This window comes from Akebia trifoliata, chromosome 2 (assembly GCF_017979445.1).
Source record: "Akebia trifoliata isolate Shusen 1 chromosome 2, ASM1797944v1, whole genome shotgun sequence".
NCBI classification, from domain to species: Eukaryota; Viridiplantae; Streptophyta; class Magnoliopsida; order Ranunculales; family Lardizabalaceae; genus Akebia; species Akebia trifoliata.
In genome coordinates this window covers 18,876,214-18,948,302 of record NC_141376.1, presented here as the reverse complement: position 1 = coordinate 18,948,302, position 72,089 = coordinate 18,876,214, and the positions used below count along the sequence as shown (strand labels likewise).

Sequence of the window (72,089 nt, the reverse complement as noted above, 5' to 3'; positions counted from 1 at the left end):
ATTTCAAACAAAGCTGGAGTCTCGTTTCTCAGACTCTGGCTAAGGTTTACAGGAACTTAAACAATCCTATTAAAATTGGAGTCTCGTTTCTCGGACTCGAACTAAGGTTAACAGGCACTTCAAAAAGCCTATGATTCAAAACGTTGGAGTCTCGTTTCTCGGACTCGAACTTAGGTTTATAGGCACTTCAAAAAGCCTATGATTCAAAACGTTGGAGTCTCGTTTCTCGGACTCGAACTTAGGTTTATAGGCACTTCAAAAAGCCTATATATTATTCAAAAAGTTGGAGTCTCGTTTCTCGGACTCGAACTTAGGTTTGTAGGCACTTCAAAAAGCCTATTCATTCTATGATTCAAAAATTGGAGTCTCGTTTCTCGGACTCGAACTTAGGTTTATAGGCACTTCAAAAAGCCTATTCATTCTATGATTCAAAAATTGGAGTCTCGTTTCTCGGACTCGAACTTAGGTTTGTAGGCACTTCAAAAAGCCTATTCATTCTACGATTCAAAAAGTTGGAGTCTCGTTTCTCGGACTCGAACTTGGGTTTGTAGGCACTTCAAAAAGCCTATTCATTCTATGATTCAACAAATTGGAGTCTCGTTTCTCGGACTCGAACTTAGGTTTATAGGCACTTAAAAAAGCCTATTCATTCTATGATTCAAAAAGTTGGAGTCTCGTTTCTCGGACTCGAACTTAGGTTTGTAGGCACTTCAAAAAGTCTATTCATTCTATGATTCAAAAAGTTGGAATCTCGTTTCTCGGACTCGAACTTAGGTTCGTAGGCACTTCAAAAAGCCTATTCATTCTACGATTCAAAAAATTGGAGTCTCATTTCTCAGACTCGAACTTACTAAGTCACGTTTCTCGGGCTTAGTTTATAGGAACTTAAACAATCCTATTAATTGATTCTATGATTCAAAATCGAGCTCAAAGTTTGAAAGATCAGGCCTTTATTAGCTTATCATGTATTTGGATTCATAATTATCATTGACTTCATCGGACTTTTAAATAAGATTTTCATTTTTATCATGTGATTAAGAACAAAACTTTGGAATTAAATGACCTTCAAAAATGCCCCTAGTTTCAAGGTTGGCTTTAACTGGGACTTGACTACGAGACTGATGGAATGGATTACGCTTGAAAAATATGGACTCTGATGTATGATAGATAGAAGAACTGACATTCTCTTAAATTTAAGACTCTTAAGATTATCATATGTGTAATAAAGAATTGATCATTTTCTTTCGAATTTCTTTTGAAAAATGTTTGAGCTGGACTTAAAAAATCTTGATAAATATTAGAATAAAAGATCTTCCTCTTCAAAGTGGTTGATGATTCTACATTTTCCATTAGCGAGCACTTGAACAAGTAAACATACTTTTGAAGATCCTACAATGTTTAAGATGACTTCTGATTTTTTTCGACTTTAATATTGTCTTTGTCGGATGTAAGCTCTTGGCTAAAAGACAAATATCGTGGTTTGAATGGTTCTGCAGTTTCTGCACAAGCTTCCTTCTTGATGAGACATTTCCTCCCATTTGATGATACCCTAATTTTTGCCTAGATCGCCTCTTTAGGTTTTCAATCTAGCGGGCTTTGTTTTTCTTTTTCTGATGATGCCTTGATTTTTGCCTAGGTCGCCTTTTCAGGTTTTCAACCTAGTAGGCTTTCTTTTTTATGGTTATGCCCTAAATTTTGCCTAAGTCGCCTTTTGAGGTTTTCGACTTAGCGGGCTTCTTTTTTTTTTCTTGATGATCTTGTATAACCAACTCGACAACTTCTCAGTTTCCTGCACCTTAACCGAGTCAATTAACCTTCAGGAGGACTTAATAGGTGGGCTTAGGATATGGTTTAGAAAGAAAAGATATAAGGCTCAACTTCCCAAAATGCCCCTAGTTTGATATTCTCTCTTTCTTATCAATTATTTTGATTTTTTTTCTAAATGCCCCTAGTTTGGCATTCTTTTCTTTTTATCAATTCTTTTGATTCTTTTTTCTAATGCCCTTAGTTTGGCATTCTTTTCTTTTGAACATTTCAATAGTAGATTTTTCTTTTGGATGACATTTTCCTTAAGAGAATACATTTTTCTTTTAATGACCGGACCTGAAGTAACTTCTCAGGTTGCCTACGTACCCCAAATATTTCTTTTTTTCCTTTTGGGATCAGGTCAAAACGTAGTTCATACTAAGATTCCTTCCCAAGGTTGGTTGGTGTGGTTTAGAAAGAAATAGGCTATTTGATTTTTTTAGAGGCTGCAAGGGGCTAAAGAAGGTTTTCTTTTTCTTGGTAAGACAGGAAAATGGTTCGACCAAAGAAGGCCTCCTTTGGTGAATGCTGCTTGACTTGGTCAAAGTTTCAGGAATTCGATATCTGAATTGCTCTGTCGAACAAGGTCTTCTTTTGATAATGAATATTCTTCAGTCTTCTTTTGTGAAATCGAGTATGATTGAGTTTTCTAACTCTAAAACTTCGAGAAAATCTTTTATTCTCTTATGAATGAAAATTCTCCTCTTTTGAGTGAGAAACCTGGTAGATCCACTTGTAAGTCTTAGTGTCTTTGTCCATGCTTTCAACTATATCATTTTTGACCAATAATCTTTGACTTTGAAATCACTCGACTTTATGTCTTGATCTATATTTTTATACAATCCATCCATATATCCTTATGAGATCATGCAAGAAACATTGTTGAATTTCTCAAGTAAGTTTACTACTCTCTCATGTTCTCCTGAGGATAATGTATCACCAATTTGCACTTCTTGAGTGTACTCTTTAATTCCAATATTTATCAAATTTGATTAGTGAGCTTTAAGTCATTTCTCATGTTAGATTGTATGTTCAAATCATTATTACACGCATGATAATCATAAGCTTCTATATTTTATTGGAATTGAAAAACATTGATTGACAAACTCGACTACTGGATTTAAAGAATGACAAAAACTGGATTGAAACTCAAAGAAAACTCAGGGACAATTATCTACAAAGAGAGAAGGTCCTTTTGGGTGGATGGATTACTTGAACTTAACATTGGTACTTTGACTAGACGATTCTTTTGACGGACCCAAAATGACATAGATGAGGATTTAAAATATTTGGGACCAATTATCACCCGATTGGAAGTAAACCAAGGTTAACCATTGACTCTAAAGGTTTGACTCTTAACCACATGATTAAAGTTTCGATATAGAATAGTCCAAGTTCGATGGAAAATATCGAATCCAAATGCACTATAAGTCTATGATGACCAAGAAAATGAGAAAGATTAGGCACGGGTCTACCCCTGATTGGGATTGAACCTTTGATCAGATAAATTAATTTGATCTTAAGATCGAATCTTTCTAGATAAAGTGGTCTGGATCTTTAAAAGTGAAACCAATTAGTCCAACTGATTTGGTATTGATCAGTTTGATCCATTTGTCCATTGGGTCAACTGGTTTAAGTGGTTCAAATTAATCGATACATTTCACCGATTGGGTCGGACCGATATTGCGAGTTCTGTTTGATTATTCTAGATCGGTCTGCCCACTTACCTATTGGTTGGATTGAATAAAGTAACCCGGGAACACCCATAGTCAGTTCGGGTCGTGACCTACAAGGAAGGTTTCTAGACTCTAAGCTTACTACGTGCAATGCATTTTATCTGGCCACCCTTGCCCAAATACACCTATATACCTCTCGATACGTGGTGACTTTGTTTGATATACCGTATAGGTGATAATCTAAAACCTCAACTCACTTCTCTGAAGTCAAAAACAGCCAGTTTGATCTCCAGTTGAGAGGTGGCGCACGATGCTGAGCAAGGGCCCACTTAAATACCTCTCGTCTAGAATAGATGTAGTCTATCCCCCTCGTACAGTAGGGTACAGCGGGGCAAGATCTTGCTTAGGTACCGGTTTTGACCAAGAAGTACAATTGATATACTTAGACTATCTTTTATACCTACGGGTACGAGTCAAGAGTTGTAGCTTTCATAAATGGTTTGGCATCCCACGAGGGGACCGACCACGTACTAGTACTACGTTGGCAATCGGGACATGTGACTGTGTGGCTTACAATAGGTCAAAGGCTCAGGTCGCTCCAGCCTGGGTGCATCAACATACTTCTCAGAATCACCTGATCAGATGGTATTGATGCCCCTAGTTTGATATACCCTAAGGTACGTGACTGGAGTTGTGGATTTCATGAATGACGTCGCATCTCCGAAGAGACCGGGCCACGCACTAGTGCCACGTTGGCTAAATGGGACGTGTAAGTGAGTAAAACAGTAAACGTGCATGTGGTGTGTGCAAAACAGGGTGGGGTGTGCCCGGGACCTTTTTCAAACAAATGGGCCCATGGATCCAATCAAACCAATCATACATTTAATCAAAACCAAAATCATTCAAATCATATGAATATTCAATTAAGATCACATTATTCCCATCACATAAGCACATTAACATTACGATCAACATCAATCATGTATTTCAAGCAAGATCATGGTAAATTAATCAATAAATATGGCATATGATAATGATCAAACAAACATTGCAATAGGCATAATTTTTAAGGTCCAATCAATGATCACTTTTGGGTGTTCCAAAATAAATCGAGATTCCAATAGGTGTTACATTGATGATAGAATGACAATGGTTGAGATGAGCTCACTCTCAAGAACATTAATTGTGCCAACATTAGATAAATTCAGATTTTCTGTAAATTAGGAAAATACAATCTGAACTTGCATCGATGATATCTAAGGCTCCCGATAACGAAATCGAGTGAACTCAAGTTCTAAATTAATCTACTCGATGAGATCTACATTTTATTAATAGGTGCCTAGACTTAATTCTCACCAGAATGTTCTGTAAAAAAGTTTTAACGTTGCTGTCCCAACTTTCATTCAGAAATAATTCCAGATTTACAGATTGAACTTTCATCGATGATATCTAAGGCTTCTGATAACTAAATTGAGTGAAATCAGATTCTAAATTAATCTACTCGACGAGATCTACATTTTATTAAGAGGTTCCCAGACTTAATTCTCACTAGAATATTCTGTAAAAAAGTTTTAACGTTGCTGTCCCAACTTTCATTCAGAAATAATTCCAGATTTACAGATTGAACTTGCATCGATGATATCTAAGACTTCCGATAACGAAATTGAGTGAACTCAGATTCTAAATTAATCTACTCGACGATATCTACGTTTTATTAAGAGGTTCCCAGACTTAGATCTCACTAGAATATTCTGTAAAAAAGTTTTAACGTTGCTGTCCCAACTTTCATTCAGAAATAATTTCAGATTTACAGATTGAACTTGCATCGATGATATCTAAGGCTTCCGATAACGAAATTGAGTGAACTCAGATTCTAAATTAATCTACTCGACGAGATCTATATTTTATTAACAGGCTCCCAGACTTAATTCTCTCTAGAATATTCTCTAAAAACGTTTTAATATTTCTGTCCAACCTCCATCATTCCATCATTTTCATAGGTTAATTTGAATCTTTCATTATTTAGGAGTCATCAAAAAGTAATCCTTAATTGGAAAAAAAATACAATACCCAAAATCATCTACAATCAAGATAAAAAAATAAATAAAGAGAAAAAATAAATAAAATAAATCCAACTAAATAAAAAAAAACTAGGTCATCTTGGCAATGCTCCCATACTTGGGGTTTTTCAAGTTTGATCCTCAATAGTCCCCAGCGGAGTCGCCACTGAAAGCGCCCTCGATCCGCGGGGTGCGCGGACCCGCTTTTGACCCTTGAGGTTTGGGAGTCGCCACCTAGTTATTACGGTCTAGGAACCGATCAATGACTCTAAACGGATAAAAACTAATCTAAAACCAAAAAAAACTGAATTCGGGGATCATGTTACGGGATTGGAAGGTGTTAGGCACCAACCCCGCCCGGCCAAAGCCGGTTTCTACTAAATTCCCAAGTAAATTACATTGCTAAAACCTAGATAAAAATAAATAAAAATAAAAGGTTTACCTTTCCGATGGCAAGGACTTGGTTCCCTCAGATCTGACAAAAAGAACTCCTTGTACCGTGCTCCCTTGCTTCGTTCTGCTTCCGGATTTGACTTCGGATCTCCGAGGCAAGGTATCTCCTTGTTTTTGAATCTGAACTCTTCAAGTTCGTTGCGGATTTGGGGATGTTTTTAGAAGGCTTTTGGGTGTTTTCTAAACTAAAATTGAAGGAGGGATGTTAGTTAAGGAGTTGGGGCTCCAAAACTAGGGTTTATGGGGGGCTAGGGGAGCTTCTAGACCTACTTCTCCTAGGGTTTATGATTTGATACGAAAATAGGGTGTGAGCACCTCTATTTATAGATGTTTTTAGGGGTTGATTTGGATAGAGTTAGTGTTTAATTAGAAATCTTTTAATTAGAGTTGTGTTTTAATTTGACTTGTTTTAGGTAGAATTGTATTTTAATTAGAATTATTTTAGGTAGAATTGTGTTTTAATTCAAATTGTTTTAGGTAGAATTATTTTTAAGTTAGAACTCTATTAGATAGAGTTATTATTTAATTAGATCTCTATTATGACTTTTAGTCTTATTTGATTGACTTTTAATGTTTTGACTTTAGTCTTAATTGATTGACTTTTAATATTTTGACTTCAGTCTTGCTTAATTGACTTTAATTTTGACTTCAGTCTCACTTGATTGACTTTAATACCTTGACTTCAGTCTTGCTTTATTTACTTTTAATTTTTGGAGAACCCCCCCTCTAAAATATCTTTAATTCTTTGGACCTCCAAATGGAGGGGTCCTTAAAGAAATATCCCACGAACCCTCAACAATTTTGCCTGAGAGTTCGATTAATCGATTTTTTAGGTTCAAATTTTTAAATTAATTTTATTAATGTTTAAATTTAATTATTTAATGTTTTATTTATTAATTTCGAATTTTTTAATTATGAAAATTGTGAAATTACCGTTTTGCCCCCGAAGAGGACTTTTCACGTTTTAAGTCAATTTTTGATATTCTAGGATGTTTTAGAATCAGTTTTTCGTAAGGAATTCAATGGAAATGTTGGTTTGTATCCGTTATGAAAATTTTTATGTGAAATGATTGTGAACTTTATGAGGGGCATTTTCGTAATTTTGTCAAATTCTGTTAAAATTGGTGAAATGATCTATTTGATTTCGATTTGTTATTTTATGTGTTCGAGAGAGTTTTCCTAAGCGTAACGTAGGCTCTAGGGTTGTTTTGATGTCAGGGGTATTTTGGTAATTTGATCAATTTTTAGTGATTTTTATCGTGAAGCTCCTTTTTGGTCTGCAAGATGATGATTTCTATGTTTCTGGGGTTGTGTTTTCCTAGCGTAGTGTGATTTCTAAGGTTTTGTCAGTTCGAGATACCTCATCCGGATTTCTGAAACATATCTGGTAACAAAATAAAGCATTGGAATACACATCCATCATTGGGAATCATTGCAATCGGGTTGACGAGTTGATTAATCAGGCGGATGCAAAAATGGGGTGTCTACACCCCTACATGGTTTGTGGTTGCCAATGGCGATGAACCAACATAACTGGTCAATGTTCGACGGTTCGAAGTTTCGAAAGTGGTTGAACTCGGGTGCCAATGGTCGAGTTCATTCTAAAACCCTCTTTGAAGGTGTTCTTCCCATTTTCAATGACTATGAAAAACTCTTCCTTAGTTTTGATGAGACTCTAAATGGATATAGATGAACCTACTTGCTGATTTTTGTGAGGGAACAAGAGAAAGAAAGGAAAAATGAAGGTTAAACGGGTTGAAGGCATGGAGTTCGTCGATGCCTACAACTTTCTCTCCTTCGTCGATGATCAACTCAGGTTCAGTTGCGATAGATCTTGAGGGGAAGGGTTGAAACCCTAGGGTTGGAGGATGGGCTGATTCTTTGTGAGTTGGAGAGGAGAGAGTAAATAAAAGAATAAGTTGGTTCTTTTTATAATAAAAACTGAGGGCATTTTTGTATTTTTCTTTCATTTCTATTTTCGAAAAAATCTTGATCATTTGAACTCGAAAAATGACATGTGAATTTTCGTTGCGGACCTCATGGTGTTTTTAAATTTTTCTAATTCTTCCTTTATCGAAAATTCACTATTTTGGGTCCCACTCAACACGAAATTCAAGGATTTTATAGCTTCCTCGTCCAAACTCGAATTTGAACGTTCTTACAGGCTAAAGTATATATTTCGATCATTTTAAACCTAATGGAGAAGTCAAAATTCATTAAAAATAAATGGAATAAAATTTGAATATTCTTCCCTAAGTCCTTCTTTTAGAATTTTATCGAAATTCACAATTAGATTTCTTTGAGATATAAATTTAAAACTCATGGTGTTACACATATTGTTCTTTAACTACTTCGTACACAAATGCAAAATCCTTTCTGACATCCTTAATCTTTATAATATATTTTTACTCCCTCAATTGAATAAAAAAGCATCCCAACATATGGTGTACTTAACTTTCAAACATCAACATGTTCCCAACTATCTACTTAGATGGTCGAAAATGATACCGGATTTTCATTAATAGGTACACTCCCACACTTGTCAACTTCAATCGTATCCATGAACAATTATCTAAAATAAATGAGTATCAAAATTAATGACAAATAACTTTACATATTGAAAGCGCCCTCAATTCGCGGGGTTTGCTTTTGAATTTTGAGGTTTGGGAGTCGCCACCTAGTTATTATGGTCTAGGAATCGAACATCGACTCTAAACAGATAAGAAAAACTAATCTACAAAAGAAACTAGGTCCGGGGATCATGTTACTGGGTTGGAAGGTGTTAAGCACCAATCCCGCTCGACAAACGTCGATCTCTACTAATTTCCAAGAATATTACATTGTTAAAGACCTAAAATAAATAAATAAATAAATAATAAATTATACCTGTGACGATCGCAATGACTTGTTCAATCAGATATGGTATAACAGCTTCTTGTATAAATTCTCCTCGTTTTGTTCTATCACCGAATTTGCTTCAGATCTCCAAATCAAAGTATCTCCTCCTTAGATCTGAGCTTTTCCTAGTTTTGTGATGGCTTTCTAGGTGGTTTTTAGAGAGTTTTTTAGAATATTTTTGATAAAAGTTAGGGTTTTGATGATAAGTAAGGGGTTAGGACTTCATAATCAAGGTTTTGAGAAGGCTAGGGTAGCTTTTTGACCTACTTTTCTAGCGTTTTCTTTAACCTGCGATATTAGGTTGTGGAGGCTATCTATTTATAGAGTTTTTTGGGTAGAGTTAAAGTTTGATTAGGTTTCTTTTAGGGTTTTAATTAGGATTTTGACTTTAGTCTTATGAGATTGACTTGGTTTTTTTAGATTAGGATTTTAAGTAGGGATTGGACTTAAGTCTTATGAGATTGACTTGGTTCCTTTAAATTAGGGTTTTGACTTTAGTCTTATGAGATTGACTTGGTTTAGATTTTTAAATTAATTTTATTAAGGTTTTACTTTACGTTAATTAATATTTTATTTATTAATTTTCAAATTAAATTTTTAAAAATTAAAAAATTATCGTTTTGCCCCTGAAGAGAACTTTTGCGTTTCAAGTCGATTTTCGATGTTCCGGGATGTTTTGGAATCGATTTTTCTTAAGAAATTCAATGGGATTATTGGTTTGTGTCATTTACAAATTTTTGGCATGAAATGATCGCGAATCCTATAAGGGGTATTTTCATAATTTTGTCAAATCTGGTAAAAATTAGCAAAATAGTTTATTTGGTTTCACTTTGTTATTTTATGTGTTCGAAAGAATTTTTCTAAGCATACTGTGGGCTCTAAGGATGTTTTGATGTTAGGGAAATTTTGATTATTTAGTGATTTTTATCGTAAAGCTTCTTTTTGTTTTAAGAATGATAATTTTTACATTTAGAATCGTATTTTGCTAGCGTAACGTGATTTCTAAAGTTTTGTTTGATCGAGATACCTCATCCAAATTTCTGAAACATATCTAGTAACAAAATAGAGCGTTGGAATAATCATCCATCATTGGAAACCGTCGCAATCGGGTTGACGAGTTGATTAATAAGGTGAATGCAAAAATGGGATGTCTACAGATGCCCCTCTTTGGCAGAGGGTTGAAGCAAACAAGATAACAAATCTATTTTGGTAGATAGTACGATATCCAAATGCCAAAGCTAGTGACAGTTCATTTCGCAGTCTGATTTAGCAATTCGTCGGGATGTTCGGATCCTTGAGGGTAAAGCTCTCCCCGAACTAAAAAAATGTCAAGTCCTTGAGTGCGAGCTCTCACTGACAACGTCAGATCCTTGAATTTTAGAAAATTCTCCCTGACTAATGTAAAAATACACATGTGTGCATTGGTGTGATCCTAATTTTGGGAAAGTGCGCTTCTATTTTGCGCATTCATAAAAAAAATTGAGTAAGGTGACTGAGCAAAACATGAAATCTAGGCAAAACCTGAGAAAAAATTTGAGTTTGAACAAAGAAAAATAAGATATGAGAAAAATTCGAGTAAAAGTTGAATGTCCTACTCTACTTACCTTAGGTGAAAAAGTAATTAACTTTTTTTTTTTGGAGTCCTATTCTACCTACTTGGAGTGAAATACTAATGAACTAATATTTTTTTTTTTTTAAGGAATCCTACTTTACTTGCCCAGGGTAAAAGAGTAATGAACTAAGCTTTTTAGAGAGTCCTACTCTACCTGCCCAGGGTGATAGAGTAATGAACTGATTTTTTGGAGAGTCCTACTCTACCTACTCGGAATGAAAGAGTAATGAACTAAGCTTTTTTGGGAGTCCTACTCTACCTGCCCAGAGTGAAAGAGTAATGAATTGATTTTTTGGGGAGTCCTACTCTACCTACTCGGAGTGAAAGAGTAATGAACTAAGCTTTTTTGGGAGTCATATTCTACCTACTTAGGGTGAAAGAGTAATGAACTAATTTTTTAGGAGTCCTACTATACCTACTCACTACCTACTCAGGGTGAAAGAGTAATGAACTAATTTTCTGGGAGTCCTACTCTACCTACTCAGGGTGAAAGAGTAATGAAATAATTTTTTGGGGAGTCCTACTCTACCTACTCGGGGTGAAAAAGTAATGAACTAATTTTTTGGGGAGTCTTACTTTACCTTCTCGGGGTGAAAGAGTAATGAACTAATTTTGTAGGAGTCCAACTCTACCTACTCAGGGTAAAAGAGTAATGAACTAATTTTATGGGGGAAACAAACAGGGGATTAACACCTTATTTGATTTTTTCTTTTAAAAAAATAAAGTGTTGGATTTTATGAAGGTCCGGTCAACATTTTAACTAGCTTTTGAACCTTAGGGATTTTCAACAAATTGCTATCAAGAGGATAAATTTTTAATTCAATGTTAACCTTATCCTTTGGAGTTGATTAAGCTTCAGAATAAAATGCCCATAGTTTGATAGAAAACATTGTACTAGGAATAGTTGAACTCTATTTGAAAAAGACCGCCCCTACTGTAAAAGGGAAAACTACATACTTTAGAAAAGGAAAATGCCCCTTGTTTTGAATATTTGAAATCTTGGATTACCGCAAGCGCAATAAAATTTTAACTTTTAACTTTGATTTTTTATATTGAAGATTTTGAGTCCAGCTCAAAGAAATTGGAACAAAATATTTCTTTATGAAATTCATCATAGAATCTGTTCTTTCTCCCTGTCGGTTCACTTAGAGACATGAAGCTCTTCAGATCAATCATAGACGAGATACTTGTATCCACTGAGTTTATATTTGATTTAAACTAGATATTGAAACTTGATCATTCAGACTTTTAATGTTTTGACTCGGACCACCTTTTAGTTTTTCAACTCCCCAGAGATTTTTTTTATTACTCTAATTTTTGCCTAGATTGCCCTTTTAGGTTTTCAATCTAGCGAGCTTGCTCTAGCTTTTGCCTAGACCGTCTTTTCAGGTTTTCGATCTAGCTAGCTTACATTTTTTTATTTTTCTTTGCTCTGATTGTTGTCAACGTCGTTCTTGCGAGCTTGCCTTAATTTTGCCTAAGTTGCCCTTTCAGGTTTTCAACTTAGCAGGCTTCATTTTTCTTTTTTTATCTTTTTCTTCCCTTCTGAACTTTTGGAGTTACTATTTGATCATGTTTTACTACCTTCCTTGACTTTTTCGCACAGTACTTAGGAAGACTTTCATGGGTAAGCTTTGGAATAGGCATAAAAAGAAAGGAATTTTGAAGCTTAAAAATCCGAGTGCCCCTTGTGTGGTATTTCTTTTAAATTATTTTCTTTTTTTTTTAATTTTCTTCCCTTCTGAACTTTTGGAGTTACTATTTGATCATGTTTTACTACCTTCCTTGACTTTTTCGCACGGTACTTAGGAGGACTTTCATGGGTAAACTTAATACTAAGCATAAAAAAAGGAATTTTGAAACTCAAAAACCCGAATGCCCCTTGTGTGGCATTTATTTTAAATTGTTTTCTTTTTCTTTGAATTTTCTTCCCCATTTTGGCAATATATATTTTTTTTTAATTTGTTTTTTTTTTTTTTTTTGTGGGGCAATCTATTTTTTTTTGACGTAATCGGGCCTGAAATAACTTCTCAAGTTGCTTACGTACCCTAGAATTTTGGGATCAGACTAAACGTAGTTCAAATTTTCCCTCCCCTGGGTTAGGTGATCAGGCTAAGAAAGAAAAAAGGTATATTTTTTTTTTTTTGAAAAAAGCTGCAAAGGGTTGAGAAAGGAGATATTGAACTAGGTAATAGGAAATTGATTCGACCAAAGATGGCTCCCTTAAATGTAGTACCGCTTGATCTAGTCAAAGTTGGTTGGTTCCAGTAGTTCAATTCAATCATGATCTTAAAGCCTGATGGCTTTTCTCGACAGTATTTCCTTCAAGAATGAATCTCTCCAACTGGGTTCAGATCGCCTCCTGTAGTTAAGGGGGGGTGTTCAATTTTCTTTAAAGTATGATGGTTAAATCATTGACTTGTAAGTGGCGAACTTTGATCTTCTTGTCAAACGCGTGAGCAACTCGTCCCTAATAAGCTTGCATGTTGTATAGAGCTCTAAGTAATTTTTCTTCAATCAGGTTTAGTTCTTCATACCGTTGACGGATCTAATCTGTTTCTGACAACTGATTTTCCTTTCATGTCACATAACGGAGCACTACAACTCCCATAAAAGATCGAGTCGAAGTTTGACATACTAAGGGTGTGAAAGATAATTTCTTAGAACAATCTTAGTGTGATCGACACCTCTTTTATGATGATAGTTTCAAAATCTTTGCTAGCCGCTTTAATTACTCCATTGGTATGAGAATAGTAATTTATTTTGGGACTTCTATCATGTTGAGAAGTCCAACGTAGATATATTTTGTAACCTCTCCTCTGATTATTTGAGTCTATTCTGGTTTGTACATGTGGTGTTTCCATAGGATAAGTATATATTACGTGTTGAGCAACACCCAAACTTAACCAACATATCCTCATAAGACCACGCAAGTAAGTCTTTTAAATTTTCTGAATTAATTCATCATCTTTTTGTGTTCCTTGGGGATAAGTTAGTTCCAATATGAATTTCTTGGGAATTATTTTTGTTCCGAGGTCAATGACCTTTGTTTCCTCAAGCAAGACATTTATCTTCTCATTCAAGAGAGGGTTCCTTATTAGAGTAATTTCTCATTGAAGTCAGTTTATTAGTTAATTAGTTAATGCACTCAAGGTATTCAAAAATTTCCTTTATTCAATTAAATTCAGATGGGGCGACTGATACCACTACAGACTCAACAAACTAACTTGACTAATAAAAGATAAAATAATATACTTGATTATTGAATTGATAAAAAAACTGAACTCAAAACTCATAAAAAAACTAGAGACAATTACCCACAACGAGTTTGATTACAGACTAAGAACTCGGGACACCGTTTCCAAGTAGTAGGACTGAGTCTTCTTCTTCAGAATCTTTGTCTTGTTCAAACTTACTTCTTCTCCCTTGGCCAAGGCTGCATTTTACGGCAAAAAACTCATTAGGGACCATTACTCTAGTAAGAGGAGGGCTGGGAGGCTTATAATTGACTAAGCGGATGAGAAGGATTGGGTTAAATGAGAGTTGAGTGTTGAATACCATGTTCAAAGTCTAAGGATGTTGGTAAGTGGGTAGAGGGTTGGTGGTAACATTTGGCTGCTCAGGGGCAGGGATAGTAACTTTTTTGACGTCAATGAGGTCTTGAACTATGTAACGAAGAACGACACAATGATCAGTAAGATGACCGGGATTTTGATGAAACTCACAAAATAAATTGGGATTGTGAGAAGTAGGGAGTAGATTTGATAAAGGTCAAGGTTGGAGAGGTGCAATGAGCCATTTACTTAATAGTTTTTGAAAGACAATGCTCAAAGGCATCCCAAGATTGATGAATTTCCTGCGTGGTCGAGGTTCATTAGAGTTAAATTGGTTGGAAGTCAGGATAGTAGATTGGACGGGTGTATTAGACGTATTGGCTACATAGGCGTGATCAGTGCTAGACTTGGAAATGGTGAAAGGCTTTTTGAGCTTGTTATCAGAAAGATTGGAAAAGACTCCAGAAACGAAAGCATCTTCCACTTGGCTACCGGCTTGCAACAGAGACTCGAATGTAGGAAGGTATTGGGAGACTAGATGCCGGGCATACCCTTGCGAGAGATTTTTTAAGATAATAGCCACTTGTTCTTTCTCTGAAGGTCTATCCCACATTCGTGCAGCCTTGGCCCCACAACGACCAATGAAGTCATTAAATGTTTTCACATTCTTCTGTTTAGTTGACTCCAAATGCCTTCTTGAAGTTTCAATTTCGGTACTATATTTGTACTGGTGTAGAAAGCCTTTAACATATTCTCCCATGTACCTACTGTAGCTGGATCTTGAGACATCAGTCATCGTAGAGCTGATCCTAATAGAGTTCACTGAAATAGTAATGTCATATGTTCATCGCTAAGCCCCATAGTGCCCATGTTAGTGACATATTTTTTGAGATGGGTTCTTGCACAACCCACTCCATTGAACTTATCCATTTCAGGCTTTACAAATTTCTCTGGCAATTGAATCTTAGGGATACGATTCAAAGCTTCAATACCTGCTGCAATCTCATCAATACCCTTTATACTTTTTAGAGCTGACTCTAATTGAGACATCCTGTTAGCTAACACAGGATTTTCATCAATGGGTTCTTCATCTCCATCAAGTTCAAAGACCTCATGTGAACGTCTTGTTGCACTTTCTTCTGCCTTCTTTCCTTTTGGGTCGTCCATAGGATTGCCCATTGATTTTGAAATCTATTCCAAGGCTTCCACCTTGCCTTTTATACTATTTATATCAGGGGCAAAGACTGCCAAAATCTTACGGATCTCTGCAAACTCAGATTCTGAAGTCATTTCCGACTATTGACTTGGTACTGACATTCATTCTAATCGACTAGACTTACGACTCCAACTAGGAGATGGACACTTGAGTTTGGGCGCAATGATAACCCTGAAACCCTATCAAAGGTGGAGTAGGCTCTTAGCAATTAGTAATAGAGGTCCCTCTTGATAGCATTGGTTAAGTTAACCCCTAGATTCAAAAACTCTAACCGATGAAATATTCCGATCAAGAAACATTACATGAAGATGATTTATCGATCAATCATGAATCTTAGAAAATTTTGAATCATGATTAAGGGTTGTACGATTTTCTAAAACTAAGATCCAGATTGTACTAATCAGTACATCCCTTAATATGATTTTTTTTTTTACTGATTCCAATTTTGTGAAATATTCGATCCATTGAGTTAAACTAGTCGATACAAGGTGATTGGGACCATGTACCCAATTGAGTTTAGATTGGTTTGATCCAATGGATCTGAATGTTTTTGAATCACTTCTTCCAATATTTTTAAGCCAATTAGTTCAACTGGTCCATGTGTTGATCCATAAAATACATTTACCAATTGGGCTAATTAGTTTAATTTGATATTGATCAGCATATTTCATCAGTTAAGTTTACTGGGTTGGACCGATATTGCAGGTTCGATTGGAGCAGTGTGGACCGTTCTACCTACTTACCTCTTGGATGGATTGAATAGAGTAACTCGGGAACACCCATAGTCGATTCGGGTCGTGACCTATAGGAAGGCTCCTAAACTCTAGGTTTATTACGTGCAATGCAATTTTTCTGGCCACCTTTGCCCAAGTGCACCTATATACCTCTCGATGCGTGGTGACTTGGTTTGATATACAGTATAGGTGATAATCTAAGACTCCAACTCAAATCTCTAAAGGCAAAAAGCAGTCAGTTTAATCCCCAGTTGAGAGGTGGCACACGATGCTGAGCAAGGGCCCACTTAAATACCTCTCGTCTTGAATAGATGTTGTCTATCCCCCTCGTACAGTAGGGTACAACGGGGCAGGATCTCGCTTAGGCATTGATTTTGACCAAGAAGTGCAATTGATGAACTTAGATTATCTTTGATATACTTTATAGGTACGAGTCTAGGGTTGTAGCTTTCATAAATGGTTTAACATCCCACGAAGGGACCGACCACGTACTAATACTACGTTGGCAATCGGTACATGTGACTGTGTGGTATACAATAATTCAAAGGATCAGGTCACTCCAGCCTAGGTGCATCGATATATCTTTCAGAGTCACCTGATTAAACGATACTGATGCCCCAGTTTTATATGCCCTAAGGTACGTGACTGGAGTTGTGGTTTTCATGAATGAGATCGCATCTCTGAAGAGATCGGACCACGCACTAGTTCCACATTGGCTATAAGGGACATACAAGAGTGCAAAGCAATAAACGTGCCAGTGGTGTGTGCAAAACAGGGTGGGGTGTGCCCGGGGCCTTTTTTAAACAAATGGGGCCATAGATCAAACCATACAAGCAATGATATCACATGATATTAACCAGAACAAATACCAATCCCATCACATCAAAATTGAGATTTAAATAAGCACATCAAACATATATCAAGATCATGGTCATGTTAGATAGGCAACCAACACAAAGACTAATAATTGGATTCGATCATTGAAACAAGCATACAATTCTTATTTCAAAACGAGAAATATATTTTTTTATGGTTCAATCAAGGTTTAATTTGGACGACCCAAAATAAATTGAGATTCTCAAATAAAATTGAATTGAGGATAAGATGATAATCGTTGAGATAAGGGGTGATGACTTTTTTTTTTTTTTTAGAAACAATTCTTTTTTATTTTTTTGATTTTTTATTGAAATCCTCTCCTCATCATGAATAACATTAAAACAAAGTAATTTTTTTTATTTCTTAGCACATCACTCACAAATAATTTATTTGAGAAAAAGATGAAAAATAAAAAATCATTTTCTGCTAACGGCACACCACACATAAAAATAATTTTTTTTTTATCATTTTTTATTGGAATCCTCTCCTTATCACGAATAACATTAAAAAAAAAAAAAAATTTCTATTTCTTAGCGCATCACTCACAAATAATTTATTTGAGAATAAGATGAAAAATAAAAAATCGTTTTCTGTTAACGGCACACCACGCATAAAAGTAATATATATATATATATATATATATATATATATATAGTGCATCACTCACAAATAATTTATTTGAGAAGAAAATGAAAAATAAAAAATCATTTTCTGCTAACACACCACGCAGAAAAATAATTTATTTTTTATTTTTTTTTTACGATTTTTTATTTGAATCCTCTCTTCATCACGAACAACATTAAAAAAAATAATTTTTTTGTTTCTTAGTGCATCACTCACAAATAATTTATTTGAGAAGAAGATGAAAAATAAAAAATCATTTTCTACTAACGGCACACCACGCATAAAAATACTTTTTGTTTTATTTTTTTTCTTGGAACTCTCTCTCATCACAAACAACATTTAAAAAAATAATTTTTTTATTTCTTAGTACATTACTCACAAATAATTTATTTTCACAACTTATTACCCATGCATAGTAAAGTGCTAAAAAATTTTATCCAAAAATTTTCTAAAAGAAAAACAAAATTCCATGACTTTCACCCCAACTACCATCATTCCATACTCCATTCATATGTCACTTTGAATCTTTCATTATTTAGAGTCATCCCACAATGACCCTAGATTGAATTATAGAAAGTGATACTCCAAAATAACATACCCAAAATCAATCCAAATAATGTCAAGAGAAGATAATACAACCCGAAAATATAAAATAAACTAGATAAAAAAAAATGAGTTAACAATCATTATTTCATATCATTACCCTCTTGAAATCCTGCATTATTTAGGGTCATTTTGAGTTACCCTAGATTGAACCATAAAAAAATATGCCAAAACAAAATATTCACCATTCAAACAAGTAATCAATAATCGAACAAAAAAGAATGATAAAAAAAAAAATAAACAAACAAACAAACAACTAAAAATAAAATAAAAAATTAGGTCATTTTGGCAACGCTTCTCATACTTGGGGCTTTTCAAGTCTGATCCTCAATATTTTCAATCGGATTCGCCACTGAAAACACCCTCGATTCGCGGGGTGCGCAGATCCACTTTTGACCTTTGAGGTTTGGGAGTCGCCACCTAGGTATTATGGTCTAGGAACCGAACATCGACGCTAAATAGATAAGGAAAACTAATCTATAAAAGAAACTAGGTACGGGGATCATGTTACAGGGTTGGAAGGTATTAGGCACCAACCCCGCCCGGCAAACCTGGGTCTCTACTAATTTTCAAAAATATTACATTTCTAAAAAACTAAAATAAATATATAAAAAAATAAAGAAATTATACCTGTGATGATTGTAACGACTTGTTCCTTCAGATATGGTAGAACAACTTCTCGTATAAATTCTCTTCGCTTTATTCTATCATCGGATCTACTTCGGATATACAAAACGAAGTATCTCCTCCTTAAATCTGAGTTTTTCCTAGTTTTGTGATAGGTTCCTAGGTGGTTTTTGGAGAGTTTTTGAGAATTTTTTTTATAAAAGTTAGAGCTTGGATGATAGGTAAGGGGTTAGGACTTCAAATTAGGATTTTTAGAAAGGCTAGGGTGACTTTTTTACCTACTTTTTCTAGGATTTTCTTTTACCTACGAAATTAGGTTGTGGAGGCTCTCTATTTATAAAGTTTTTTGGGTAGAGTTAGTGTTTGATTAAGTTTCTTTTAAGGTTTTAATTAGGGTTTTGACTTTAGTCTTATGAGATTGACTTGATTTTTTTATATTAGGGTTTTAATTAAGGTTTTGACTTAAGTCTTATGAGATTGACTTGGTTCCTTTAAATTAGGGTTTTGACTTTAGTCTTATGAGATTGACTTGGTTTAGATTTTTAAATTAATTTTATTAAGATTTTACTTTATGTTAATTAATTATTTATTTATTAATTTCGAAATTAAAATTTTTAAAAATTGAAAAATGATCGTTTTGCCCCCGAAGAGAACTTTTGCGTTTCAAGTTGATTTTCGATGTTCTGGGATGTTTTGGAATCAATTTTTCATAAGGAATTCAATGAGATTATTGGTTTGTTTCATTTACGAATTTTTTGGCATGAAATGATCGCGAATCCTATGTTTCGTAATTTTGTCAAATCTAGTGAAAATTGGGGAAATAGTTTATTTGGTTTCACTTTATTGTTTTATGTGTTCAAAATGATTTTCTTAAACGTACTGTGGGCTCTAAGGATGTTTTGATATTAGAGGTATTTTGGTAATTTAATCATTTTTTAATAATTTTTATCGTAAAACTTCTTTTTGTCTTAAAAATGATGATTTCTACGTTTTGAGTCGTATTTTTCTAGCGTGACGCGATTTCTAAAGTTTTGTTTAATCGAGATACCTCATCCGAATTTCTGAAACATATCTAGTAACAAAATAGAGCGTTGGAATAATCATCCATCATTGGAAACTGTCGCAAATCGGGTTGACGAGTTAATTAATCAGGTGAATGTAAAAATGGGGTATCTACACATATAACAGAATATAGTACATAATTATGTAGAAATAAAAAAAGAATAAGAACCACAAAATTTAAGACCCTTTATTTTCATTTTTGTTCGATGTGATAATTATTCATGAGAATTAAAAGGTTGAAGTAATAATGGCCAGTTCTTGAAGTTAAAAAAAAAAAAAGAATCGAACTCTGTTTTTCTAAAATATAATCAGGGTCACTATTTATTTTATTTTCCTTAAAAAGGAAATTGGAAAGGTTCTTCTTTGTGTGATCCATATTTAAGTTGAAAATCCAAATACTGTTACACTAACATGAGTTTAAATCTTGAAATTGATTGATAAATAACCAAAATTCTTGAAGATAAAGTACCACATTTGCCACCCTTCAAATACAAATCGATAGAAGAACAAAATAAAAATAAAATCGAAACTAACTTAAGATAAAATTGAATAAGAGGAGCTAAAAACTAAAATTGAAAAAAGACTTTGAAACCTAAAACCGAACTAAAAACTTTGTAAAAATCTCACAAAAAAATTTAAGAAAAAAAAGATTTCATTAAAACTCAAAACATATTGCGTTCTTTATCTTACCTTTTAACAAATTACAGAGCCCCAAATGGGTGTGTACTTGAAGAAAATCTAAAACAATTGTTTTTTCTTTCATTGTAACTTTTTCCACATAAAATTAGATATGGGTAGTGAAGTACACTAAGGAACCCAATAGGTATCATTGAATTTTCAGAAATAAGTAAGAAATTAAACTTATTATGGAACAGCACCCCAACCTCAACATCATTTTTAAACTAGATATAGAGAGCATCATTTTTAAACTAGATATAGAGAACAACAGTACAGTGAGAATTATAGCAGAAAGATGATTTCAAAAATATATTTTTTTAATTATAAAAGAATTTACAGTTTGAAGTAAACTATACAAAATACTTGTTTGTCTAAATCGAAAACCAAATTCTTCAAGTCCGTCGTCATCGTCTGAGATGAGAGAAAAGAACAATGGAGATAGAGAGGGTTCAGGCATCAATGACGTCGTATTTAAAGGAATTTTTTATTGAGAGGGTTAGGGCATCGTCAATGGAAAATAGAGAAGTAGATCTCCTGGATTTTTTGAGTTTGATGATTTCAAGGTGTTTGCAATTACTCATAGTTTCTATTGAAACTCTGCGTAAAGGAGTCAATGGAAAGTCGAAAATTTGAATCCGATATGAATTCGAATTCGAAAAATCGAATATTATCTGAAATTTCGAATATTGGATTCAAATTCGGATAGGTATATATATTCAAATCCTTCTCGGATACAGATTCGGATATTAACATTTTGAATCCGATAATATCCGATTCGAAATAATATATGATATATATTATTTTATTTGATTACTTTTTTATATAAATAATATAATAAATACTATTTTTTTTTATTTTAATAATGAAAATTAGTTGGATAAGGAAAAATTATGTTGTTTTTTTATATATACAAATTATTCGAATTCTAATCAGATATTATCCAATATCCGATAAGATAATCAGATTCGAATTCGGATATCAGATACAAATTTCAGATTTGGATTTAGATATTGTTGTATCCAAACCAATAAGCATCCGTTGACAGCCTTATACACACGTGAGTTTATTAGTCTTTGGATGCGATTTGTGCCATCCATCATCTTTTTATCCAATGGTTGTGTTGATTTGTGGATATATGAGTTGCTTTATGTGTATATGGATCCCAACTCATATAAATGCAAATGCATCATTCATATCTGTCTAGACACCATAGAACTTGCAAATAAAATAAAATAAAAATTATATTGTGTACACAAACACAAGGGGAAAATGCTATAGAGAGCTTTGGTATTTACACTGAACTAGTTTTCCTGTGAAATTTTCATAGCGAGAGAGCTCTATTCAGTAAAACTGAACATCAATGATTTGGTCATTTTTCTCCTAACAATGATTCGAGAAGAGCAGCTTCTTCCTCCTGCAAGCATACCAGTGGAGAACATCATCATCACTATCACAAAATTCTGTGAACATTTTCCATAAATTAAGGGAAAAAATCGGCAAATAAGGGGTTGCCTGATTAATTCACCAAATTAATCAGTGAATAGTCGAACTAACTTCATAATGCATCTATTATATTGGTTAAAAATGTCATTTTTATTATCCCCAAATGTTTTCTGGCTCTTTCCCGAATTAAACCAAACTGACCCATTTCGAATGATTGCTGATGATGGCATTTTAGTCAACAAAATCAGAAGGGTAAAGAGAAGGTACATACCACTAAAGCATTGAACTCTGTTTCCTCATCTATGGCACCTATGGTGGCAGGATCCTCCAACAAATCCTATGAATGGCACAAGTAATAAACGTGTGAACAGTATGGAGGCAAAGCCAAATAATGAATTACTTTTATAGAAACAATATAGAATATGTATCAGCAAAAATAACTACAAGAAACATTTGAAAACCAGTTACATTCTAAAGAATCATCCAAAAAATGGATGTAAATGGCACAAAAACTGTTGGGGAGATTCCTTGTCGCAACCAGTTCACAAACAGGTTCCTTTTGGTTTCATAGTCGGGCTCCGGTCGGTTTGGGTCGGATCTGAGTATATTCATATCCAGATCCGATTTGTTTTTTTTTTTTTTTAAATTCGGATCCAAATCGGATCTTATTAACTAAAACCATATCCAAACCATCTTACTTTCACTAAATCCGGATCCGACCCAGCTGAATACTTGATTTGGGTAGGTCAGGTCGGATAATTTAGAAATATTCAACATTTTTTTTGCAATATTTCTTTCTCTAATTGTTATACTATTCTATTTTACTATTATAATTATTACAAAATATAATAATTCATGTTATATTAAAGTAGTAGAAATAATATGTTTTTAAAAACATAAAAGTAAAATTTTCAAAGCCATATATCAATCGGATCTAGGCGGATATAATGATTGATCCAGATCCGACTTGGGTCAAAGGACATCAGGCCATATTCGACCCATTTTGTATTCAGGTCAGGTCCAAACCCACTAAATTCGGATTCGGATAAGAAAAATATGACACCTATTTACTTGTCAACCCTCCTAAAGAAAAAACCCATTAACATATAAATACAGATACAACTTCAAAGAGAAACTAATCAAGCCACTTATGGAAGCAAAATAAAGAGAGATCATATATTTTAAATAGCATGTGTCCCTTTCTCTTTGTTGGTGAAACATTCCTTCGACATAAATAACTGATGGTTCAAGAAGTTCATATATTTTAAATAGCATGTATCCCTTTCTCTTTGTTGGTGAAAAATTCCTTCAACATAAATAACTGATGGTCCAAGAAGTGCTCTTAGAATTCTAACATAAAGCAAGAGAAGCTGATGCAGGATGAACAAGAAAAAAACAAAGTACCATGACATCAAATTACAGTAGACGGATGAGGCACACCCATGTGGACACAATTGAACTTTTAAAGCATATCAATAAACCTAAATGAAGATACCAAGTATGAAACTTATTGGAAATAATCTAGTGTTATTTTAATCCTAGTTGTTTAGTAATAGTTTTTATTCTTTTATTTGTTGTAAGGGATTTTTTGTCTTTTAACTCTTTTATTATTATAAATTCCTGCCAAGCTCTCATATCAAGACTAGATAGAATTCTTCTTGGTATCAAAGCCTAGAGAATCCAATGACCCCCTTTGGGTTCACCTCCCTAGGTCGTAGGATCTTAAAGTCTCCTTCCTCCTTTTTCCTTCTTCCTCCCTCCATCAACAACTCTAGAAGTTTTTGAAACCTAATAACTTGGTAGGAACTTCGTTAGAAGGTCTCTCCTTCAGGGGCTTTGTTTTTTCTTGTTCATCTTTCCTTGATCACAGTTGTGATAATATCTTCTGCATTGTGCTTCTACCCAACGATAGGATTTTTATTTGTCATAGGTGGTTTTTCTTGCCTATGACTAGGGTTTCTGTTTGTAGGAGTGCCTCTTATTGCCTACGTTAAGCTTCTTGGGGACTGAGTATACCTGCAACAACTACGTAACTACTGTTTGGGGCCTGCGATACAGTTTCTGGACTGTTTGAAGGTGCAACAGCAGTACGGCTACTTGTACAGCAGTTTCTGGACAGTTTTTGAGGGTGTGGCAGCAATAGGTCTGCTGGTACAGGTTATTTTTGAGGATCTGCAGCAGCGTAACTGCTGTTTGGGGCCTGCGATACAGTTTCTGGACTGTTGGGTGTGACAGCAGTAAGGCTACTTGTACAGCAGTTTCTGGACTGTTGTGAGGGTGCAACAGCAGTAGGTCTGCTAGTACAGGTTGTTTTTGAGGATCTGCAACAACATAATTGCTGTTTGGAGCTTGCAATACAGTTTCTAGACTGCTTGTCGCACTGCTACCCTCCTTCTACCTGCAATTTTTTTTACATAATGATCTCCCTTCTAACCAAAGTCAAAAGTAATGACGACGAATCCAAAGAGGATTCTAATATGACTCTTGGGGCAAATTTCTCAACCTAGTATATCACCACTTCTCTATTAGATGGTCAGAATTTTCAATCCTAGTCTCAATCTATGCGTCTTTATTTGGGTAGAAGAGCGAAAACCACATGGCTTTTGGGTACCATTACTAAACCACCCCTCACTGATCCCAAATTTGAACAATGAGAAATCGACAACTATACTATTCTAGGGTGGTTATTTAATTTCATGGACCAGTGCATCTATACCATGTTTATGTATCATGAGTTTGTCTCAGCCTTCTGGTCAGCTCTCACTCAGACATATGCGCATGTCAGGAACGACTCAAGGATTTATGAGCTTTATAGAGACATAGCACAGGCTACCCAAGGGACTCAGAGTATAGCTGATTACTTTGGGTTTCTTCAATCTCGATGGGAGGAGCTCTCCCATTACGAGTCTATGACTAAGTTGTCTGCAAGGCAACTGGGTATGTAGTTAAGAGGATATCTCGAGATCAAATATATTAGTTTCTTATGGGTTTACGTCACGAGTTCGAGACACTTCGAACCCAGATTCTTAACACCAACCCTTTGCCTCTCTGTTTGAGCAATTTGCAACCATTGATAGTGATGAGTGCCATCGTCGTGTTGTCTCCTCTCACACACTTGGTATTCTCTCTGCTCCGGCTACAGATCAGATGGTTTAACAGCCAACTCAAGTTTCTCCGACTTTCAGACCTCAGGATCAGGGATTCGTAGTCGTGGCAACCGTGGTCGTGGTAAAAGGAATGACCTCACTTGCAGTAATTGTGAAAAGACTAGTCATGAAAAGGCCCGCTGCTTTCAGCTCTATCCTCATCTGATACCACGATCTTCTTTACTCTATCTTTGGGATAGTCTGCTCATGTCGCTAAAGTAGAGTCATCATCCATTCCTCTCACTAATCCTCCTTCCTCACTTGGCACAATTGACTTGCAATAGCTAGAAACTCAAATTGCCACTATTGTTCCAGATCAGATTCATGCTCACTCACCCCTCCTCGACAGTGGCCTCAGTTACTACGCCTCCAAGTACATACTTTGTTTTCTATGTCACTCAACCTAGCTCTACTCCTCTGACATGGGTTACTAATTTTGGTGTCTCTAATCACATAACCGATAAATCTAGCCATTTTACTTCATCTACTTTTCCTACCATTCATAGGGAGGTTCGCCTTGTTAATGAATCTCTTACACCTATCCACAACAAGGGTACCATCCCCTTATCCTCTAAAATCTCACTAGACTCTGTGCTTCATGTCCCTCATCTATCTCTTAATCTTATGTCTATGAGTAATACTATTAGATCCTCAAATTACTCAGTTACTTTTTTTCCTACTCACTACATTTTTTAGGACCAGACTTTGAGGAGGATCTTTGGCAAGGGGTATGAAAGGGATGGGTTGTACTTGTTTGGATCTCAACCTACTGCAATTCCGGCTTCTGTGCTTCTTCTTCTAAGAGTCACACGTTTTCTTCTCAGACCTTAGATTTATGGCATTTTCGATTAGGACATGTCAATTTTTTATATGGACCCTCCTCTTGGGTTTCATCTTCAAAGGGAGTATTTTGAGAAGGTATGTTGCCTCCTTAAATCTTTTTATGGCCTGAAATAGTCCCCAAGAGTCTAATTTCAACGGTTTTCAGAGATTATTTTATCTATAAGTTTTCTAGATGCTACTCAGATCATACTTTCTTTATTCATCGAGGAGTCGATGGTCGTACTATTGTCTTGGTTTAAGTGGATAATATTATTGTGATTGGAAATGATGCAAGTGGATTGACAGGGTTAAGGCACTATTAGGTCGTGCTTTTGAGGTTAAGGACTTAGGTCAACTCAAGTACTTTTTGGGGATAGAAATGGGCCGCTCTCGCTGTGGTATTTCGTTATCTCAGCGTAAATACACATTAGATGTTTTTCTGGACACGGGGATGCTTGGTTGTCGCTCTGCTTCCTCCCCTATGGATCAGAATCGTCTTAATGCTGACTTTGGTGACTTTTTGTTGAATCCTTCTTCTTATTAGAGACGTGTAGGTCGTTTGATTTATTTGACTAACACTAGACCAGACTTGTCCTTTGCGATGAGTGTGGTCAATCAATTCATACATACTTTGCGTATTCCTCACCTCAATGTCATTTATCGTATCCTTCACTACCTGAAGTCATGTCCTGGTCTTCGACTTTTCTACTCTTTCACTACTCAGCCGCATTTGTCATGTTTTACAAATGTTGATTATCCTATAGTTCTCTCATAGATAGGAAATCTACCTCTAGTTTCTGTACTTTTTATGGTGATAACCTTATCTCGTGAAAAAGTAAGAAATAAAATGTGGTTTCTCATTCTTCTGCTAAAGATAAATATCGTACTATGGCCCTTGGCACATGTAAGCTAATTTGACTTTAGTCTTAACTAACAGAGTTGGGATTTTTTATTTCCGGTTCTTATACTTTGTTCTATGATAACAAATCTGCTATCATGCTTGCTTCTAACATAGTTCTTCACAAAAGAACTAAGCATATTAAGGTTGATGTTCACTTTTTCAGGGGAAAAGTTTGATATTTCGTACCATCTTCAGATCAGCTTGCCGACATGCTTACGAAGTTTGTTAGTCCTTCTATCACTAATTCTTACCTTATCAAACTAGGTTTAGTTGATATATTTGCCCCAGCTTGAGGGGGAGTATTAAAAATAATCTAGTGTTATTTTAGTCCTAATTGTTCAGTAATAGTTTTTATTCTTTTATATCTTATAAGGACTTTTTTGTCTTTTAACTCTTTTATTATTATAAATTCCTACCAAGTTCTAAGATTGAGACTTGATAGAATTCTTCTAAACTAACCGTAAATGACGCTCGTGAAATGGAAGGTAAAATATGGCAAAGTAATAAATAAAAAGCAATTCTTTGTAACTATAACCACAAAAGAATATGTGAAGCAGATGAGATTTTGCTTACATCATCAGCAATTTGTAATAGACCATTGTTATCCTGCATGAACAAATTAAAGGTTCTTTAGTTCTTTATTCTATATCACAAACGAATGAGATATTGATTATTTATATTCAAAAGCCAGAACCCAAAAAAAAAAAATAGCAGAGGAGCAATTGGTTATTCACCTTTACAGCAACAAATAAAAGTGGATCGGATGGTGTATAAATCATATAATGTGTGCCATCCTGCGAAATAGAACCCAAGTTCAGGACGGCATTAGAATTGGAGTCATTAGGACAGGGTTATATATTTTGAGTTTGAATCAAACATCATATAGCATATCCCTCTTTATAGTATTAATTAATAATGGAATCAAATTATCATGTTTCAAAAATGATTATAGACTACCCTTAAATAATACTATAAAGAGGGATGGCATATACCTCAACAGTATTATTTAATATACAACAAATGTATGAACATAAATTTGATCATTTATAAATGTTAATGGTATGTATAGGACATGTGGGGGCAAATTGGTCTTTTTCAGTTCCACACATTCCACCTAGTGTAGCCCTAATTCTCTTATATAAATATAAGAGAGGAGGCTCATAGAATATGCTTTTCTATTGAGTCTCTCTCAAGGCTTCTATAAATCTCTCTCTTTTTAAACAATAACAATAAATATGTAGTTTTATCAGAGAGTGAAATTGTTGTTTACAATATCAATGCAGAAGTTTACTAGGTACTGGAGAAAAAGGAAGGGTGGGGGGGTTGAGGGTTTATTGCAGTAACAATATAGAAGTGGCAAGAGAATTCTACTTTATCAAACAGACACGGGTTCATTGCTTAAGCATGGGGACCAATGCAACAAATTGCATTATACCAAAAGAAAAATAAATCAAAACATAGGGAAATTGAATACCTCAATACTTAAAAACCCTCCCAACCTCCAAAGTTTTTTATCTTTTCCTTTTTCAGAAATTGATTCCCACTTGCATTTATGATGGAAAGAACTAAACCATTTAGATTAAAACTTGGGAAAAATTGTGATTTTGATGTTAGAGCAGTCAAAGCCGAATTTGGCATTTTTTTTTCTCCACTTTCAAGTAATTGTGACATGCCTCAATTAAACTAAAAGTATTTGTTGTTATTTGGCAGGGATAGGATTTTGAGGTGTAAATTCAGCTGATCTATGGGTTTGATGCATTTACATTGGATAAAGACATTTCTTTCAGAAATATCAAAGCATAAATTCTGAGATTTAAAATAATAATAACACAAGAAGCCAAACAAATAAATAAATATAATCCCCCAAAATTTTCCTTCGGGCTTACTACTTGTTCTTAAATCACAAATGCCATTACAACGTACACATGAATATTCTTTTAATGATCCATCAAAAAATATATATTATTGTGTAAGCTGGACTTGAACCCCTAAAGCCTAAACACTCATACTGTCTCAAGAAGAATAAAGTATTCATATGCCAAACAAATTACAATAGAACAATGATTGAGGTATCAGAGCTGATCAGCCAATGGTTTTTAGATAATTCAAACAGTATATCCAAATTCTAAAAATATCAATGTAAATAAGGAATTTGTGTAAACCCTTTTAAGGCTATACCTAAAATGTTCATCTGTACATGTTGCAATAATATCAGAAGTTACTCCATAATTTGTACATGTGGTAACCTTACCTGGTGGAAGCAAGTGATTTCTACACCTTCAGTTGGTAAACCATCTATGTCTTCACCATCATCTACACGATTGTAAACCAGAATTTTATTTTTATGGTCATGTAATTACGAACATTACAATAGCTTAACTAAGAAAAATATCACAGAAGACACTTTTCAACAATTGACATTTAGTGTTCCATGATAACCACATTATATTTAAAGTCAATCTATCGATAATGTCGATGATAATCACATTAGATTTTAAGTCAATATATCATGGCCTATTCAGGGATGATGGGAAGGAAAGACTCCAAATGGATAACCAGAAGGACAGCTGAAGCCATCTGGATCCTGTTGAACACAGCAATGATGATAACTGAACAGGCTTTCATAAGCTCCTAGAAGTATATGTTATGGAGATTTGTGGCCATGAAGGTGAAGGCATGTGGGATGCAAATCAAGCCAGCATTCACAGGTTCCAATGGAAATTTTGGAATCATTCATGGTCCTGCATCACATCTGGATCATTGATTAGGTCATAAACTAAAACTAGTCAATTATTTTTTGAAATTTCTATCTTGAAAAGCTTCTACAATGTCGACTCCAACAAGTATAAAGGAACTTTGAACATATCTATCCAAAAGAAACCCAAACACTTCCAGTCAAACATGCAAACCTAGGGAGTGTTTGGTTGCATCATTAATTGCTTTTAAAAACTAAAAGGAACTTGTTTTAGTTTTCCTAGAAACTAGCTAAAGATTTTCTTTTGGCCTTTTTTTACCTTCTTTACCTCCTGGCTTAAAACATCTAACATTTTAATACACTGGAATGTACCACTTTGGCACAAGTCCATGTGATGTTCACAAACTCTCTTTATGTAGAGCTGTCATTATTTTCAGAAATAACCAAATATGTCCATGAAATACCTATTATTCTTGCCTTTTAGGACATATTGTTTTGCAAAATCATAATATAGATTCTTTAAATCCACCTCAATTATCGCTCAACTCAACTTTTCATTATAGGCTGGTCCACCATTGTCACTAATTGGAAAATCTAGTTATTTTGGCTCTAGTTATTATTAGATATAGTTTTTATTTTGCTTTTATTAATTTCTGAATTGTAAGGGCATTTTTATCTTTTGACTATTTTTTTTTTTTTTTTTTTGATAAATATAAATTATATCTTTTGACTATTTTATTAATAAAAATTCCTGCCAAGCTCTCACAAAGAGACTTGACAATTCTTCTTGGTATCAAAGCCAAGGAATCTCGCCCTCCCTCCTTGGTTCCTCTCCTTCTCCTCATTATTCACTAAACCCTAACCTAGAACAACTTCATTTGATCTTCCCTTTCGAGGGTCTTCTAATTTTTTTTCTCCCTTTATCACATGCTGCGATGGGGATTTAAACATATGCTGCGATAATCTTTCTGCATTGTGTTTCTATCCTACGTTAGGATTTATTCACCCAAAACAATTTGTTTTTGGCCTACGATAACAGCAGTGGCTGTTTTTGGGGTGTACAACAGCAACTATTAGCATCTTTCCAACAGCAACCATCTTATTAGCATCGTTTCTGCCCTGCGACAGCCTCTATTAGTATCGTTTCTGCCTACTACAACAGCAGTTGTTGTTCTTAGTGCTGCAACAGCCACTATTAGCATCGTTTCTGTCCTACTACAACAGCAGTTGTTGCCCTTGGTGCTGCGACAACCACTATTAGCAATTTTCTTGGTATTTGGTACTACGACAGCCCTTATCAGCTTCGATTATGCCCTACGATAGCAACAGTGACTGCTTAAGTGTATGCGATAGTAACTAGGCTCGTGCTTGGTGCCCTGCGACAGCAGTAGTGTCTACTACTGTCTTGGTGCTGCCGACAGCACACAGTAGCAATTTGGTGCCCTACACAGCAACAGTGGCTGTTTTTTGTGTTGCCGACATCAATCAGCAGTGGCTGTATATTATAGTAACAGAGGTGCTGTGCCATTGATTTATTTTGTTGTTCTTGTTGCTGTCCTTCAACAGTACTACTACGGGAGATCTCTCTTCAATCCAAAGTTTTTTTGTTGTTCATAGTGCGTAATGACGACAACTCACAAGACTAAGAATTCCAACACAACCCTTGGGGCCAATTCCTCAATCCAGAGTATAATCAATGCCCTACTAGATGGTTAGAATTTTCAGTCCTGATCTCGGTCTGTGCGACTTTATTTGGGTAGTAGAGGTAAATATAGATGGCTTTTGGGCACTGTCACTAAACCACCCCTGACTGATCCCAAATTTGAACAATGGGAGATTGATAACTACATTATTCTTGGATGGCTCTTTAACTCAATGGAGTAACGGATCTCTACCATGTTCATGAATTATGAAACTGTTCCATCTTTGTGGTCAACCCTCACTCAAACATATGCTCATGCTAGGAAGGACTCGAGGATCTATGAGCTTTATTGAGACATTGCCCAGGCTACCCAAGAAATACATAGTGTAGCTGATTATTTTGGGGTTTTCTTCAGTCCCATTGGGAGGAGCTCTCTCATTATGAGTTTATGGGTGAGTTATCTGTAGAAGTAGCCGGGTTTGTGGTTAAAAGGATTGTTCGACAGTAAACATACCAATTTCTCATGGGATTATGCCCTGAGTTTGAGGCACTTTGGACCCAGATCCTTAATACCACTCCTTTATTTGAGACATTTGCAACCATTAACGATGATGAGTGTCGTCATCGTATTGTTCCTTCTCAGACTCAGGTCCCTAGAATCATTTCCACTCCAACTACAGATCAGATGGCTCTAGCAACCAACTCGAGTTTTCTCAACTCTCGTATCCCGGGATTTAGGAATCGTAGCAGCCATGGTCGTGGTAAAAGAAGTAGCTTTACTTGCAGTCATTATGGGAAGACTGACTATGAGAAGTCTCACTGCTTTCAACTCTATCCCCATCTATTGCAATCTCCCGCCACTCTTATCTTTGGGATAGTCGGCTCCCTGTGCCGCTACAGTGGAATCAACATTTATTCCTCTCAGTGACCCTCCTCGGCACTATTGATTTGCAACAACTACATATTCGGATTGCCACTATTGTTCGGGATCAGATTTATGTTCACTCATTCATCTTCAACTGTGACTTCTATTACTACGCCTCCAAATACATCCTCTGCTTTCCATGCCACTCAGGCTAGCTCTGCTCTACTGACATGAGTGATTAATTCTGGTGTGTCTGATCACATGAGCGATGAGTCTAGTCATTTTATCTCTTCTATGTTTCCTACTACTCATAGGGAGGTTCGCCTTACTAATGGATCTCTTACACCTATCCACAACAAGGGTACCATCCCCTTATCCTCTAAAATATCACTAGACTCTGTGCTTCATGTCCCTCATCTATCTCTTAATGTTATGTCTGTGAGTAATATTACTAGATCTCTAAATTGCTCATTTACTTTTTTTTCCTACTCACTACATTTTTCAGGACCTGACTTCGAGGAGGATTTTTGGCAAGGGGTATGAAAGGGATGGGTTGTATTTGTTTAGATCTCAGTCTATTGCGGTTCCGGCTTTTGTGTTTCCTTCTTCTGAGAATCACACGTTTTCTTCTCAAACCTTAGATTTAGGACATGTCAATTTCCAGCAGTTATGTCATTTATTTCCTGCTTTAAAAATTGCTTGTAGTGGACACAAATTTTAGTGCTGTGTGTGAACTTTCTAAACACACGTACTTCTTATATTCCTCGTATGTATAGCGTTAATGTAATATTTGATCTAATTGATTCTAATGTGTGGGGACCTTCCCCTATTACTGCTTTTAATGGTCATAGATATTATGTTACATTTCTTGATGATTATTCTCGTTGTATTTAGGTTTATCTGATGCATTCTCGTTCTGGGGTGTTTCCTATTTTTATCAACTTTCTTAAAATAATTCAAACTCAATACAATATTACTATTAAATCTCTTCGATTTAATAATGGGGGGAGAGGGGAGGGGGGGATGTATATATGATGAGATTCGCTCCCATTTTCATGAGCATAGTATGCTTCACCAGTTGACTTGTCCGTATACTCCTGAACAGAACGAGGTGGCGAAACGTAAGAATCGCCATCTCATGAACGTTGTTTGATTTCTTCTTCGAAGAATACATGTTCCTAAGGTATATTGGAATATGGCAGTTCTTATTGCAACTTTTCTTATTAACTGCGTCCCTAGCGCACCTTAAAGGGGCAAGTGCCTCTTTACGTCCTTCAACCTGATAGTATATTTTTTCCCATCACCTCTTGAGCCTTTAAGTACACTTGCTTTGTTCAAAACAGACTCCCAATCGTATAAAATTGGAAGACAAAGCCATTCGATGCATTTTCTTGGATTACACCTCTATGTCCAAGGGGTATCGGTGTTATGATCGAGTTTCTCACTATGTCATACTCTCTTGATGTTACGTTCTTCGAAAATGTTCTATATTTTCATACCGCATCTACTTTGCAAGACTCTTATTTTGCAAGACCCGTCTCGTATAGTACTGCTATCTCCAATTTTTCCTCCATCTTCGTCGATGCTTAAGGTTTACACTCATCGCCTTTCCCCCCTACACCCTTGCCCACCTCCTCCTTAGATTCAAGTATATCATCTCCTCCCTCTACACATATACCTATTCTTATCCCTTCTATTTATAATTCTTATTTACCTATTGCTCTTCGCAAAGATAAGCGGGGTGTGTTACTGATCATCCTATTGCCCAGTTTATTTCTTATCAGAGTCTTTCTTCTTCTTATCAGGCCTGCCTTGCAACCACTAATTTTATTCGAGTTCCTCAATCTGCATCAAAGGCTTTGAAAGACCCTCAGTGGCCTTGCAGAAAAATAATACCTGGGAGCTTGTTAATCTCCCATCTGGGGAACAGACCGTTGGTTGTAAACAAGTCTTCACTGTGAAATACCTTGCAGATGGTACTATTGATTGATGCAAGGCACGCCTAATTACTAAGGGCTTACACAGACTCCAGGGAAAGAATTTAGTGCAACGTTTGCTCTATCGCCAAACTCTCTACTATTCGACTTCTTATTTCTATAGTTGCGTGTAACTCCTAGCTACTTCACCAACTTGATGTGAAAAACACATTTTTGAATGGTGATTTAACTGAGGTTATTTATATGGATCCTCCTCCATGATTTCATCTTCAGAGGGAGTATTCTGGGAATGTATGCCGCCTTCTTAAATCTCTGTATGGCCTGAAACAATCCCCCCGAGCCTGGTTTCAGCAATTTTTTGAGGTTATTTTATCTATGGAGTTTTCTAGATGCCACTCAGATCATACTTACTTTGTTTATCGAGGAGTGGATGGTCGTTGTACTATTATCTTAATTTATGTGGATGATATAATTGTGACTTGAGATGATGCACAGTTGATTGACAAAGTTAAGGACCTATTGGATCGTATTTTTTAGGTTAAGAGATTGGGTCCACTCAAATACTTCTTGGGGATAGAAATAGCCCGTTCTCGCCGTGGTATTTCGCTATCTCAGCGTAAATACACATTAAATCTTCTTCAAGGCACTGGGATACCTGATTGTCGTTTTGTTCCCTCCCCTATGGATCAGAATCATCGTCTTAATGCTGAATCTAGTGACCTTTTGTCGGATCCTTCTTTCAAATACTTGTAAGTCATCTGATTTATCTAACTAACACTAGACCAGACTTGTCCTTTGCGATGAGTGTGGTCAGTCAGTTCATGCATACTCTGCATACTCCTCACCTTGATGTCGTTTATCGTATCATTCACTACCTGAAGTCGCGTATTGGTCTTGGACTTTTCTACTCTTCCACTGTCCAGCCACATTTGTCTTGTTTTACAGATACTGATTATGCTTGTTCTCTCACAGATAGGAGATCTACCTCTAGTTTTTGTACTTTTTATAGTGATAACCTTATCTCGTGGAAATATAAGAAACAAAATGTGATTTCTCACTCTTCTGCTGAAGTTGAGTATCGTGTTATGGCCCTTGGTACATATGAGCTAACTTGACTTCGCTCTTTACTAACAGAGTTGGGATTTCTTGTCTCTGGTTCTTCTACTTTGCTCTCTGACAACAAATCCGCTATCATGCTTGCTTCTGACTCAGTTTTTCATGAAAGAACTAAGCATATTGAGGTTAATATTCACTTTCTCAGGGAGAAAAATCAATCTAGTGATCTTCAAACAATCTTCGTATCTTTTTCAAATCAGCTTGCCGACATGCTTACGAAGTCTGTTAGTTCATCTATCACTAATTCTCACATTGTCAAGCTGGGTTTAGTTGATATATTTGCCCCAGCTTGAGGGGAGTATTGGAAAATCTAATTATTTTAGCTCTAGTTATTATTTAGATATAGTATTTATTTCTGATTTGTAAGGGCATTTTTGTCTTTTGACTATTTTATTAATATAAATTCCTACCACGCTCTCACAAAGAGACTTGACAATTCTTCTTCTCAAATTCTTCTTTACTAAACTTAATTAGGAGTAAAATGTAGGTACCAATAAGAAGGTAGTAACACGGAAGTAGTTTTTTTAAGTGGTTATGTCATATTCACAAAATCAGAGTACGGGTTTAAAACAAGGAAAAACTTCGGAAAAATGATAAATGAGAGAAATGGGAAATAAAGTACATATAATACACTAGACGTTTATTCTAAGTCTTCAATACATTTTTGAGCAAGAAAACAAAATATTGAATATCTATGCATGATAACATGTTTACACGTTATGATGCTAAAGAAGGCTAATCATCAACATATCTTCCGAGAAAAATAACAGATTATTGAATAAATTAAAAATCATAACATTAAGACCTTATCATCAAATCTCACACCAAACCGCTTTTGTGAATCTCAAAATCCTATATTATGCATCAAATCCGATCATTAAACAACATTCATGAACCAAATCACAAGCAATCATAAGTCTACAAAATTACCACAAACAAATAAATAAATGTGCTCAATTTTTATTTCTTTTACTTTAAAAATAATATTAAAAAAAGTGGAAAAAAACATGTTTAAAATATCAAAAATGCATTTTTTTACTTGTTTTAATTGCTAGAGGTACAATATTTAATTCCAAGAATGTTTCATATCGGAACGTTTAAAAACCAATTAGTACAATACATTATGATACGATACTTTGAACCATTTTTATGATGTCAAAAATGGTTGTGGTAGCAAAGCAATGGGATTGGGGTTCTTGGGCCGTTGGTACATTCAAATTCGGCAGTGGAAATGGATTATTAGGTTTTGTGGGGCACTAGAACGGTGCAAATGTGCAATACAAAGCTTATGTGAAAGTGTGTCAAATGCACCCACTCATGAAGCAAACATGCTATAAACAATTAATTAACAAATCATAACTATCATTCAAACAATTTCAATATTTTTCAAAAAGTAATATTCTGCAAAAGATTTAAAGCATCGCTAATCATCATTTTTTCAGTAATTCATCTTTATGCACATTTATTGAGAAATGTTTCTTTGTAGAAAAAATATTTTTGAGAGAAAAGCAAGTATTGTCCCCTCTGTTTCTAGGTGAGGACACAGGCAGTCAAGTCATGGTTGCTGATCATCCTCTTAACATTTTAAGGGCCATAAATAGAAAAGGGTAAGAACATTGCCTGTACCAAATTCGAATATGTCCTCTTCTGAATAACAAATTCCTCCCCGTGCTGTATAACAAAATCTGATAAGCAAATAAAAATAAGGAACTAAATCAACAGTTCTAGGGGACTAAACATCAAAATTATGGAAAGAAAAGATGGCAATACAGTACTATTCTCCAAAGTTCCAATGTACTACATCAATTGAAAGGTACTATCTTTTTCACACAGCTTGGAAATCCTAGTTTGCTGGGAACATACCCACTAAATACCAAATGCATATGTATCTTGGCAAGAGCATAAGCAGCAGCAGGAAGGATAGCTTCAATTTCCTCATCACTGACCTGCAAAAAATTACAATGATGTTCTTATGATACATACTTGAAAAGATCATCAACTTCCAACAATAAGGGGAAACAAAAGTGGGGTCAACTAAATAACCCTCAAATCCACCAGAGATGCATTGGTAGAATCCATAACTTTTGACCCATAGGAGAAAGAAACGTTTATCTTTTTTCATGAGTGATAGCATTCAAAGCAACTTATCCAATAAATTGGATAGTTATCTGCTAAGACACTCGAATTCTAGAACTATCTTTTTCTGGATAAAGAAGAAAGATAAAAATATACGGCTATAATTCAGTAATTTGACCAACGAAATAACTAAAATTCAGAAAAAATAAATACTAGAAGATTCAGAAAAAATAAATAAATAAATAAAACTTGTAAAATGGAAAAAAAAAAAAAAAAAGTAGGAGAAACTCAGTAAGCATATGACAAAAGATAGACTAATTGAGGGAGGAATCAATATGCACCAAGGGATATAATGGTGATAATTCAGATGAAATCGAGAAAATGGTGGCTGAGCTAGTGGTGGATATGGTCCTTTTGGGACTTGGGGAGAGGAGGGGTTGCAATGTCAAGGAAGCCATCGAGAGATTTGGTAAAAGGAGAAACAAAATTGAAGCTGAAAGCAAAGAGTAATGGTTAAAATATAAGGGAAATAAATCCATTCATGCGTGCAGATTCCAGAAAAAAGTTCCACAAATAATTTGAATGAAGTTTCATTAGGGAAACATAGGAATATTCAGGAAAAGCAATGTCAACGTTCTTCATATTCAACCATATCTCCCACAATTGCTACAAAAAAACCTTTTATAAGATGATTGTCATTGTCTTGAGACAATGAATAAAAATAGTTAACGCATACTATTGGAACTAATGTAATTTATTAGTTTTCTATAATTTCCATGTAAGGGCATTTATGTCCATTCACACTTTAGTCAATATAAATATTTGCCAAATTCTCATTATGAGACTTAATAATTCTTCTTTGTATCAGAGCCCTAGAGGACCCATCGATAGCCCCTCCTAGGGTTTTCCTCTTGGATTTTGGGATCTTGAAACGTCACCTCCTCTCTTCCCTTCCAATCCTTTCTTTAGACCTTGAAACCAAACAAACCTAACAGCAATTTCATTAAAGAGTCTCTCCTTCAAGGGTTTCTTTTTTCTTTTTGGTTTGAGATCCCCTAATCACATATTGCGTTAGGAATGCTATTATGATAAGATTGGTTCACCATGTTGCGAACAGGATTCTATTGGACTGTCACAATAGTTCTATGTTCTAGGCTGTGCAATAGGGCTACTGGCTGGGTTGTGCGACATAGTTTACCCCTTCCTTGCCTTTTCTTTTTGGTTTGTTCGATAAAGCTGGGCTGTGCGACTAGACTGCCCCCACCCTTGCTATTTTCTAGTCTGTGCAACTAGGCTAGATTGTGCAACTAGATTGTTGGCTGGATTGACTGTTTTTTGGTGGTCAGTACGACTAGGGTGTTGGTTGATCTGTGCAGCTGGCTTCGATACAAGCTGATGGTTGTGATAAAGGCTGATGCAATTAAAGACTGGGATAGTGTGATGCTTGTGTGACAAGGCTAGGCTACTGGCTGGGTACTTGTGTGATTCGATGATGTTGATGTGTCGCGATAAAATTGGTATATGACATCACTGTTGTGTTTTTGCGATTGTGCTATTTTTTAACCTCTTCATAGATCGCGAAAGACCTCTCTTCAAGACAAAGCTTTGTCTTTATGCCTCGGTTGTTTTTCTACTTGTTTTCATCTCCTTTTTGCACCCTAACTCATCAAATTGTAGTCTTCCTAAATTTGATTATTTGTCTTTCTTTTTATCCTTTTGTTGTTGAAAGTTATGGCATCGCATCAATCTTGGTCTCGGTTCGTGAGACTCTATTTGGAAAGTAACGGCAAATCTAGATGGTTTTGGGTGTTGTTACTACTCATCGTGGCCAAAAGAGCCGTAGTCGTAATCAAGGGAGTAGTTTTATTTACAGTCATTGTGGAAAGACATCCCATGAGAAGGACCGATGCTTTCTGCTCTATCCTCATTTGTTGAGTTTTACAGCCACTCGTTCGTTGGGGTATTCTACTTTCCATGCCACTACTGTCTCTCCTGACACTGTTGATTTACAACAGCTTCAGACCCAAATTGCCACTATTGTTCGTAATTAGATCCGTGCCCATACTCACTCATCTTCGACTGTGGCCTCAGTTACCACGCTTCCAAGTATATCTTCTGCATATCATGTCACCCAGTCTGGTCCAACTCTCCTGACATGGGTTATTGATTTTGGTGCCTCCGATCACATGACCAGCAAGTCTAGCCATTTCACTCCATCTATTTTTCCTAATACTCATAGGGAGGTCCGTCGTACTAATGGGTCCGTTGCACCTATACATAACAAGGGTACCATCCCTTAGCATCCGGTATTTCTCTTGACTTTGTGCTCCATGTTCCTCACCTATCTCTTAATCTTTTGTCTGTAAGTAGTATTATTAAATCTCTAAATTGCTTAGTGACCTTTTTTCCTACTTATTGAATTTTTTAGGACTTGACTTTGAGGAGGATTTTTGGCAAGGGGTATGAGAAGAATAAGCTGTACCTATTTGGATCTCCTCATAATATTATTCCAATCTTTATGCTACTCTCCTCTAGGAGTCATACTTTTTCTTTCTCCATCTTTAGATTTGTGGCATGTTTACTTAGGACATGTTAATTTTCAACACTTATGTTATTTAATTCATACTTTAAAAAATTCTTGTAGTGGGCATAAGTTTCAATGTTATGTGTGTGAACTTTCCAAACACGCACGTACTTCATATATCCCTCACATGCATCGGTTTAATACTATGTTTGATTCAATTCATTCTGATGTATGAAGGCTTTCCCCTATTAATGTTTTTACTGGCATCAATATTATGTTACATTTATAGATGATTATTCTCGTTATACTTGGGTCTATTTGAAGCGATCTCGGTCTGAAATGCTTCCTATTTTTGTGAACTTTCTTAAAGTAATTCAGACCTAATAAAACATCACTATTAAAACCCTTTGGTCTAATAATGGAGGTGAATGTATTTCTTATAGGATTCACTCTTACCTTCATGAGCATGGTATACTCCATCAATTGACCTGTCCCTATACTCTTAAGCAGAATGGGGTGGCGAAATGCAAAAATTGCCACCTTATGAACATTGTCTGTTGCCTTCTTCGAGGTATGCATGTTCCTAAGTTATATTAGAACATAGTGGTCCTCACTACGACATCTTAACCGTGTTCTGAGTCACACCTCAGGGGGACAGGTGTCTCTTCATGTTCTTCGTCGTGATAGCACCCTCTTTCCGATTACACCTAGAGTTTTTGCACTTACTTTGTTCAGGACCACACCTCTCATCGTACGAAATTAAATGACAAAGTCATTCGATGTGTTTTCTTGAGCTACTCATCTATGTCAAAGGGATAATGGTATTCTGATCATGTTTCTCATTATGTCATACATTATATGGATGTCACTTTTTTTTAAATGTACCCTACTTTTGTACATCTTCTTTGCAGGATTCTTCTTCTACTCCTATAGCGTTGCCTACCCCGATCTTCTCTCCATCTTCGTCAACACTTCAGGTTTACTCTCATCGCCCTCGCCCTTCTCCAACCTTACCAACCTCCTCCTTAGACTTAAGTATATTCTCTCCTACCCCTGCTCTTATCTCTTATATTCCTGACTCTCACTTACCTATTGCACTTTGCAAAGGTAAGCGGAGATGTGTTACTAATCATCCTATCGTCCAGTTTGTTTCCTATCAGGAACTCTCTCCTTATCAGGCCAACCTTACTGCCATTGCCTCTATTCGAGTTCTCAGGTCTATTTCAAAGGCTTTACGAGATCCTCAGTGGATTGTAGTCATAACTGTTGAGATGAATGCTTTGTAGAAGAATCATACTTGAGAGCTTGTTCCCCTTCCCTCTGAGGGGCGGACTGTTGGTTGTAAATAAGTTTTCATTATAAAATATCTCGTGAATGGCACTGTTGATCAATACAAGGCTCGTCTAGTTGCTAAGGAATTTACGTAGACTCCAAGAAAAGATTTTGGTGCTACATTTGCTCCTGTAACTAAATTTTCTACTGTTTGTCTCCTTATATCTTTAGTTGCATGTCACTCATGGCCTCTTCACTAACTCGATGTGAAGAATGATTTTCTGAATAGTGATTTGTATGCACCCCCCTCCAGGGTTTTGTCTTCAAGGGGAGTATTCTGGGCAGGTATGCCGCTTTCTCAAATCTCTATATGACTTGAAGTAATCTCCACGGGCCTTATTTCATCACTTTTTTTAAATCATTTTATCTATGGAATTTGTCAGATGCCACTCAAATCATGCATGCTTTGTTCATCAAGGATTGGATGGTCATTGCGCTATTGTTCTAGTTTATGTGGATGATATTATCTTGATTAAAGATGATGTCCAATGGATTGACAAGGTAAAGATAATATTGGGTCGTGCTTTTGAAGTTAAGGACTCGGACCCCCTTAAGTGCTTTGTAATAATAGAAGTGGCTCGCTCTCACCGTGGTATTTCGCTATCTTAGCACAAATACATATTGGATCTTCTAAAGAACACTGGTATATTTGGTTGCCATCTTGCTTCCTCCCCTATGGATCAGAATCATCGCCTTCAAACCGAATCTGGTTATCTTTTATCTGATCCTTCTTATCAGAGACTCGTAAGTCGTCTGATTTATTTGACTAATACTAAATCAAATTTGACTTTTGCGATTAGTGTGGTCAGTCAATTCATGCATGTTCCGCGCACTTCTCATCTTGACACCGTTTATCTTATTTTTCGCTACTTGAAGTTGTGTCTTAGTCTTGAGTTGCTCTACTCGTCCACTATTCAACCTCACTTGTCTTGTTTTATTGATGCTGATTATACTATTTCTATTACAGATAAGAGACTTACCTCTGATTTCTGTATTTTCCATAACGGTAACCAGATCTCATGGAAAAGGAAGAAACAGAGTGTGTTTTCCCATTCTTCTGCTGAAATTGAGTATCGTGCTATGGCATTTGGCACATGTGAGCTTATTTGACTTCGATCTTTGTTGATGGAGTTGGGATTTCCTGTCTCTGATTCCGCCACATTATTTTGTGTTAACAAATCTACTATCATGCTTGCTTCTGATTCTGTTCTTCACAAAAAAAACCAAGTATATAGAGGTTGATGTTCACTTTCTCAGGGAGAAAGTTCGATCTAGTGCCCTTCAGACAGTATTTGTATCTTCTTCAGATTAACTTGCCGACATGCTTACAAAGTCTGTTGGTCCTTCTGTCACTAACTCTCATCTTGTCAATCTGGGCTTAGTTGATATATTTGCCCCAACTTGAGGGGAAGTATTGGAAATAATGTAATTTATTAGTTTTCTATTATATCAATGTAAGTGCATTTATGTCCATTCACACTTCAATTAATATAAATATCTGCCAAGCTCTCATTATGAGACTTGATAATTTTTCTTTTACAATTCTTCTCATACAAGGTTAATAACCCATATTTGGAAGCAAATGTTGAAATCAACTACGATATCAAATAGTCTAAAAATAAGTGGTTATTATTTGTGCAACAATTATGTAAGATGGCCAAATTGGTTAATGTTGAGCATCGCAATTGAGAAGGTGGTGAGATGAGCTAAAGCAGGCACGCTAATTGAATATGTCAACCCATTGCATCAATCTCACATATTCAAATAGGCAAAAGAGAGGCCACCAATACCGACACTAATGAGGAAATAAATCGAGAGGAACTTCGTGCAACCAAGAATCACAAACCTTGCTACCAATTTCAATGTTCCACAGATAACACATGTAGCAAAAGCGGCTATGAAAATGTTTGAAATGCAGATGTACATAATATAGCCACAGTAAAAGAGTTGGACCTTCATTGCAAAAGAAGTCTACGACATTTGAGTGTGAAATTGCATTTAGAGACCGTGTGTTCGATCATAGAGATACTTGAGCCCATCCCTCATGTTTTTATGGTGACATTTGGTAACCGAATGTTTACAATGAGTTACGTACACAAAGGGGAGTGACATGCAAAGCAAAAGATATCAGGTATTGCATCGAAATCTTTTTAAAATACATAACATCAAATAACTTGATTGTGGGTCCCACACCCAATAGGATAGTTCAGGTCAGTAATTGAGCTGCAAAAGATGTCGAGAAACTATGTATAGATAGTAGGTAATTAAGTCAAATGCATCAAAACAGTCTCTAATTTCAATTTTGTGCCCTTTCTTTCGAAAATAATACTTGGCATATGGATAGTAGGCATCTTTCAAGTTTGTAATAGAGGTTGAAATAGTTTCAGGAGTGGCTTTGAGACCTAAAAAGTGGTAGACTTGTTATTATGAACATCATTGTACAAATAAATAACTAACACCATCTATGTGAACTTTGGGCTTGCATTGAAGGTCCCAAGCCTAAATGAAGGACAAGGGTTTAACTCACTTGGATCCAAATTAACAAGAATCTTGTGGGGAGCATAGGATATATGATGTAGGTCAACCTAGATTTTACTAATTCTAGGTCTATTTTACTATAGGAAGATTGGAGGAAAGACTTATTAGGTAGTGACGAAGAAGAAAGAAAAATTAAGGAAAGGGTAATAAGCCCAAAAGGTTTTATTTTTCAGTGTGAAAAAAGTTTCAAAAGGCCAATTAGTAATATTTAAAGAGTAATTATGAAATTTTGCAATAGGATTAAAATTAATTGGGGTAGGTTGAATAAGATTGTGAATTGGGCTGTGGATTGCAAATCTGAGCCTTGAAGGAGTTTGGATAGATTTTATATAATACATGGATAGGTTTGGGTAGTTTCTTGTGACCAAGAAGAATTTGACGGGCTGTTTTACGGGTTCAAAACAGAAAATAAGAGAGAGAGAGAGAGAGAGAGAAGAAGAAGAAGAAGAAGAAGAGTAAGGAGAAGATGATTATAGGTTTGTGTTGGAATCACACTAGTGATTTTATGGAATCACCAAGTTGAATGGCCCAACCTTCAAGCCATAAGAGACAAAAATCACAAAATGTCAAATCTAAATACCAAAAAAATGCATCAATAGGTATTTCCATGACACAAGTTTTACAAGCAACTCATATTTATAACATATCTATGACCAAAAACTAAAAGTAAAACTAATAGACATACAGCTGACCATCCATCAATATTTGTGCTCTTCAAGATCTGAACAGGCCTGCAGGAATAAATGTATCAATTATAAGCAACTTCCAGAAAATAGCTGTTGAAGAAGCAAAGCAAATATCACCTACGTATCAACTGGGCACAGAAGCATACACTCGTCCCCTCGAGAACTTCTGAACACTCTTCTTATTATGCACTCTAGTGGCAAATTATTTGTCGAGTCAACCTGTCAATACATTCTTTAGCAACTTCAAATTGATAAAACATGACAGTCAACAACAAAGGACAATAAAATGTGTGAGTGTGATGTATATATACATAGGGGAGCATTCCAAGGCCCTAAAAAGAGAAACATTTTTCAACATACTGGTTAGAAGTTTTGGAATGGGCTGATTTTTTGTGAGGATGATCTCTATGGCGAGGAGATCATCCTCAAAAAACAGCAAACCATTCTGAAACTTCTAACCTTAGTTTACAAGTTGAAGAATCGTGGGCCGTCAATTATTTGTAAATCACTTTTGATGGGGTTAGAAGTTTCAGAATGGACTGATTTCTTATGAGGATGATCTCCTCCTCATAGAGATTCTCCTCACAAAAAATCAGCCCATTCTGAAACTTCTAGCCCATATATCGAAAAATGTTTGGCTCTCTTTAAGGCCTCCGAACGCTTCTCATATACATATGGGGTCTCGTTCGGCAACCAACATTAGGGAGCCAAGGCCTTTGTCCTATATGGGTTAGAAGTTTCGAAATGGGCTGATTTTTGTGAGGATGGTCTCTATTGTGAGGAGATTATCCTCACAAAAGATCAGCCCAATCTAAAACTTCTAACCCCGTCAAAAGTAGTTTAGAATTGTGGACCATCGATTTTTTACATCTAATTTGTAAACCACTTTTGATAGGGTCAGAACTTTTAGATTGGACCAAGGCCTTTTCATGCTTCAACCGACTATAAGTCTTGGCGATCCGTGCAGGTGGTTTCGTTTCTTTGATCTTGACCAAAGAAGGGATTTTTCTACAGGTTTGGGAAGGTAGCAGGATCCACAAATTATGAACACAAACCAAGATCATTGGGGCATCACGGTTCATGAAGGTACAGGAAAGTTTTGAAGGGTAAGTTGGTCCTTCAAAAGTTTTCGCAGAAGGAAAAAGGTTTTGGGGTCTAGGAAGTACAAAATCTCAGGTGGAGGAAACTCTAACTGATTGGATCATAGAACATATCATGGATATGGGTCTATCTGCTGGCTTAGAGCTGGAGGGACAAGAGGGGGAGACAGGGCTCCGGATCGAGGTGGTGCTAAAGAAACGTGAAGAAATTGCCTCTAGTTTTGAAAAAGTTCTCGAGGTTGGGTCACCAGTTGGAGAGGATGAGGGTTCCATTGGAGAGGTGGAAAGAATCATCACATTAGAAGCGACCCTAGAAGTTGGTCCCCAGAATTGTGTAGCGTTAATCAAGGAGGTCGGTACAATAGTAAAAGTGAAGAACTTGAAAGGTAGACTAACGAAGGAGGTTTAGGAGCTTCAGAAATTTGCTTCAAAGATTCCATTGAGTCCATCGTTGATGCTACGAAGCGGGAGAATGTTACAGGTGAATGACGAAGTTTAAAGTCATCTCATGAAATGTGTGAGGTTTGAATGACAGAACAAAGCGGGTGTCAATAAGAGCAATTATACAAGCACATAAACCTCGCATTATTACCCTACAGGAAACAAAGTTGAACCGGGTGGATGCTTCGTAGTAAAGGATCTTTGGGGAACTAAAAACAAAGGATGGAAGTATCTACTACCAACAATTGGCACAGTAGGTGGTGTGCTTGTTGCCTAGGATAAAAACATGGTAGAGGTGACAGATTTACTAGTTGGTGTTTTTTTCTGTTTCAATTCATTGTAATTGTGTGAGTAATGAACATTCTTGGGTTTTCTCGGGTGTGTACGGCCTCTCAAAGTCTTGGTAACGTAGGCAATTTTGGGAGGAGCTTAACGATGTTGGGAATTTTTGGGATTAGCCTTGGTGTCTAGGAGAAGCAAGGAGGTTCTAGGATTACTCACAGCATGAGATGTTTTGGGGATTTTGTTGGTTGCAATGATTTGCTGAACATTCCTCTACAAGGGCGTAGCTTTACCTGGTCAAATCACCGAGTAAATTCGATCCTCAATCAGCTGGACAGGTTCCCGGTCTCTTCCAAGTGGGAAGAGTTAGTTGGGTTTATTCTACAAGAAGTTTAGCCAAACTCAATATCATATCACTGTCCAGTTCTTCTAGAAGTTGGTGCTTTTAGAAGGGGTCCCATTCCTTTCAGGTTCGAGTTAATGTGGTTGAAGTACCCAAACTTTAAGGAAGTGGTAGAAAATGGATGGAGTGAGTCTACGTTTGAAGGAAGACCTGGGAATGTGTTTCGAAAGTTGAAAGCTCTAAAGATTGTCCTTGGTCATTGGAATAAGGAAGTTTTTGGTAGAGTGGATGTGCAGGTAAAGGAGTCCTTGAAGATCATTGAGGATCTAGATAAAAAAGAGGAGCTTACTCCGTTATCTAGTAAAGACAGGATCTTGAGAAACAATATGAGGGCAAAGTTCTAGAGATTAGCAATATTGGAGGAAATAAATTGGAAGAAGAAGTCACGGATTAGATGGTTGAAGGAAGGGGATGGAAACACGAAGTATTTTCATCGGATAGCCAATGCCCGAAGTAGAACCAACCACATTCCCAGGATTAAAATAAATGGGGAGTGGATGGTGGGAGAGGAGGATGTAGCCAAGGGGATTGTAGACTTCTTCTCTTGTCTATACACAAACAGCCATCATAATAAGCCAAGGCCGCATCGTATTATGTTTGATAGAATATCCGTTGATCAGTTTAGATGGTTCGAAAGACCATTTGATGAGGAAAAGGTGTGGAATACCATTGCAAGTTTGAGCAATGACAAGGCATCAGGGACAGACGATTTTCCCATTGAATTTTTTAAGGCTTGTTGGGAGATCATAAGGAAGAGTTTCATGCTAGTAGTGGATGATTTTTAAAGGGAGGCTTTCTTGGACTTCGGATCAAATTGTTTGTTTATAGCTTTGATTTTGAAAGTGTTTGGGACCGAAGATATCAAAGACTTGAGTCCTATTAGTTTGGTGAATACTTCTTATAAAATCATTTCTAACTTGTTGGCCAATAGAATGAAAAGTGTTTTACCTCTTTTGATCGCATTCAATCAGGGCGCGTTTGTAAAAAGGCGTCAGATTTTAGATGGGGCTTGTTGCAAATGAATGTATAGATTCAAGATTGAAGGCTGGGAAGGTGGGTGTGGTGTGCAAAGTGGATCTAGAGAAGGCGTATGATCATGTTAATTGGGGCTTCCCGGAGTATCTTTTGGGCAGAACAGGCTTTGGAGAGAAGTGGATCCAAAGATGTATTTCCTCGGCTTCCTTTTCGATTTTAGTAAATGGGTTGCTGGAAGGTTTCTTCAAGAGTTCCAAGGGGGCTAAGACAAGGAGATCCGCTATTGCCTTTTCTTTTCATCATCGTGGAGGAGGCTCTTGGTCGAATGATAAAGAAAGGGGTGACAAATGGAGACATTAGTGGGTTTTCAATTGGGGGCAATGGGCCTATAGTCTCACAACTTCAATTTGCAGATGACACCCTAGTGTTTCTCGATGCCTTGATGGAGCAAACTAGGAGACTTGGTGGGTTGATTTGTTGTTTTAAAGCTACTTCGAGGATTTTGGTGAATAAGTGAAAAAGTAAGGTGTTTGGGGTTGGTAGGGTTCCAAATCTAGCTCTTCTAACGGCCTCATTGGGGTGGAAGGTAGATAGTTCCCACGACATACTTAAGGCTCCCTTTAGGCGCTCCCTACAAGTGCATGGCAATGTGAGATCCGGTATTGGAAAGGGTGAACAAGAAGTTAGCATCGTAGCAGGCTAACTATCTATCGAAGGGGAGAAAAGTAACTTTGATTAAGAGTGTTCTTTCGTTCATTCCTGTGTACTTTCTTTCGTTATTCCAAATACCTAGAAGAGTTGAGTTGAAGTTAGATAAGTTGATTCATGATTTCCTGTGGCATGATAAAGAGGGGAGACACAAGCATCATTCGGTGAATTGGAGGTGTGTGACTATGACAAAGAGTAAGGGAGGGCTTGGAATCAAAAAATTGGGTTTGGTGAATTCAACGTTGTTGGGAAAATGGATATGGAGATTTGGGGTGGAGGTGGATAGCTTATGGAGGCACATTATTGCTACGAAGTTCGGGGTCGATCTGTCTTGGTGGAAAGTGGCAAGGCAAGGGCGGCCTATGGTTGTGGTGTATGGAAAGCTATTATGAAGGTGAGTCCGATGTTTAAAGTGCAGATGAAATTCAAAGTAGCAAAAAGAGAATGGGTAAGGTTTTGGGAGAACAGCCAGTGTGGTCATGGGCCTCTCATGGACAAGTTTCCGTTATTGTATTTGTTTTCCACTAAGAAGGGTCAAACAACATCTAGTTTCAGATGTGGAGTAGATTGTTCGTTGTCTAGGAACTTTGGGTTTCATAGGGCTATTAACGATTGGGAAGTAGAGGAGGTGTGTAGGTTAATTATTAGCACTGACTCACATCACTTTGATGCGGAGAGAGAGGATGTACGTATTTGGAGGGATAGTAAGGATGGTTTGTTCTAAGTTAACTCTTTCTATCGATCTCTTCTTAGTGATGACTCACCCTTGTTTTTGGAGGCTGCACTTTGGGAGCCTAGAGTTTCCTCCATGGTGGGCTTCTTCATTTGGGCTGCAGCATTGGGCAGAATTCAGACGGTGGACTGTCTGAGGCGTAGGGGATTTTGTGGGCCAAATTGTTGTATGATGTGCTTAAGGGATGCGACGTTGACTGATCAGCTCTTATTACATTGTAGTGTGGCTCAGTAGATCTGATCTCACATTCTTGAGTTGTTTGGAGTCTAGAATCTCTGTTCAGGTTTTATTCGAATCTTGGCTAGTAGTTGGGTGATCTTTCCCTGGAGTGAAGAGGGTGCTTTGGAGTATTACCCACTTTGCAATTTGTTGGGGCTTGTGGAAGGAGGGCAATTCTAGGATCTTTGACAATAAGTCCTCATCTGTTACCGATCTTATTTTGCCAGTCGTTGGTATGTTATTTTTCTGGTCTAAAACGTATAAGGAATTTAAAGGGGTTGTATTTGAGGACTTTGTACAGAGTTGGGAGGGCGTTTGTAGTATTGCGAGAGATTAACTTTGTGTATGCGTTGCTTGCTTGGTTGGCCACCTCGGCCGACCTTGCTCTCCCTTGCTTAATAAAATTTTGCTTATCAAAAAAAAAAATTCATACAAGTAATTATTGTTGTAAATAACTCGTTACAAAATTAACATCTAATCTTCTCCCAATCATCCAAATACTCCCAAAATGAAGACCTTAATCGTGACATTCTATAACAAAAATTGTATTTTTAATTGCTCTTTGTAAATAAATAAAATCAAACATAATTTAACAAAAGAAAATGACATTTAATTATTGATCCAAGATTTGGCATCAAGTTATAAATCAGCAAATCATAGTACAAATTAAAATAAATGAACACAAAGACTAAAAATAGAATCATGAAAGCAAATAAACAATTATCAATTATCAGCAAATAAGCAATTATCATCAACCCCATCATCAAGTAAATAAAAAAATGATTTTTGAATGCTACATTGCTAATTAATCAAACCGAAACAAGCATTGATTATTGTTAAATACATGCAAATCTTCAACTTATTCAACCAAAAACTCATTCTTCTATTATTGAGATTTGAAGGTTGAAGAAAATATAATATTGAGATTGAAGGGCAAAAGATTGACCCCCAGACAAGACAGCTTTTCAAATCGGATACGTTATGATTAGCCTCGAAAAAATGTGATTTAATGATCACGTCCGACAAAATTGAACACGGTTCTCGAGACAACAATGAAATCCTTCATTGTCTCAAAAGGGGGTAGTTGTATAGCGTATTACAAGAAATTAATCCAAACCCTACACTGGCCAATAACTAGTGTGGCCTTTATGACCAAGCCGAGGTGGAACTCAGACTAATCAAAACTAAGGTAACTCAAGTCATCAATGTTCCTACCCAGTTGAGGGTGCTCAAGCAGTGCCCTTTTGTCAAAATGAGAGGAGTACATTGTGAGGATGACTAAGCCAACGAAATTGTGATTCTTATATGGGTTGACTCATTTGAGCAATCATTTCCTTATTTAATTGCATTCTTTTTTATAATATCCATTTACAACTAACTTCGAAGACCATGGGAGGGGATATACCCATATATCGTGAATCATGGATAGGGGATTGCATGGAAGATAACAGTTATAGAAGGAAGGAAGCCTGTAAATAAGAGGAGGATCTTTGCCAGGTATCACACCGCTGCCCCCAGCTAGGAGAAAGTAGAAGGTATCCCAATGGTTTAAAATCTCGTTTCGATTTAGTTTTTCGATTTTTTCAAAAATAGAATCATCACGACACATTCCTAAAACATTCGATACCCGTTAATTTAACACTTCAAAATATTCGTTTATAGAAAATTGTGGTCAAGGGGTATCTAATCAATTTGGAAACACTAAGTATCTCAAATATTTACCAACATATAGGGTTTTATTTAAATAACCCAGAAGAGACCTACGTCAAGGGCATGTCTTCCCTTTAAAACAATAGTTTCTTCAGAAAATTAAGAGAGAAAAAACGAAGAGGAAATAAAAAAGTAACTCCAAGTCTCAAACGTTGACACGATTCCAGTGTAACTCCAGTGATCTCACCTAACCACCCAGGTACCTCTCTACCCCCTTCTTTGCAACTCCTATGCCCTAAAATTCTCTCTCTTCTTTTTCTCTCTCTCCCCCCCCCCCCTTAATTTCAATCTTCTACTTTGATTTCTAAGAGAAATCACTGAAATATTTAATATTTTTATTTTCATTTAAGAACCTCTACACTCCATATGTCATCTATTGGAAAATTTGGAAGAAAGGAAAGATAGTGTGTTAAAGGGTAAAGAAGACATTCTTCGTAATATCATTAACATTAAAGCTAGAATAGTCAAGTGGTGTAAGGGGACATTAATAAGGGATCTTGTAGTTAGGTGGGATTTAAGTATCAATAAAGGATCTAAAGATTTTTTGCTTGTGGTTAGTTGCTTGTGGTGCCTAGGTAGGTCACTTCGGCCTCTGTGCGTGTGTAAGAGAGAAAGAGTTTTTGTGAGAATGGAATGGATTGGAGATTACCCTCCCCTTCTTCTTTTAATAATTATAGTTCATGTTATAGTCTTAGACCAGTGAATTTGTTAAAAAAGGAACCATGTGTGAATCTCTGTTTTTACAAAGATTTTGATGTAGGGCGAAGAACAATCTTCCAACTAGTTCGTTCATTCTCAAAAGAATACCACACTATTGGGCATCAAAACTTGTTGATTCACAAAGAACACCAAGTAATTGAAAAAAGAAAGAGAAAAATATTTAGAAAACATAAATTTTTATGAATTCAAGGTTGGTGGAGCTACAATCTTATTTATAAAAAAAAGTCTTATACCTAAAAGAACATGAAAAATAGCCAAAATAAAAAAATATATTTATTAAAAATAGTAAAAACAACTTAGTAATGGAAATAGATACTACTTGAGCTTAGAAATAAGAGATAATCGACGGTGCACAGTTCTGACTTCTATAACTAAAGTTATTAACAAAACAATTTTTTTCTAAAATAGCAAAAAACGTCTAAAAGGTAGGGTAAACAAAGGAATCAGGACTAAAAATAGACAATTCATAGCTTTCTATGGATCTTAAAGATCTCGACGTTTTCATTCAAGAATAGATCTTTTCAAATTATTCTGAATCTATCGCTCCTCCAGATCCGTAGTCCCACTTGAGCTTGTTGCAATGCATCATTCTCCCCAGGTTGAAAGAAACTCGTCCTTGAGTTCAAGACGTCATTGTTTGAAGCATATGGTCCAATTGGTTTTAAGAACAATTTGTTGTACTCAACAATTGGACAACAATCTAGAGGCCATTCGGGCAATGGTTCGTCGGGATATACACCGATGAACTCATCTAATAGGATTTTGACCATAATTGGGACAAAATCAAAAGCTATCTCCTCTCGACATACTAAAGTCAAACCAAGGCACAATGTAACAAAAGAATCAGTGAACTTTGCAAATGTAGGAAGATTGGAATCCTTACTGAATTTAGACCCAAGGTCGTTGTAATGTTTATAAAAAAAAAAAAAAAAAAAAAAGATGTTGACTAAGTCAACTAAAGTTGACTCAAGTCAAGTCAACTAATGTTGACTCAAGTCAAGTCAAGTCAATTATTGTTGACTAGTCAAACAACTTTGACTAAGTCAAATTGACTAAGATATTTTTAAGAAATTCTAAAAGAATTAGAATTTTGTAATATCTAGATATTTAAAATATCTAGATATTTTTTTAAAATATCAAATAAAGATATTAGCTGATTTTTTAGTTGTTTCATTTTCTTTACACAAAGAAAGAAGAGAAAAGAAAGAAAGAAAGAAGAGAAAGAAAGAAGAGAAAGAAAGAAAAGAAAGAAAAAAAGGAAAGGAAAAGAAATAAGGTAGGCCCTTGCAACTAATTATAATAGTTTTAGTAAAAATATATATGTATAATGCTGATTTTATAGTTGTAAAAATTGGATTTGTTTTGTTTTTAAAAATAATTTTGATTTAGAAATTTTAAAGTTAAAATTGTTTTGTAAATTTTTTTAACAACATGCATATTATTTATACATATTTATATTAGTGTTTTTATGATTTTAACGCATGCTAGTATTTGGTATTTTGTTTAAAAGGAATTCTTACATGTTTGAAATTGATTTATACATGTTTTATACGTAAATATACATGCTAAAAACAAAATACAGCAACTATGAAAGTTGCTGTTATTTTTGTATTAAATTGACACCATGATTGTTGGATAGAATATAAAAAAAAATTGTTGCTTTATACGTACGTTATACGTGTTTATACGTACGTTATACATATTTATACGTATGAAATATAAAATACAGCAACTATAAAAGTTGTTGTTTTTATATAATATATTACTATGTTTACTTTAGTTTCATGCTAAAAAAATATTTGTTAATTTATACGTATTTTATAAGTACTTAATACGTATTTTATACGTATTTTGGTACTTGTCAAAAAGAAAATACAGCAACTATATAAGTTGCTGTTTTTTTTTTATACAATACATATTTTGTTCACATTTTTATAAACATACATGATTTTTGAATAAGTTAAACTGGTGGACAGTTTACTTTAATCATTTTAGTGATGGATTTCCAAGAAATGTTTCTAATTAAAAGTTGGGTAGAAAAGTAATTTATTAAAATAAATATGAGAACGAGTTCTCAATTGAATGTCGTGCTTTTAAAATATCCAGTTAGTGAGATGCTTCGGCGTATGCCGTATAAGACACGAAAAGGAGAGAAAATATGAAGTGATGCTTCAGTCATAGACTGTGTAAGACACGAATGAGTGAAATGCTTCGACTAAGGGTCGTATAAGACACGAAAGAAAGAAAAAGAAAAGAGAGATAAGACTGTACATTTAAGAGTGGACTGGGTATTTAAAACACGTGTATGTTTTATTTTTCATTACGTTTTGAAAAGAAAATAAATACTTATATGTAGTATTTTAGTGATTTATTAAAGAGATTGTGAAAACCTATAAAGAATAACATGTTGTGATATTTCCGGAATGACGTGTTATTCTAGGATAACAGTTGCGTTGTTTGAGTTCTTATGTATTATGGGATGCATAAGAACACAACATCACAACAGGAATCCGGGAGTTTCTTTTCGATCTTTAATAGAGAACAAGATGTAGATAGTTGTATGATTGATAGAGAATATCGAGGATCACATGCACGCCAGATTGGCATAGATGAAGATGGCTAGTTAATGATCATTAATAGTCTAGAGTAGTCAAGAAAGAATGACCTACTTGATTTGGCCCGTTTCTTAAGGCTTTGGTCAACGGCCAACCTGAGCCGGAAAACAGTTACCCAAATTATGGCAGAGGCTGGCCATAGAATCAGGAACTAACGGTGGGGTTCCACACTGGTGAAGTATTGGAATAATCGTATTTTGACTGAGATGTTCACATCAATCGTGACCCTCAACTCTCTATTATAGTACTCTATTATTTGATGTTATATTATGAACAATTGTTTTCTTCAGATTTTTAAGTATTTTAATTTCCTACTAAGTTTTATGACATCGGTGTTCAATTATTTTTAATTGTGTTGAATATCAAATATGCATGATTTATGAATTCTTAGAATGTTTAAACTGCATATAGGATGCTGTTATTTAGAATTGTAAGATTCCCCTATTGGGTAACTCCCCTGTTACTCACCCCTACAACATCACAAATTTCAGGCGCACCTGGTTTAGGTGATCCTTCCGAGGAGGCTCAGTGCCAGGGCCTTATAGATGATCAGTCCAAGCTTCCAGGAGTGGAGCATGGGTATTACTAGTAATAAGTCTTAAACTAGAGTTAGGTTTAAGTATTTAGCTATCGTTTTTGGTTATGTAATTATGAACATCATACTATGACATTACTGTTTTATGTATATATGTCAAGTATTTCTGATGTTTGAGGATACGTGTCTGTTCTGTTGAGCAATGATCAGGTATGACATATAGTTATATTATTTGTCATTTAAGTTTATGTATTGATTATCATGACATGGGTTTTATATCATGCCTCGGGATTCAACTTGGGAATCATGGGGATTCGGGTTGAGTTTTTGGGGCGTGACAGTCACCATTACCTTTATCGAACCAAGAGTGTGTGGAAAGATGTGGATGAATTTGAGCACTTACTTACAATTTGAAAAATATTTTATTTGAAAGAACATATCTTAAGCTTCCATTGTCGATCACCATATCGCAAACTAATTCTCTGTCTATCGTGCATGTTGTGAAGCAAACCATCATTAGATTAGCATTTGAATGTAAAGAAGCTTGTCGTGGTGCAAGAACATCTTCCACATATTCGTAAACAACTTCTTATTCCTCAACTACATCATCTTATTCATCATACATAGGATCAAAGTGAAAAACACCTTCTGCACTACATGATTTACTATATCTGAAGTAGGTTTTGATCGTAAAAAACGAACCAACGGACTTCTCCAATTCATATACATCTTCTAGTGTAGCATCACGTTGAACCAGTCGTCTTCTCGGAGGCATCTCAACAAGAATACAAGTTATGCGATTGACACAAACTCTGATACCAACAGATGCAGGGTGAAGAACAATCTTCCAATTAGTTTGTTGATTCTCAAAAGAATACTGAACAATTGGGTATCAAAACTTGTTAATTCACACCGAATACCAAGTAATTGGGAAAAAAAAACTCTCTAGAAAACATAATTTTTTATTAATTCAAGGTTGTCTTCGTATTAGAGTTATAATCTTATTTATAGAAAGAAGTCTTATTCCTAAAAGAACACAAAAATAGCCTAAATAGAAAAAATACTAAAAGTGGTAAAAACAACGTAGGAATGGAAATAGATACTACTTGACCTTAGAAATAAGAGAGAATCGATGGTGCACAATTTTGACTTCTATAATTAAAGTTATTAACAAAACGAAACTTTCCTAAAATAGCAAAAACGTTTAAAAGGTAGGGTAAACGAAGGAATCAAGACTAAAAACGGAAAGTCCATAGCTTTCTATGGATCTTAAAGATCTTGACATTTTCATTTAAGAATAGGTCTCCTTGAATTATTATGAATTCATCGCTCGTGCAAATCCGTGGTCCCACTGGGGCTTGTTGCACTGCATCAGATTCTGCCGTGCAAACATCTATTTTCCTAGAGATTCTGATTTTTTACTTGTGACTTTTTTATAGAGATTTTTTCCCTGTGAATCTATATTTTTGTATTTTTTTAATTCTTTATTTAGGTTCTCAGTCCAAAACAAACCGATACAAATTGAAACATTGACTGATCGATATATTCTTGCATGTTTCGTCTCAATAAGCGGAAATTTCGAAATGTTTCGTATGAAATTTTAAACCATGCATACAGTAACATAAAGCATATTCCCCTTTCACAACTCCATTTTTTCAGGTACCCCAAATCAGATTCTTTTCAATGAAGTTGTTCGATACTGCTATAAAAATCCTACAATTTCTTTTGTGTGTAATCCCAATTTCCTTTCTTTTTTTCATTTTTAGCGCGTACCTGCAGAAGTTGTTCATTTTTGCAAGTAACCCAATTTCTTTTTTTGGCACTTTCAGGCTTACAATGTAGTAATTTACATATTTTAAAAAAAAAAAACAAAATGAAATTTTAACAAACACAAAGCAGGCAGTAGTAGAGACAGAGAGAAGTCTTACAATGGTGGCAATTCGCTTAGAAGAAGCCATGAGGACCTTCCCATGCGTATCGAGCACGAAGCCAGCTGGAGGTTTCGGTAGTGGAGAAGGTTGGTAAGACAGGGAATGAGTGATTGAACTGTTAGACTCGTCCTCCATATCCTTTGTGGTGACACTCTTAGAAGAAGAACCCTTTTTCTTCGGCGTTTGCCGCTTTTTTACCGATTCGCTTTGTTGCTTACCTGCTCGGCACAAGGGGATTCGGGACCTAAAATTGTTGCTGGTATTACAGTAGAATGAGATTGATAATGGGATTAGGGTCTTGATTGAAGAAGAAGAGAGACACGTTAGTTTGATTTTAGAAGAAGTATGATGTTTAGTTGGAAGAAAATGAGAAGGATTGAGCAGCCATGGCTGAGCAGAGTAGTAGTACGAGACAGCTAAAAATGCCATATCTTGCAAATTCACGAAGTGGAGTGGGTTTGCTCTGCTTAATACTGTTTGACGAAATGATTTTGCTGGAACGTTCCGCTGTAGTCAGATATTTGTCTGATGTAGACATGGTTTTTAAACTCGTCCGACACCGAGACATATCGCCCGAGTTAACTAGGTATCACAGCCTAACGAGACCAACTCACAATGAGTCATGAGACGACCGTGTATCGTGAGATATACGAGTCATCTTGGACGATATTTTTGCAAAACTCAGACGATATGAATGAGATGTTACAGATTTTACGTTAACTCACGAGACAAACAAGTTGTATCGGACAAGATTTTCAAAATCTCGTCTGAGTTAACTGAGTTTTATCGAATATTTTTGAAATTAGTGATGGACCAATTATGCACATTGAATCAATACTATAAAATTGTAGGCCATTTTCCTAAATCGCAAATATAGGATGCTTCTCAACTGTTAATTACTGATGTAATCGGATACTTAGGGTCATAAATTACTATGATTCCCTCAATAGTAAGGCAATCAATGGGTCCAAAATCCGATCTATTCAAATTGGATAATTTTAGATCTCGATTGAAGATTTGGGTTCTGAAAATAGTTTGGCTGTCAATGGATCCAAAATCCAATTTGTGCCTATTAGATAACTTCATACATGGATTAAAGATTTGGGTTCCAATAAAAATTAGATCCAATAAGAATTTGATGCAATAACCTATCAGATGGAATATGGATCAATCGTGTCCCTATCCGATAAAATGTGAGAAAGTAGGTCAATTGTGTTACATAATTGTGAAGTTTCTTTGTATTTTATTTTTTGGAATGTTGCTTCTTTGTATTTTATATGTCAAATCATACTTATAATATGATGAAAATCAATTGAAACATATTTGGATCATATTGAGATCGAATAAAAACCAATTCTAATAAGGGTCGATCCAATTTTTATAATACCGATTTTTATCGAATTGAAATTAGGGTTTTAATTGATATTTTTAATGGTAAGTTTGATGCTCTTTAAATATTGTGATTTGAAAACAAGTTTAGTGCACTTATGCAATGAAAATGAAACAACGTAACAATGTAAATATTTAATTTATTTATTTTGATATGTATATTATGAATTTTTGTTTTAATTTTATTATTATTATTTTTTTTGGTTCATTTTTTTAATAGGAATCGATTTTGAATTTTTCAGATTTTTACAGATTTTTTAAATGGTTAAAAACCATTGTTTCAATGTCGAATGAGAGGACTCAACTCGACAAGACGTATCGTCCGAGTCAACTCGGTATCAGAGGTGAACGAGACGATACGGAATACCGAGTTAAAAAACCATGGATGTAGACCATGGTTATCTCGTCTTTTTCATGGAAGATACAACCGAGTGGTCTTAAAACACGTTTTGATGACTCGTCTCGCCCATGAACGAGACAGAGTCGTCTTGGACGAGTTTTTTTATTCATTTGAGTTGTCTCATTCAACAATGAGAAAAATGAATGGCAATTTTAAATCTCATCCGATACGTTTGACTTGTTTATCCGTCTCGTTAATGGTCGATACTGAGATATACGAACGAGTCAGCTCAGTCTTGGACAAGATGGCTCATTCGACGGAAAGCAAGATGTCTCACTCGGGATTGTGAACAAAATTGATAGACACGGCATCTCATGTCTGTAGAATCTCATAGGATAGTTATCCCGTGTCTGCAAAATCTTGCAAGATGGTTATCTTGTTCGAGATAAATTGACTTGTCAAAGACAATTTGGTCTCATCCATAGAAAAGACAAGATTTCATGTCAAACCATGATTTGAAACCATGCTTGGATGAGATATAAATCATTTAATTCGGTTTTCAATTATTCATTCAAATATATTTATATAAAAATAATTTTAAAAAATTATAAAATAAGGTGGAATAGAAGATGTATAGTCATAAAATCATGTTTTGTTTAGGTAATAAACATTTCAAATTTAACAAAATAATTATTTAAATTAAAAAGTGCAAATGACCATTTCATGAGTAGAATATGAAGAAAATTCAATTTCAGATAAATGTTCATTTTAATTCTCAAAACGTGAACAACAAGATCGTAAGTTTTTCAAGTAACGATCTCGTAGGTTTAAAGTGACAATCTTGCTGATATTTTTATTCTGAAGTGACTATCTCATTAAAAGTTGAGTTAGGCGCTTTAACCATTCAGCCATGGATAAGTAACAGCGATCATCGTCAATCATAAATAACCAAATTCCAATTGAAATGAAATCCTTAAGAGGAATCAATGAAGCAGAAATCAATGACATGACATCAATTCAAATCCTAGATCTTCTAATTGAGAGAGATCAAGAATTCTCACTATTTCTTAGATTCATGGACCAAATTCAACTCAATGGGATCTTTCACTCACATTGTTTTTATATAGTGCATTTGACTTACAGAATTAGTGTTGGAACTATGCATACTTTTGGCCAATGCGAGGTGTACAAGCAAGAAAAGAAAAATTGGAAGATCGAGAAGAATTGGAAGTGAGAAGGATTGGAAGAACAATACCACATCACACAAACAGAGAAATGTGGAAGAGAAAACACAGAAAATGAGGTTGTTCGCTTGGATAACAGATGCTCATTCGCAATGTACACACATAGCGAATGGTAGAGGCATTTTTCAATTTCTCTATAGGGTCTTTTTAATAAATTCATTTACTACTGTAACCAACTCCCTATGAGTTTATAAATAGAGGAGTTTTGTAGAAGAAGAAAAAGGACTTTGAATGGAATTCAAAAGGAAATCTTTGTCAAAATTGTGGCTCATTCATCTTTATTCTTAGATTTCTAGTAATAATTTGGTAAGAAGCTTCACTCTATTTCTCTTGTATAATTTATTTATGTAAATTAACGGATTTAAAGCCATTGGAACTGAATTAAATAGCTTTTCTTGATCTTTTGCACAATGAGATCAAAGCCACCTAATTATTTGTGAGGGTGGATCTTGAATCCACCATCCTTGTAATGGGAACAAGGGTGTGAACTAAGGCCGAATTTTATCTCTTTACCTCTTGAATTGGTAGCATTGAGATGTCCCTAAAGCAAACAAGTAATACCCCAAAGTTGGAGCATTTCCCCAACTAGAAAGAGGATCAAGAAATCCCCCAAGTTGATCTTAATCTTTGTGAAAAAAATGGTAGAACAAAATCATGCTTTCATTGAGCCCCTTGGTTGCGGTTGTGATTTTCTTTTTTTCATCTTTTTTTGACTATTTTTCTTTATTTATTTTTGTTCATTTTCTTGTTGAAAACCTTGTTTTTTTCTCATTGGCTGATTTTTTTTCACGCATAACCATTTTGGGGCCCACAATTGCGACTTGTAACAAATATATGTTACAAGCAAATGCTTGTTTACTTTCTTAGTGTACTTCGGTTCACTTCCCTCTTTATCCCTTCCGCTACTCGCTTTGACGCATCTAGTGATTGCCCATTAGATATGTGCATTCAAAAGTCCTTTTCATCCCCTATTCCCCATCTTTTCATTAGTTTTTACTTATCTTGTGCTCTCATTTTCATTGGCTGGTTGGAAGTAGTATCCCACATTTTTCTTCCAAAAAATTATATTGCATTGGTGATATCTCATTTTTTCCTTGCTATACTCGTCAACATTTGGGACTTTGGCTTGGTATCATTTCTTAATGTTGTATTTTTTTTCTTTTCTCATAAAGTGTTATGCTACCCAATTTTTTCGCACATTTTGGTTTATTTTATTCCTTTCTTTCCACCCATATCCTATTATCATTTCTATTATGTATGTAGACACCCTGTTTTGCCTAAGTTGAACCCCTAAAGCACCAAATTTTTTTTGAGAAGGGCTTGACCTAAGGTATTTCAAGAAGGCTTTAGAGACCCTCATTATTATACCCACAAGGCCCAAGGGCCATTTTCAAATTGAGATTCTAAGCTTAGCCGTGGACGACCCTTGGCCAGTCCATTTTTTGGCTTGGCCGAACTTCACATATGGCCAAGGTAATATTTGCACAGCATGAAGTTGACCCACAAGTAGAAAGATATTTTGCCAAGTATGGTGCCACCTTCCGCTAAATATAATTTTGATAAGACCATGGCTCACCCAAAGCCAATTCTATTGGATAGCTACAAACCCATGTGAGCTCGAATTTTCTTAAGGAAAATGACCCCCTAATCCATCTCCTTGATGACTTTTCCCCCAAGAATTCCTTCATTTTATATTTTTATCCTGTCATTAGCCCTATAATAATTCCCCCATGTTGGTCTTCTAGTAATTCACTTATTCTTTTAATAAAGACCCTTGGTCAATAATTGGTTTCCACATTAGTGGAATTACTACCCTAACTGTAGACATGGAATTTTCGTTTATCTCTACTTGGATTTGAAGTCGTTGCCATTCTTTTTTAGGATAGGGTGTGAATGGGCACCCGAAAGATAGTTTTAAAATTTTGTTTTTATTTGTAGTGACTCTCGTATGGATAAGGATATTGGTATACCTAAGATCTAGGTAAGGGGGTCCACTTTAGGAAATAGGAAAGGTGTTAGGCACCTTATTCCCTCCACCATGGGTGGTAATCTATGTATTGGCCATTTTTTATTTTTTGAAAAAATTTAAAAGAGAAAGTTTATGAAAATAAAGCTTGAACCCTCAATCTTTGAGAGATTTTATTTTGGGCCAAGATCATGGGTGTCACCTTATTAAGAGAGGGACCCCATGGTGACTAGATCTATCATGTCCCAAAATCCCAACACGAATTCCTATGATTCATCAGTCAGAATATCAATGTGTAAGGTAACCAATCACACAACCTGATAGAACATTCACAAACAATGATACTTATGGAAAAGAAAATATATGCAGCAAAACAAACATTGGAGTAATATCTAAACAAAAGTCTAGAGTAAACGAAAACAACAATCAAACACTAATATCATCAAAATTCTCAATCTCATTATACATTAGATTTCAAAAATTTCTAAACTAACATAGTTCTTATCTACAAGCAAAAATGGTTAGGATCCTCTATTAATCCTCAAAGACACAACGGTGGCAAGACTTCAATCTGGTCCTCCTTAGAAACCTCATAAAAGGACTCCTCAAAGAACGACTCTTCAATAGCTGAACAATCTGAAAGGTGAAGGATAGAGTAAGTAACAAGAGAATGTTACTCAATAGGATGAATATCGTTCTAACAACGAGTCATACATGCACGAGTAATCATCTGAACAGTTAAATAAAGTAAGTTTTTCATAGTGTAATTATAAGATAAATGTCCAAGTATACTCAATAGATAGTTATCGTAATTACAATCTATCATTTAAAATAACATATGCATCTTTCAAATAAAAACATCTATCAAACATTATAAAATAAGGAAAAGATACATAATAAGAACACAACGGAGTAGTCGATAAGAAAGTAGAGGAATACGTCGATATAACCTCCTCAACTATGGTAATTCATTACTCTAAACTTTCAATCTTACTTGAAATTCCATTATTATAATCTGATTTTGTGGTCGGTCTAGTATACCATAGTTGTATAACTATTTATCTGGCTCAGACTGGCTATTGACCAAGAACCTAATATTGAGTTTTACTAACGGTGAGGTCGACCGTTTGATGACTACAGACTAACAGTGATCACTAACTAACCCAGGAGAGCCCTCACGTTGAAGCCTATCAAGAGGCAATGCATGTTAACCCCGCCTACCTCTACATTATATAGAGACCTCCTTTACACGCAACGTTCCCTACGATTTAAGTAGGAAAAATTCTCGGATCTCATAAGCTGTAATATGTTCTAAGGTATCCCCTACTACTGAAGAGCATATGACATCTGGTGCTATCCTAGATTGACTCGTCGCTTTTGGATACACAGCAACACGTTACTTTTTATAGATTTTTTATGAAACTTTTCTGATAAATAAAATAGTTTATTTTTATATATTATATACTAATTTCTTTGTATCAAAAATATAAACAAGATTTATTAGTGCTCTCTAGTGACAATCATCTGTCATTTTCATTTATCAATCATCCTATCCATTTATCTATCTATCACGTTTTACGTGGTATGGCCACTACGTATAACTAGAGGCACTGTCCAAATAATTAGTTGAGAACATACGTTCTCTCTACCAATCATAAATCAATCATCTAACTTCCTACATATTTATCAAAATATCTTCATAGAGTATCAACCAATTTCATTCGATGGTTTTGGATGAGTAAAAAGGCTTGGAAAATGTATTAAAATCGTAAGACGTAAAAATTGAAAATCTGTAAAAGTTTGACTAAGTGTTAAAAATATGATTTTTCAAAGTTGTCGAAATTGAAAAGCCTTCGACAACATGAGAAACACCATAAAAATTTTATTACTTAATTTAAAGGAACGCTTAAGATATCTAATGAGTGTCTCAAAACACTTAATTATACGCACATTTTTTGGATATTTATCTTGATTTTTGTCCCTATTTCTCCATATTAAGGTACTATTCATTATAAGCCTCAAAGCACCATGTTGTATGTTAATTAGGCTTAATTATATATAAATAAATTTATTTACTAAATAAATCTAATTACGTGTGTTTCTTATGCAGAAAATCAATAATTTGAAATCAAAATCTCAAGGTAAAAGTATTTGGGCCCACTTTGGAATGCCCTAATCTTTAACTCATATTCTCCTCTTTTGTCTTTTTGTGCAAAGAAATGAGGAGGTTACTTTTAGACTCTTTTACACACATTTTTCTCTATAAATAGAGCCTCAATCTGTAGAGAAAGGGCCCCTCTTGATTCTTTTATCCAAGACTCCTTTAATTTAAGATTCTTAGCCTATTCTCTTATTTTTTGTATTTTTATCTTTTAGTTATTTTCTTTTTGGCTAAATACTCATGTAAGAAGTAGAAGAAGAAGATTTTGTAAGTTTCTCCATGAAATGAAGAAAAGTTCTTTCATCTCTTATCTTTCGTCTCTTGCAATGATATTAGGTTAAGTTCCCCTCCGTTGGAGAGTGGAAAAGCCTAGAGCAAGTTTTTGTGTTGTTTCTAGTTTTATGCATTTCTTTTATTAAAATGCTTATGAGTTCTCTTTAAGATTTCTTGCACCTTTTATTATTAATATAGATACTCTATGCTTAGATAAGATCAAGATGAAATATGCTTAAACTAATATTGGCAGTAGGAAGTTTTTAAAGAATTCTACTTTGTTTATGTACATTCATTTGATTTAATTTGTAAAACTTTTCGATCTAAAGAGCTAACACCAAGCCCTTACGATTGAGTTATAAAAATGCTAGAGATTAGGAATTGCTTATCAACATGTTATAGGTAGATCCACCTCCAATGGTGCTTTAATTTCATAAGTTTACTTCCTTTTAACATCATTTACTTTAGTTCATTTTCTAGTAATTTTGCATCTTCTTATAAGTTCAAAACTACAAAGAAAAACTGTTTTAATTCCTTTTAGTTAATTTGAATTTTATCCTCTTAGCTTAATTCTATTCCTCATTTCTTTTAGATTCGATCCTCTACTTGTCCCACAAGTAAGGTAAAAGTAAGATTAATATTAACTCCGATGAGAAGAACAACGACAGTCTTATCAAAATTTTGACGCCGCTGCCAGGGAAAGGTAAAAGTAGTACTAGTAAGTTTTGATTTAAAATTCATTTCTTTCATTTTTTTTCTTTTGATTTCTTTCTATAAGTTCAAGTGTTCTTGAGGTTTTAAGAGAGAAGAAAGAAGAAAAAACATTAAAAAAAAAGTCATTCCCGTTTGTTTTTTCACTCTAGACAGCAGAACTTAAACAGACTGTAACTTTCTACTCCGATCTCCAATTAACTATTATACTATATCGATTTGGGTAAAACGAATTTTTTATAAAATATGACAAAGTCAGCAAAATTTTGATAAGTCAGATTCTATTTTTGAGTCCATTTACTATCATTTCTACCAACATTTATGTTTTGCTCATTGTAGGTGAATATTTTTTTTCTTCTTTTCCTTCAATTTCCTTTAATCTTTAGTTAGGTTTATTTTTCTGTTTTATAAACTCTTGTATAGGATTCCTTGTAATTTTTTTTTAATTATCCAAGAAGGCTTGGATTGTAATAGACTAAGGAAGGATGACAGGTGGACAATACCATCACGGTTCCTTAAGTTCGCACACCAAAATTAGAGTTAGTGGCCTAAGTCGACTCAAACCATATTCACCCCGTCTAGAACGGGAAGTAATCCCGAAACACGCACACCTTTCCTTGCTAGTGGGTTACTCCTTGTCTTTGTATGTTATTTTTTTAATTTGCACACACTTGAAATAGTTAATTAAGTAGTAAAGAGCACCCCTCTCCTAGAGATGACATGATAAGATAAGGATTGGAAGTCATTATCAATTCTTTGCTCTAATTAGGATAATCAACGCACTAGTCATCCAATCAAATTAAATAAAATCAATTAGACTTGACTATAGGGCCTACGAGCTTAATAGGAGAAATTTCGCTTCAAGTTGTGCCAATTGCGTTTCTTGATTATCTTTTGTATCTAGTAAGATCTTGTCCTTTGAGGAGATAGACTCAGTCTATTCAAGAAAAGAAGGTAATTTAAGAGTGCCCTTTCTTATGCATTGACTTCATGGAATCGAGTTGGAAGGCTAGTTGTGTTATTTCTACCCAGTTAGGAGCTGTCTAGCTTTACGCAATCTATCTAGGTTCAGTCTTTTCTTTTCGTGATTGTTTGATCGACTGTGTGATTTGCATGCTTGATAGACGTTCACAGAACAACATGCTAGAACCATTTGATCCTGAGATCGAACGTACTATTAGTAGGATACACAAGACACCATTAGTAGTTATGATGGACGATCGAGAGCGAACTCTCAATGAGCTCTTCGCCTCAGCTTTTGCATCTCCTCCGATATGCATTGTTTTACCATTGAACAATGCACATCAGCTTGAAATTTGGGCTGCCACCATTAATATGCTCCTTAAGTTTCACGGTTTAGAGAGTCAACAACCTTATACCCACCTTAATCGATTCTTGACTATATATCAAACTTTTATAAATCAGAATCTAGATGAAGAGAGTATCAAGCTTATTCTGTTTCTGTTATCCCTAGAAGACCCTGCAGTTGTGTGGTTGAATTCCCTAACACCCAGTTCCATATCTACCTGGGATATTCTATCCAAGAAATTTATAGTCAAATTCTACCCCGTGACCAAAACTGAGAAAATGAAGGACTCCATTAGAAATTTTAGAGTCCATCCTGATGATGAATTTTCTAAAACTTGGGAAAGATTCAATGATTTATTGGTCAAGTACCCACACTATGGCATTGGCAAAACATAGTTGGTGCAAAATTTTTATAGAGGATTAACAATGAATCAACGTACCTTAGTCAAGTCAATGCATAAGGGTTAGTTCATGAACCAGACTCCCAACCAAGCGTACGATTTTTTCGTAGAGTTAGCTGAGAGTACTCAAAATTGGAGCACTAACTAGGAAGAGTTTGATAGAGACGATCTAATTAAGAAGATAGACATGTATGAGATGAAGACAGACCTTGATCTCAAAAATGTCATATCAGTATAGTAAGTGGGATGAACAATCTCATGGAGAAGTTAGATGCATTTACCATCTCAGCATCCAAACCTCACCTAGACCCTCGTACAATTTCACAAGTGACTGTCGAACAGAGTTCTTTGTGCATCATATGCGATGACAAGGACCATTTGATCGAGTGTTGTCCCACCTTGCCTCAAATCAAAGTTGAAAAAGCGAATACGATTAATGGCTATAGTGTTTTTAGGAAGCCAACTCCAAACTCTTTTAGCCAAACGTATCACCCAGATAATAGGTTCTATCCTAATTTCTCATACAGACAGAACGAACTTATTCAATATAGTGGTCCATCAGGTTACAATAAGAGTTTTCCTAGGCAATCTGGTTCTTCCATAAACCAAGTCATTGTTCGTCAAGTCCTTTATCAACCCCAACAATCTACAGATTGTAGAGTCATCATACCAGATCCCATGACCAATTACCAATAGGCTGCTTTATAACAGTCGTCCTTAGAATCTATGATTGCTGAGTTGATGAGGCAGTAACAGTAGTTCATCCAAACTTAACAGCAAACCCATCAAAATCAAATTTAGGTTAACCAGGTCACTGCGTAATCCATAGCTAAAATGGAAGTTCAGTTGGGATAGTTAGCTTTCTCCTTGAGTGGAAGAGAGAAAGGTCAATTTCCTAATCAGACTATCCCTAACCCTAGAGGTCAACCTTTGATTCCAAATGAATCGAAAGGTCAATACGAAGTAGGAAGTCATTCTAGAGCTCTAAAAGACTCAGTCCAGGCTATCCACACCTTGCGTTTGAGAAAGAAGGTGGACAACAAGGTCCAACCTATTGACACGGGAGAAAAAGTCCTAAAGAAGGACAAAGTTCAAAAAAAAGTCATAAAGTCTCTAATAGGGAAGGAGAAATATTTGAAAAATCCTCTTATCATTTTGCCAATTTTAAAAACTCTATTTTCCCATCATTTTAGAGATTCTAAAAAATGTAAGCAATTTAAGGGTGTCTTAGAAGTCTTCCAAAATGTGCATATCAATATTCCATTCCTAGATGCCATAAGCAAATACCTTCTTATGTGAAATTCCTAAATGTTTTGACTGCAACTAAAAGGAAAACACCATTTCCTCGGGAAGCCATCATGGCAGCCCAAGCTTCATCACCAATCCAACAAACGATTGTACCAAAATTTAAGGATCCTAGATGTCTGACAATTTCCATTCATATTGAAAATCAAGTGGTCGAAAATGTCTCTTAGACTTAGGGGCCAGTGTAAAGCTTTTACCATATTCGATTTATAAACAATTAGGTTTGGGGGTTTTGAAATCCATCGATATCACGTTGCGTTTAGCCGATAGGTCCATAAAAATTTCAAAGGGTATAGTTGAGTACGTGATAGTTAAAGTCAAAGATTTTTATTTTTCTATTGACTTTGTTGTCTTAGACATAGAGCCAATCATCAATTCGAAGAGTCATATTCCTATCATCTTAGATGTCCATTCTTAGCCACGTTTGACGCAGTCATTCGTTGTAGAAATGGGATTATGACTTTAGCATTTGGGGATATGAAAGTGAAACTGAACGTTTTTCACAATTTCCAAGGAATTGATGTAGATGATGGTACGGAGGAAGTGAACATGATAGATACGCTATTCAATCAAACGTATCAAGAGTTAGGGTATTCTGATCCCCTAACGAAATGTTTGGCTCACTTTAACCTTGATTTGGACGTAGAAGAGTGTATAAGTGAAGTCAATGCTTTGCTTGAATCTGTTCTACTCTAGATTCTGTGCTGTGGCACACAAAAGCTGAAAGTCTTCCCGTGCGTTCATCCAATCTTGTTCCTTCCCATGTTGAGCCTCCAAAATTAGAACTCAAGTCGCTTCTAGAGACCTTGAGATATGCATTTCTTGGCAAGAATCAAACCTTACCCGTGATCATTTCCTCTCACCTCAATGAAGTTCAAGAGGGAAAGTTGTTAGGAGTATTAAGAGAACATCAAGAAGCTATTGGTTAGAGCATAGCTGACATCAAGGGAATTAGTCCATCTATGGTGATACACCACATTCATTTAGAGGATTTTGCTAAACCTTCCTTAGAACCTCAGAGACGACTAAATCCTGTCATGAAAGATGTGATTTGGATAGAAGTGATGAAATTGCTAGATGCGGGTATTATTTATCCTATCTCTGATAGTCGTTGGGTGGGTCATATACAAGTAGTTCCTAAGAAGTCTGGTATCACTGTGGTAGTGAACCAAGATAATGAATTAATCCCCACTCGAGTCCAAAATGGATGGAGAGTGTGTATTGACTATAAGAAACTCAACTCGATGACTCCTAATGATCATTTCCCCTTACCTTTCATTTATCAAATATTAGAGTGTTTAGCAGGACATTTTTACTATTACTTCTTACATGGTTATTTCGGGTACAACAAGATACATGTTGCTCTAATCGATCAAGAGAAAATAACTTTCACCTGCCCTTTTGGAACTTTCGCGTATAGTCGCATGCCTTTTAAATTGTGCAATGCACTTGCTACTTTTCAACGGTGCATGATGAGTATATTTTTTGACATGCTAGAAAGATATCTCGAAGTGTTCATGGACGATTTTTCAATTTTCGGACCAAGTTTTGAGGAATGTCTCCATCACTTGATTTTGGTCCTTGTACGTTGCAAAGAGGTCAATCTAGTCCTTAATTGGGAAAAATGTCATTTCATGGTAACATCAAGGATTGTGCTAGGGCACATTATTTTTACTAAGGGGATTGAGGTAGATAAGGTAAAGGTAAGTCTAATCGAAAAATTACCACCTCCTAAAATGGTCAAAGAAATTAAGTCATTCCTAGGCCACGCAGGTTTCTATCGTAGATTATTTAAGGATTTCAGGAAAATCTCGAAGCCTTTATGTGAGCTATTGGAAAATGATATTTCTTTCGACTTTTCAGAGTCATGTCTCTCTACGTTCAACAAGCTCAAGTCTGAGTAAACCTCGGCACCCATTATTCAACCTTCAAACTTGAGCATTCTATTCAAAGTTATGTGTGACGCTTCGGATTATACAATAGGTACTGTTTTGGGTCAATAAATTGAAAAATAACCTCATATTATCCAATATGCTAGTAAAACCCTTAAATGCTAGTAGTGATCTATGCCGTTGAAAAATTCTACCCCTACCTCATAGGATCTAAAGTCGTGATCTACACAGACCACACATCATTGAAGTACCTTCTATCAAAGAAAGATTCTAAAATAAGGTTAATCCGTTGGATTCTACTTCTACAAGAGTTTGATCTCGAGATCCGAGGTAAAAAAGGGGTAGAAAATGTCGTAGCTGATTACTTGTCTAGGATAGTTAACAAGCCATCTGAGGATTCCTTACCCATCTCTGAATCTTTTCCTAATGAACAACTTCTGCAAATCTCTCAAACCAACGTTCCATGGTATGCAGATATTGTCAACCACCTAGTTACAGGTCAATTCCCAGTCGAAATGACTAGCCAAGAGAAATTCTATTTTCTGTCAAAAATAAAAATGGTATTTCTGGGATGAGCCATACTTATTTAAGTATTGTCCTGATCAAATCATTAGACGTTGTATTCCAACCTGTAAGCAAATCAATATCATAGAGTTTTGTCATAATCATGATTGAGGAGGGTACTTCAGTGGTAAGAAGACTGCCATGAAAATCTTACAATGCAGTTTTTTCTTGCCTAGTATTTTTCGTGATGCCCACGAGTTTAGCAAATCTTGTGATAGATGTCAGAAATTAGGAAAAATCTCTAAGAGAAATGAAATACCTCAAAATCCTATCCTGATCATCAAATTTTTTGACGTATGGGGTATAGACTTTATGGGACCCTTTCTTATCTCCCAAGGTTACCAATACATCCTAGTTGCCGTTGACTGTGTCAAAATGGGTTGAAGCTGTTACATGTAGAACTAACGATCACAAGGTTGTGATAAAATTCATCAAGGGGACGATTTTTTCAAGATTCGGTACTCCGCGAGCTATCATAAGTGATGGTGGCTGTAGACACCCCATTTTTGCATCTGCCTGATTAATCAAGTCATCAACCCGATCGCAAAGATTCCCAATGATGGGTGTCTATTCCAATGCTTTACTTTGTTACCAGATATGTTTCAGAAATCCGGATGAAGTATCTCGAACTGACAAAACTTAAAAACCACGTTACACTAGGAAAATACGACCCTAGAAACATAGAAATCATCATCTTGTAAATCAAAAAGAAGCTTCACGATAAAAATCACTAAAAATGACTAAATTACCAAAATACCCCTAACATCAAAACAACCTTAGAGCCTGCATTACGCTTAGGAAAATCCACACAAACACATAAAACAACAAATCGAAACCAAGTAAACCACTTCGCCAATTTTCACAAAATTACGAAAATACCCCTCATAAAGTTCACGATCATTTCATACAAAAAACTTCATAAATAACAAAAATCAACATTCCCATTGAATTCCTCACGAAAAAGTTATTCCAAAACATCTTGGAACATGGAAAAACGACTTAAAACGTAAAAAATCCTCTCCGAGGACAAAATGGTAATTTCACAATTTTAATAATTAAAAATTTTGAAATTAATAAATAAATCATTAAATAATGTAAAGTGAAACATTAATAAAATTAATTTGAAAATGTGAACAAAAAAATCGATCAATCAGGCTTTCAGGCAAAATTGTTGATGGTTCGCAAGATATTTCTTTAAGGATCCCTCCATTTGGGGGTCCAAAGAATTAAAGATATAATAGAGAGGGATCTCCAAAAATTTAAAGTCAATCAAGAAAGACTAAAGTCAAGATATTAAAGTCAATCAAATAAGACTAAAGTCAAAATTAAAGTCAATTAAGTAAGACTAAAGTCAAGTATCAAAGTCAATCTCATAAGACTAAAGTCAAAACCCTAAATCAAAACCCTAATCTAAATTAATCAAGTCAATCTCATAAGACTAAAGTCAAAACCCTAATCTAAACTAATCAAGTCAATCTCATAAGACTAAAGTCAAAACCCTAAGTCAAAGCCCTAAAGACTAAGTCCATCTCATGAGACCAAAGTCAAAACCCTAATTAAAACTCTAAAAGAAACCCTAATGCTTCTAAAAACTTTATAAATAGGAGTCTCCACACCCTATTTTCGTATCAAAGAAAAAACCCTAGGAAAAGTAGGTGAAGAAGCCTCTACAACTTCTCCAAAACTCTAATTTTGGAGCCTCAACTCCTTACCTAACACCCCTGCTTCGATTTTAGCCTAAAAAACACTCAAAAACCTCTCAAAAACATCCCAAAAATCTACAAAAAATTTGAAGTATCCAGATCCAAGAAGGAGATACTTACCTCGGAGATCAGAAATCATATTCGAAAATAGAACAAAGTAAAGAATACGGTACAAGGAACCGTTTTCACTAGATCTGAGGGAATATCACTTTTGCTGATCGAAGGTAAGATTTTTCATTATTTTTTAATCTAGGTTTG

At 35.5% G+C, this 72,089-nt stretch overlaps 1 protein-coding gene across 2 annotated transcripts; it reads right to left on the bottom strand.

The window, feature by feature from the left end:
• Positions 1-21,680: 21,680 nt before the first annotated feature.
• LOC147409866 (BTB/POZ domain protein TNFAIP protein) lies at positions 21,681-57,104 on the bottom strand. Of its 2 annotated transcripts, none has more exons than XM_086431954.1 (10): positions 56,572-57,104; positions 44,324-44,421; positions 44,202-44,247; positions 36,910-36,992; positions 36,667-36,731; positions 29,043-29,104; positions 27,526-27,585; positions 27,365-27,397; positions 22,194-22,259; positions 21,681-21,893 (listed from the first exon to the last, which is right to left on the bottom strand). In XM_086431954.1, the coding sequence occupies exons 1-10, from the start codon at positions 57,001-57,003 to the stop codon at positions 21,849-21,851; spliced, it is 990 nt and encodes a 329-aa protein (XP_086288080.1). In that variant the 5' UTR covers positions 57,004-57,104; the 3' UTR covers positions 21,681-21,848. The 2 variants fall into 2 exon arrangements, with proteins under 2 accessions (XP_086288080.1, XP_086288081.1); XM_086431955.1 differs by having other exon boundaries at positions 36,673-36,731.
• Between the last annotated feature and the right edge of the window lie 14,985 nt (positions 57,105-72,089).

Bases quoted from the DNA above. Each gene is read 5' to 3' on its own strand.
- LOC147409866 (XM_086431954.1), bottom strand. From the start codon at position 57,003: ATGGCATTTTTAGCTGTCTCGTACTACTACTCTGCTCAGCCATGGCTG. The intron at 27,586-29,042 runs GTAAGGTTACCA...TCTATTTCGCAG, and splicing joins AAATCACTTGCTTCCACCAG to GATGGCACACATTATATGAT. The intron at 22,260-27,364 runs GTAAGCAAAATC...TGCCATTCATAG, and splicing joins TATTACAAATTGCTGATGAT to GATTTGTTGGAGGATCCTGC.